General features: G+C 36.7%; 6 protein-coding genes across 9 annotated transcripts in view; 1 reads left to right on the top strand and 5 right to left on the bottom strand.

The window, feature by feature from the left end:
- Positions 1–2,450, bottom strand: part of LOC121327318 (putative serine protease K12H4.7) — a 3,003-nt gene extending 553 nt beyond the window's left edge. The window contains exons 1-2 of one of the 2 annotated variants that reach the window (XR_005951545.1): positions 2,265–2,450; positions 1–177 (exon numbers count right to left, since the gene is read on the bottom strand). The exon at positions 1–177 is cut by the window's left edge and continues 553 nt beyond it. Coding sequence is in view for 1 of the 2 variants with exons in the window: in XM_041271275.1 (XP_041127209.1) it covers positions 143–177; positions 434–644 (246 nt within the window). In the remaining variant the exon portion in view is untranslated. Of the gene's footprint in view, positions 178–433; positions 679–2,264 lie in introns of those variants that run through there. The other variant, XM_041271275.1, reaches the window with a different exon arrangement.
- Positions 2,451–11,854: 9,404 nt separating this feature from the next.
- LOC121326982 (tripartite motif-containing protein 42-like) lies at positions 11,855–17,006 on the bottom strand. Of its 3 annotated transcripts, XM_041270691.1 has the most exons (5): positions 16,626–17,006; positions 14,676–15,385; positions 13,456–14,471; positions 12,420–12,659; positions 11,855–12,148 (listed from the first exon to the last, which is right to left on the bottom strand). In XM_041270691.1, exons 1-5 carry the CDS (start codon positions 16,757–16,759, stop codon positions 12,038–12,040), a joined length of 2,211 nt encoding a protein of 736 aa, XP_041126625.1. In that variant the 5' UTR covers positions 16,760–17,006; the 3' UTR covers positions 11,855–12,037. The 3 variants fall into 3 exon arrangements, 2 of the variants coding, with proteins under 2 accessions (XP_041126625.1, XP_041126624.1); XM_041270690.1 differs by lacking the exon at positions 11,855–12,148 and having other exon boundaries at positions 12,161–12,659; XR_005951521.1 differs by lacking the exon at positions 11,855–12,148 and having other exon boundaries at positions 12,570–12,659; positions 12,946–14,471.
- Positions 17,007–17,658: 652 nt separating this feature from the next.
- LOC121326984 (protein FAM124B) lies at positions 17,659–23,889 on the bottom strand. Its single transcript, XM_041270692.1, has 4 exons — positions 23,527–23,889; positions 21,407–21,438; positions 20,055–20,797; positions 17,659–19,452 (listed from the first exon to the last, which is right to left on the bottom strand). The coding sequence occupies exons 1-4, from the start codon at positions 23,598–23,600 to the stop codon at positions 18,754–18,756; spliced, it is 1,548 nt and encodes a 515-aa protein (XP_041126626.1). The 5' UTR covers positions 23,601–23,889; the 3' UTR covers positions 17,659–18,753.
- A 3,174-nt stretch (positions 23,890–27,063) lies between these two features.
- LOC121326760 (cullin-3) lies at positions 27,064–44,750 on the bottom strand. Its single transcript, XM_041270230.1, has 16 exons — positions 44,485–44,750; positions 34,591–34,788; positions 33,754–33,867; positions 33,236–33,396; positions 32,384–32,498; positions 32,038–32,266; positions 31,496–31,641; positions 31,127–31,303; positions 30,748–30,918; positions 30,358–30,465; positions 29,960–30,084; positions 29,444–29,540; positions 29,100–29,234; positions 28,712–28,898; positions 28,247–28,392; positions 27,064–28,021 (listed from the first exon to the last, which is right to left on the bottom strand). Exons 1-16 carry the CDS (start codon positions 44,545–44,547, stop codon positions 27,890–27,892), a joined length of 2,304 nt encoding a protein of 767 aa, XP_041126164.1. The 5' UTR covers positions 44,548–44,750; the 3' UTR covers positions 27,064–27,889.
- A 3,910-nt stretch (positions 44,751–48,660) lies between these two features.
- Positions 48,661–63,091, top strand: LOC121326609 (guanylate cyclase soluble subunit beta-2-like). Its single transcript, XM_041269938.1, has 16 exons — positions 48,661–48,708; positions 49,851–49,924; positions 50,867–50,961; positions 52,709–52,869; positions 53,238–53,337; positions 53,914–54,085; positions 55,427–55,554; positions 56,142–56,245; positions 56,903–57,119; positions 57,652–57,972; positions 58,857–59,005; positions 59,668–59,814; positions 61,086–61,240; positions 61,851–62,065; positions 62,212–62,334; positions 62,910–63,091. The coding sequence occupies exons 1-16, from the start codon at positions 48,661–48,663 to the stop codon at positions 63,074–63,076; spliced, it is 2,376 nt and encodes a 791-aa protein (XP_041125872.1). The 3' UTR covers positions 63,077–63,091.
- Positions 63,092–66,535, bottom strand: LOC121326608. The gene is made up of 3 exons (XM_041269937.1): positions 66,202–66,535; positions 65,103–65,370; positions 63,092–64,446 (listed from the first exon to the last, which is right to left on the bottom strand). Exons 1-3 carry the CDS (start codon positions 66,533–66,535, stop codon positions 64,314–64,316), a joined length of 735 nt encoding a protein of 244 aa, XP_041125871.1. The 3' UTR covers positions 63,092–64,313.
- Between the last annotated feature and the right edge of the window lie 4,612 nt (positions 66,536–71,147).

Here is a 71,147-nt window from a genome sequence, read left to right as displayed (position 1 = left end):
GTTCATTTGTTGATTGTCTCAAAGGGTATGATAATAAAGGAAGTCTGGTAGTTCAGTTCTTGAAATCCTACAGCAGCAGCCATTTCTGAAGGAGTAGGAAGACGTGGTCTCTTGCATAGGTGAGTTGCGGCAAGTCTTCTGGTCAGGCAGGGTACATGTTAGCACAATGAGCAGTGCCTAACAAGAAGAACAAAACAAAAATAGGTTTTTGTATGCTGCAGGCTTGCTGTTATCAGTGAATTATGCACAGCAAAGAGGTGCTTGGATAGTGATAAGTGATCTGCTAGATAAGATTTAAAAAGTTTGGAGGCAATGTATTACTGCAATAATGTGAGCCAACATCTCCCCATCTTTTCTACTTCTCAGTATCGTTCCTGAATAAATACGTTACCTGCAAGACCCAAAATGAAAACGACCAGCAGCTCTTTCGTACCTTTAACAAAGATGGTTGGGAGGTCATCGTTTATGTCTTTGGTGATTCCAAGCATGTTCCAGGGATCAATGGAACCATTGGGGAACACTATCTGACTGCTTGTGATGTCATAGTCACCATAGTTTTCATTGGTTTGCATAACAGCGTCAGCAACTGAAGGAGCTACCATAGACATCTGAGCACTGCTGCAGATGGCATCTGCAGAGAACATGCAGACAACATTTCCCTTTCACAGTGTCCTTGATATGAAACTGTAAGGACAAAAATTATCACAGGAATCAATAGATTACTCCAGAATTTTGATCCACGGACAAATTCGTTTCTGTGTAGCTATTGTTCAAACAGCAAGTGGGAACTGCCAATTACGTAGATCAGGGTTAAAATAAGTTAACTTTATGGGGAAACAGATACTCCTCTATCAAGTTTTTTTTTTTTTTTTCCAGTAACATTTTTCTAAATCCCATACTAACCCAATGCAGATCTGTAAGTAAGACTGTTTGATGTGCTTGTTTCCAAACCCTGTACACAATGAGGAGATGCATGTAGTGTCATGAAACAGTCTGCTGGTCGTTTGCGGTCAGGTACAAAACCCCCATTTTAAACACTGACAAAAAGAATGAGAACTACAGAAATACCAACACATTGCTGACTTAAGCCTGTAATGTTCCACGTTTTTTTAATTGCTCTATTTTATGTCTGATTAACAGTAATTAGGTTAGTTAAATTGTAATAGCTTCAGTGGCACAGTAAAGCGGAACATGCCACAGAGCTTTTTTGGTACCTTCAGATTTAGAGCTACCCCACTGCCTTTCATTCACATTTCAGTCATGAGTAGTTATAGCTCTCAAATCTTATGGTAAAAAGCTGAAGTCACAAAGTCTAGGCCTTTCCCTGATTATGTTTACTATGAGATTATCATGCCACTCGAAGGGCCATTGTGTACCACTTCCACATCCTGTCTAAAGCACTTGGACAGTTTTCAGGGGGTGGTTTCGTTCTTGTTTTTGTTCTTGTCTGAACTGGCTCAGACACATTAAACACAAGCTGAAATGAAGCAACACAGTATATAAACTGTCTGACATTGAGGGTGTAGCCATGGAAACCGTAGAGCTACCATAGTATGCACTGGTTAATTCCAGGGTTGATGATGTCAACGAACATAAATTACATTACAGAACAATATGTGCTAGAAAAGTACATTTATAAAAAAAAAAAAAAAAAAAAAAAACATAATTTATAATTTAACAAAGGCGAACACAAGCTGCTGGTCGAAGTCAGCATTTTTGTAAAGAAAATATCAAATGTTAAGGCTCATGACATTAGAACACGAAGAGATTGAAATGTCAGATTACTGTCGGACATTTTACCAACTGAAGTGGGACATTTTAAGCTCCAGTTTAAAGATTTGATCTTGATGGCACAAAATGCTTTTTTTGTGATAAGTAACTAGATGGATGTATGATGCCATTGTTCTGTTTCAAAAGATTACGCTCACTGATCTATTCATACCCAGTGCCTTTAGTGAAACTACAAACGTGCAAGCTTTCACAACTAATTGTTATAAATTCAAGTTATTTCAATGAGAAAGTGCATTGTGATACAATGTAAATACTTGAAATGCGTCGAAACAAGTCTTGGAACAGGGCAATAAGGGCAGAAGGTCATTTCATGTGGAAAGGAATTCAATGTTGTGTCTAAAAGGCTACATCCTTGTTAAATCATGTTAAATAAAACAAAACAACAATAATAGAGAAGATTACTTATGACAAAGATACAATACAGGCTAAACAAATAAAACTATGAAAGAAATATTTAACACAGCTGTACTCACTGCTGAGGGAATCCAGTAAATGGCTGATTGGGGGAATCAGTGCTCTGATAGAAATCAAACTCTGCACAGGTCTGTTAGACCCACTGTCTGCCTGTTATAGGAAGCAAAACACTAGGTTTCGCATATCATCTAAAACATAGTGCAAGTTTCAAAACATGCTGCATATTAAATTTAAGTAGGTGGTGTATAATGTGTACCCCAACTGCAAGCAACATTTTTTCAAGCCTGTTGACTGAAATGTTTGATGTAAAAAGCAGAGTTATTATATGTGATGGAAAATGTGCTCTTTAGAGTGGAATGAAATGGGATGTTCTGTTTCCACAAACCAACATGTTTTCCATTACGGTCAGAAAGACACTGGCTCTGACATCTAACTAATTATCTAACTAACTGACGGATGCCACAAGCTTGCCTCCACTGAATCCCAAATCAGAAATAAAGGAGAATTATAACGAGGTAGTGGTTTCTCAGACATTTCTGAGTGAATGTGTTCAGCATTAGATGAACCACAGCAGCATATCTGTTGTATTTTGTCTCGACAGACGTGTCTGACATCAGGCCACAGATACTTTGACAGTGGTGTTCGTTCCTCTTACACCTTGTTTAAAAACAGAAATGAGCAGAACGTGTTTTAGAACCTGCAACAGCAGACACATCCTTTAAGAAAGCTCTAAGGCACTCTAGGTTGGTCTCCATTTTGGAAGTTGCAGACTGATAACACAGCTTCTAAATAGTGTTGTTTGAAAGCACTCATAGGAGGTCATTTAATATCTTTATTCCTATGTTTGCACAAGGCCTGACATCACATTCTCATCAAGGAGAAATTGACGATGTTGATAAAGCAATGAACCGTGACAGAGCACAAGGTTACTCCAAATGATTTTGACTTATTTCAGGTAGGCATTACCAGTAACAGTTCCTTGGAGAATATTGAGAATGATCAACTCTTAATGTGATTAACAGACAGAACATTCCTGGCAGATTTCTGTGCCCCAGGCAAGATGTTCTACTTTTCATAAAACAAACCTTATTTGATTTCATTTTATTACTTTTAAATTCTGCTTGTAATGGGCAATAGCTTTAACTTTTTTTTTTTTTATTGTTGTGTAAAACCCCCTCACTTTTATTCTACTTATTACAAATCATTAAATCTCAATTTGTAGTGATATGCCAAAACAAAGTTCACATTGTGTAATAAAATCCCAAATCGACCGGGAAGATTCGGAAATGAGACACAGAAACAATGAATGATTGCGCTGAAACATTTCACAAAAGCCTGGTTAGGCATATTTCCTAGACTGTAGCCTAAAGCAAAAGAAACACAAAATGTGTGCTTTGAGATGCCTTTGAGATGAAAACTCTAATTGTGAAGTCCAGGGATTAAATTAGACCCACACAAGATGTGACTGAAAGTAAGGTATTAATTTATCTCATTTTGGAATCTCGTGATAATACCAGCCTACTGTCTCTGTGGTTACAGGGGTTGGGTTGAATTATATTGGGCAAATCCCTAGATGATTAGAAGACAATTACTATCAAGGCTACAATAAACAGCTCTCTCCATGCACTCGAAATCAAATGAATACAGGCAGACTGGCCAAAGACTAGAGGTCAAGTTGTGTTCATCAAGACAGCCTCCTGGCTGGTGATGGAAAGGCACTGGTAACACTCTTGAAAGCCAAGAGCATTTCACAAATGATATTGCCCAACTGGAAGTCTGACTCATGTCTGGTTCATGCATGTTTCATTGTAAGTGTGACTATCTCAGTGTTATTGTAACAACAGTTTTTTGCAGAAAGAAAGCCTAATGACACCATACACGATTCACAATCTCCTCTTTCTTTAGGTGAACTGAAAGTGAAGAATCATCATCCATTCAAACATGAATCTACTCAATAATTATTACACAAAACACATATGTCAACACATATATTCAACGAACGTTTATCTGTTGCACAATATGTTGTCCAGGGGCTAAAGAAAAGGGCTTGTAATCAGGGGGTCCCCTGTTCAAATCCTGGCTCACTTGTTGAGCACACACACACACACACACACACACTGATGCACAAAAGAAACGCAACACTCAGGTCTAATGGGTTTAATCAAATATTTTAAACAGAGATATCAAATAAAATCACAGAAAGTGTGAACAAAAATAAAGATCAAAGAATGGTGATATGTTTTCAGTATGAAATGTGACACACTGTCAAATTGAAAACATTACACAGTTGGTATCGGGTATGACCGCCCTGAGCATTAATACAATCTTGGCAGCGTAGACGCAGAGACCTGATCAGCCTCTGGATAGACTGCTGTGGGATGTCTAGCGGTTGTCTCCTGTGGATGGCACTGGCGATTTGGTCCCACAGATGTTTTGTTGGACTCGGGTCATGAGGAAAAGCTTGCCACAGCAAGACTGCTAAATTGTTTTCTTTGAAGTCGTGCAGTTGTAATCCCAGCACTGTGTGGTCCTGCACTGTCCTGCTGGAAAATCTACACTTCTGGATTGGCTTACAGGAATGGAAAAATTGTTGCCTCAGCGACTTCTCCTCCGCTACCTCAGATGTTCTCTGGCGATTTTGTCTCAGCTGTCAACATGTTACCCCTCACAGAGCTGGTTTCCTGGTTTCTCTGGACTAGTCTGCTGATTGTTGATGCAGAACATCTCATTCTGCAGGCAACTTCTCTCACAGACAGGCCGCCTCCAATCATACCGATAGCAGCCAGGCGATCCTCATTACTCAATATTAACTAATATTTATAAAAAATCGTGAGGTACTTAAACGCTTGATTGATTCTGTTGTTTACGCTCACAAGCAAGAACTGGAATTTAGAGGGCACGGGGAAGGCACCAATTCCTCAAATAGAGGTAATTATGTGAAATGACTTCCTCTGACTTCTGTTAAGCAATCGCTTGTCAATTAAGAGCCACAATATTCTCAGGTTCCTCTAATCCAGGGCTTCACAAACTCGATCCTGGAGACCCCCTATGGCTGCTGGTTTTCATTCCAACTAATCTCTCAGTTACTTAAGTAGACCCTTAATTGAACTGATAAGTTGCTTAATTAGACCTTTTTTTTTTTTTTTACTTGTTCTCAGCTCTTAAACAGTTGCAGTTCAAGTTACTTATCAAATGTTACAGATAATTTGAAATATGCAACTGTTTAAGAGCTGAAAACAAGCAAAAAAAGTACAATTAAGCAAATTATCAGTTCAATTAAGTAATACAATTCCCCCAAAGTACCTCATGTGCCTCTTAAATGTTGCTGTGTAAAAAACAACTGATGGGAAAGCAGTGCAGTAACTGCTCCTCAGGGTTTCAGGGCTTGGCTCACTGGATCCATTCCAGTGTTGCAGTGTTGCAGTCCAGGTAAGGTCAGGTTTGCCCCCCCCCACCCCCCTACCCACCCCCCATGGGTGGGTGTTGGAGTGGAGCTTCTCTCTGTTGTCAACATTATACTGGACCATGTCCATGTGAGATTGAATCTGGCGTGTTTCACACAGGCTAATGGGAAACTAACAGAATGCAGCATTCAGAACCTAAGTCAAGAGATATTCTCCACTCTTCTGAGCATCTCCGCCTGGATTTTCCACACTTTCTAATTATCACCAATTATATAATGCCTTTCCCTCTTGAATGTGGCTGTGACTGGCAATCAAAAATGAAGACCTATTCAGTTATTCAGTATGTTGATATTCAAGGTAATTATCTTGAAAATGTTAAGTACGTACAGTAGCCTTTTTGATGTGCAAATTGCCAACGTTTGCCATGCTGTCTCACTTTCCTACCAGGATTTCTGATTTCTGTTTTTGTTTAGATAGTTTAGCATTTCTACAGCAATTTAGACATGTGCACACCACATACAGGCAACAAGAGTTAGGAGGCTTACTAATGGCTGTACCAGGTTTTCGACATCAACCACAGGATGTGACCCTAAAGGTCGACGATAAGTGAACTTCTTCCCCTTCCCCTCCCCTGAAATGCAACAATATTTAAATAAAACCTATAGGCCCTTATCAATGAAAAGCTTTTTTTTTTTTTTTAATACAACTATGATGTGTGGAATATTTCTGATGTTTGTCTGCTACTGCAATTTGTTCCAGCGCTCAGTTAGGAAACAGAGAAGGGAAATGACTACACATGGGTTGTGTTTTCCTGACAACTCATCTTTATGAATGGAGAGCACTTGAGAGTAAAAAGGTAAAGCCTGCAAAAACAGTCTGGGTTAATTCTAATTTTCTATGCAGCATTATTTATATTCCAGTGTCTACCACTAAAAGACTACTACTGAAATAAATATTAATATGTATTCTATTACACAGAGATAGAACAGGAGTCTACTGTAATGTGGTAAAACAGTCACAGAAAAAAGGTTTTATGGAGGATTTTCAAGAACTCTGTAGCTTTTATTTTTACACAATTATGTATGAAATATTCATCGGGAAGGAGGGAAATCTGATTGACTGACAGTAAAATTGGAATTACATGTTAAGAGCTCAGAGTACAGATGCATTGTGGGAATGGAAGCAGGTAGACATGTGTAAACTTACTGGTTCTGGGGCTCAACCCTCCTACTAGGAGAATGGCTTTGAGTTTGCATCAGATCTGCTGCCGTCTGTCCGTTACAACTACAGATGCAATACCTTTGCAGGCAGACTGTGTGTTTCTATCTGATCCATGCAGGCAAATCCAGATTCCGCTTTCACCCTAGGAATTTTCCAAAACATTTCTAGTGATGTCACTCCTGCTGACTCCAATCACAGATCTGTGAGAATTCAAAGTCTTACTGTGCAAGAGAGATGGTCAGATGGCAACAAGGCATTATTGTGTGATGGAAACTGGAAATATGAAATCGCTAAAGAGCACCAAAAAAAATAAAATAAATAAAATCCACATTTCACCTGTGCTCAGAATGCAAACAGGGCACATGCATGGAAATGTCAGACACATGCTGAAATTACCTACTGATCTGTTGTAATCATGCCAAGGGGAGTCGTTGTCTTACTATGGGTTGTCTTTCAGCATCACTGGAATGAAGCAATAAAAACCTTTTTATGATAAATATTACCTTTTTTCCATTAAAAAAAAGAACAGTTGCTATTTGCTGGAAAATTATATATATATATATATATATATATATATATATATATATATATATATATATATATATATATATATATATATTTTGACCAGTAGCCAGGATTTGCTGGCAGCACATGGACATTCATAGCTACATCAATGGTTAATTGCAGCATTTACAGCTGCCAATGGAAATCAATAGTGCCTTAGTAAATAATAACAAAGATGCCCACGGAATCTGACAGCAGATTTTCCTATAAATCATGCAAGACATTAATATAGTAAGCCAAGTCAACAAGGAACAATAAACCCAGTTTATACTCTGTTCATGTATATGCAGCATGCATATTTTCCACTTGAGAAAGGCAGTTGCTAGACCATTTTGAAAGATCAGCATAAAAAGCATTTAACTTCAATCATTTCTATATTGTTAAAGATGGATTTTGGGGTGTCCTCTTTTCTAGTCATACGGTCTGCCACAAGCTTATTTTTGCAGAAAAGCCTTTGCTAGCAGACAAAGTAAACCACATTAAAATGTTTTGTGGTTATTAGTATACTAATTATTTCATATAACAGTTTCCTGCCCACGCTTGAAGTTTAAGAATTGATACAATGTTGGATTCTTGATGGATTTTACAATGCTGCCCTAGAGCAATAGGGAAATGCAGTACATACTGGGAATCTTTACTTATCTTGTCATGTCTACAAGAGTGCTGGATGCATTCTTCACCAGCAGCGGGTGCTCTAGACTGTGGGTTGCAAGAGAACGCTCAGCTATGTCCAGATATTCTGTAGGGGACACAACCAACAACATGTGTGGTGTGCTTAGTATAGTACGCCAGACAGAATACAAAAGAACCCAGTGCCTGTTTATTCAATATTTAAGCCAGGCAATGCGGCCACTTTTGTGCAAAGCAGATGAGCCGTTTCCAGGGATGCCAGCTGTGTGGAGTTCCGGATTGCTGCTGCTGCTCCGGAAACAACAGAGCTTCCTCTCTCCACTGCTTGGGGCCTGACCGTGACCTGCTCTGGGACCCACATGTGGGCTGCAAGCTAAGCGTTGTTTATCTGTCTGCAGATATGCATGTGTGTGTGTGTGTGTGTGTGTGTGTGGAGGGATGTCTTTGAACAGACAGGGTCATTATTCAAGAGACACTGCTCCCATGCAATGTGGGAAAGTGAAGATCCTTGTGGGGAATAGGGACGATATTGGGATCATTGCCTTTTGAAAACAAGCCTCTACTGCCAGTCCTTCTTTCACAAAGCATCTTGGAACAATCTATGAGCTGATGGAACTTCAGTGTTGTCTCTTTCCTTTCTTTTTGTCTTGCTTTCATGGATCTCAATGTCCTTCCAACAGCACAGCGGCCTTTGATTTACAGTACGTGCTGTGGCTTGGAAGCTGAAACTCTCTTCTAGAGGCGCAGTATGACGCATTCACGGAATGTTAATCCTGTGCAATAAACCTTGCCATGTTGAGTTTATTGTATTCAGTGTTTTACAACCAGTGGTAAGAAAACAATTCCGGGAAAACACAAACAGAGAAGTGATTAGAAGCCATTTAGCTCACAAATGATCCCACGTGTCAAATGTGTGGGATTCAGGAGACTAGCCTTGCTTTTTAAAACAGTTTCTTAGCACAAGCAATACTATCACAGGTCTCCCTTTTCTTCTGTACAAGATCTGTTGGTTTTGTGCTTGTATTTTATACTTCAATTTGGAATATGCAGATATTATGAATAGATTAAAAGTTGCTGTGGCTTCCTTGTAGCTTCAACTAGATCATGTTTATTTACAATGATCTGTTTGAAATAGATTTGAAATAAATAGAAATAGATAGATTCAAATATATCATTGCTAATTATCAGTCTACTTTTAAAGTGTTCTTTGGTGTTTTACTTGTCGTAAGAGACTTTTGTGCGATTTAATGATCTGATTAATCACAGATCTGAAAGGATGGACTGCTTAAAATTGGAGGAAGCACAGTATACTCAGCATATTAATGGAGGACTATTGTTGTCAATAATTTTAATAATCTGGACAAATATATTATAAATTAGCATTGCTTTATGGTTCATTTCAAATATGGCTCCAATATGAACTTTCAGTACCAATGCAAACAAAATTTTCACATAAGCTCACAGCTGCTCTTATCCAAACAGATCCGTCTTTTTCCTCAGGAAATTAGTAAAACTGTGTGGGCCAAAGAAAACAATTAATCTGAGAGCCAAAATAAATCTTTCAATCCTAGAAGGCATCTTTCATCAAACCACGACGGGTTACGTAAGCTTTAGTCAGTGAAACCATTCCCACCTCTTTCACATCCCATCAGTGATTAATCAGATCATTTCATCACTCAAAAAGCTCTTACAAAAAGGAACAGAAAAACTAAAACATACTTTAAAAAGAATTAGTAGTGGATGCACAACTGGAATTCAATAACTAATTCGATTAATTATTTTTTTTTATTTTTTTGTATAATACAGTACATAACTGAACAAAAAAGAGAAAATATAACAAAAGTTCACTTTTACCAACTATTTAAAAAAAAAAAAATCGCTGTACTGTATGGGGCAGCTTCTTGGTGTGTGATATGAAAACTTATCTGTGACCTGAACATGTACCGATATATGGAAATGGAACGACCCCTTTTGCATTTCCCTCCGGAACGCTGCACTCGTGGCAAGTTAAGCACGGCGTGAAGGGATGCACTACTGGCTACCGCAGCATGGTAATTCAATCTTAATTACGTGACAAGAGATCCGGGTAGGATCCCCCAAATGCTACCCACTGGCTTTGGGACAAGCCCATCTTCTCAACCAAAATCTGCAGAAGTGGGCGAGATCCGCTAGAGCCTGCATACTGCTGAGGTAAACAAGGTTTGTGGTACTCAAGCCTCTGAAAATCACAGTATGTCACATGGATTACACAAACTGCATGCTGTTTTTATCTTCTACATAATTAGCTGCCTACATTAAAAACAAAGCTCAATGAATTGCATGCAGTAGCGCTGCAAGCAGTGAGCCCTCTAGTGGAATATATGATGTACTGAACACAGCAACAACAGGAAAAATGCCTGAAAGTTTTTTTTTTTTTTTTAGGCTTTCCTTTACTCAAACGATTCTCAGATCACTACTGTAACATATAAGTGCAGTTTGACCTAAGATCTGAGTTGAAATCTTTTTTGTTTTAAGTTAGTTGATCGTTAAATATACTTAAATAGTCTGAGCATTGTTTGATGACCATCTAGTTCTAAAGTAAAGCATTGTCCCTGATTCACTGCCAGAATACATGGCACTGACGGTGCTGCTTGCTCCATCACCAATCATCAAGAAAACCAGCCCTCCAGTTCTATACATTGTATCATTAATAAAGTACCTCTGCAAGAAGAGTGAGGACAGAGAGGAGAAATATCAGGAAGTCCCAATGCGCTCAAGTTATATTTCTCATGTTTCATATGAGATATGTTTTATATGAATTAATTGCACAAAACCACACCAGTAATGCACGGCCATTCACTATCACTATGCAAATATCACTATATATATATATATATATATATATATATATATATATATATATATATATATATATATATATATTCAAGCAAAAATAATTCCATGTATAATATTAGTCTTTTTTTTTTGAAAAATTAATGGTATATACTTATTAAAATATTTAAAATAACTTTCTTTAAATTCATTAAAACCTAATGAATTGGCCAATGCGGCATGCGTTTCAAAGCAAAAAAGTAGTGAGGCACTATTTATTTCAACAGTGTGATTTGCAGGCGACAGGGCGGCTTACAGTGTTTGAATACCAACCACCAAATCTCATTGCCCTTGCAACCTCCCCCCATTCCGTTAAATGGCCTTTTGCATTCTTGCAGTGAGCTCACTCGGTTGCACTAATCTGCAGAGAAAGACCCCAACAACACACTCTGTAAAGATCTCCTTCAGCTTTGTATTTAGCCATTTCACACTGATTCAAGAGGCAGTATGGATGTGGCTTGGCAGGCACAGATTTTTTTTTTTAAACTGCTTTTAAAATAAAGCCTGTTCCTGGTGGTGCTGTCACAAAAGCAGCACTGTACAGTATGTTCATACAGCTGACTGAGTCTGATGAGCGTGAGTGTGGGTATCACATTATCACAAAGGTTATCGTGCAAGCGTTTAATTCTCTGTGTTGGACTGTAACCCCCCCCCCGCACTAAAGGGTGTATTCATAAAGCACTAGCTTACCAATAAATACATAGGACTTGAATGGAAAACTAATGATGTATTAAGTGTTTCTAATTGCTGCGTACATTGCCACATAAATAATAGTTACTTAGTAAATACATGTGTACTTTATTATGCATAGTTACAATGTACTTCATTCAAACTGTATTACTTATATAACACACAGTACACAATGTAAACTGTTACATATATATATATATATATATATATATATATATATATATATATATATATATATATATATATATATATATCTAGAGTACATATTAAGGATTCATTCTCAGTAGATTGAGTGAAACAGGTTTTATTACACATGACAGTTAAAATCTGATTGCTCAAGTTTCTGAAGATTGCACAGATAAGCATTTATTGACCAATCCTTCTTGTATAATACAACATGAGTTTTCATTCGAGTGATGATGTATGATAGACGGTGAAGGAGTGGTCCTGCTTCAGTCTACAATGCCGGGACGCTGCCGCCTTCTAACTGAAAACTTGAACCCTGCGAGCAGCTCTTCGTCCAGCAGTGAAGCTTTCTCCTTCGTCTTGCCCAGTGTAACGAGCTAATGGAAAACAACAACAATCAGCAATGTATTGGTGTAAAAATGCAACAGCTGCCCAATACTTTATTCACTCAATAGTTTTATATAAAACAAACTAACCTAGTTATAAAGTGCCAAACAAGAAAATACATCAGTGATAAAGTTTTGTTTCCCCTAAAAGTGTATTCATTTGTTGAGTGCCTGTGAAGTACATGTATTGGCATGTGACTGTCAGATTGTTGCTAAGAAATAATACATGTAGTATATAACGATAAATGTTTGCACCCATCACCTTATATGGCTCACTCCATTTCCCTGGTCCGAATGCGTTTATTGCTCTGACTCTGAACAGATATTCTGACTTGGGATACAGGCAGGTGACTTTGAAGAAATTCTCTCTGACTCCGGAAAAGACTCCCGCCTGGTCCTGAGGAAACGCCAGGTTGTGACCGGCTGAAACAATCTGCTGAATCTGTACCTCAGAAAAATCAAGCAAGGTTTCCTCTTCACCATTGCGATAGCCCCACCAAATCTACAGAGTCACACAAACAGAGACACTTCTCATAATTAGGGTTATCCCAAAAGGGTTGGGACTATAACATTTACCCAAAGAGTCCATTTGAAATACGGCACCACCGCTGTCCTTATATTCGGTACTTTTTTAAGAAAAGCAATGCTAAAATTAAATAAGTAATACTTGAGTTAGTGTATGGTGCTTTATAATCAGAGTGACAATCTTCATTGCCTGGCCAATTAGCAATAATTATTATTATTATTAATAAGTCATTTAGCAAACACTTTTATCCAAAGCTACTTACAGAGACTAGAGGGTGAACTATGCGTCAGCATCTGCTGCAGGGTCAGTTACTAGGACCTCGGTTTTACGTCTCTTCCGAAGGACGGAGCACAAGGAGGTTCAGTGACTTGCTCAGGGTCCCACACATTTAGTCATTGGCTGAGCATGGATTAAAACCGGGGACCTCCTGGTATCAAGCCTGTTTCTTTAACCACTGGACCACCATACCAAGAGAAAATGCATACAGGGACACAAGAAGTTAAAGAGGAAAACAGGCATAGGTGCAGAAATATGGGCCATGCTCTTTACCTGGCACAGAAAGACGGGCCAATGGAAAAGTATACTATATTGTTGCTCTTTGCTCTGTTGCCCTAAGCCTAACCCTACACCTAAGATTAAGTCTAAGCCTAAACCTAAACCTAAACTTAATTAAGGTTAAGGCTTATTTAAATGTTAAACTCAGTATTCAAATTCTGAAAAGCTTTGCCCATATTTCTGCAACTATGCCAGAAAAGGAACAATTGGTCTGCACCTGTGCAGAGTTGTCATCCACGGCATGTTTGTAAATAAATGGTTTTCCTGGTTCCTCTCTGCCTGAGAAGACAGAGTCGCTGAGGTCTGCAATAGATCCTGAAAGGCAGTTTGAGTCCCACTCCTCACTCGTACTCCTGTGTTTTTTGGAATTGATGCCAAACTCCTTTTTCTTAATGACCGGCATGAATGTCCTGTAATCTGCCGGGATGCTTTTTGGACGATTCTGTATTGGGGCAATCTTCTTCCTGTTTGTGAACTCAAAGCTTTGACTCTTCGGGTAGTTGGCTTTGCTCGTGTTCAAACTCCCCTTGTAATTTGCATCATCGTTACGACCCAGCAATGAATGCCAACTTCCACTTTTGCTAAAAACTGCAGGCTTTACAGGAGAAAGAACAGTCTGCTGTGATCCAGGGCAATAATATGTAGGAGATGGTACAGGTTTAGCATATTTAGTAGAGTTAACAGATGTAACAGATGGTGTGTGTGGAAGTTCTACCTGGATACTGGATGAGCTGTTGCAATCTGGTATCCAATTATCATTAGGAGCAATACTGTCATCCTGTGAAACATTATGGGTATATCCTTGAAGCTTCAGAATCTCCTCCTTAATAGGATTTACATCAATGGAAAAATCGACCAAAGAGCTCTTGTATATTTCCTTTGATGGCCGGTTAACGGTGTCTATAGCCTGTTTGAAATGTTCTCCTATCAGTCGAGATGTTTGCAAAAAGGCCACTGTGTTGGATTCCTTTAAGGCCTCCGAAATATACTCCGCGGTTCCCTCCATCGCAAACATGGCCTTCGATGCCGACTTTAAGAAGCTGTCTATCTCAAGCTGGCCTTTTACTTTTTCATTGTTGACACCGCCTCGTATCTTGTTTTCTTGAATCTGAAGGGCCTCGTGTAAAGAGAGAAACTGGTGGAACACTTTCTGGTTGATTCCAGATTCCATTTTGTCCAAACTGGCTCTGAATCGGCTCAGTGACAAGGTGGCGTTCTCGTATTCTTCTTTGACTGAAAGAATAAATAAACAACATGTATAAATACATATTCAAGCACTCAGACAAAGCCAGACCGAGAACAAAGGCACTAGTTTCCTTTTACTGCACTGCACCTCGTGATTCTCAAAAGCTTGTCAAGTCAACACACCCCATCTCATCTCTGTAAAAAACCCTAGTCTTAATACCGAGTTCCTAGAAAGATGCCTATAGTTCCTACCTTTTTTAAAGCTTGATATGAGTCTCAGCAGTTCTTTGGACTCATCCTGAAATGCAACATCAAGCGTAATGACTGGCTGTCCTTTATGGGTGGTTTTCAGGCACTCCTCACAGATCACTATCTTCAGTTGGGTACAGTAGTGAATCAGATCGAAATGGGGATGAAAAAAACACTTGATCTGCTGCGGGCCAGTGTCCCAGTCCAGGTTTACAATGCTGTGCTGCAGAAACGCTTTGTTGCTGTGTAACTTCTTGAGGCACTTGGCGCAGAAAATAAGCTTGCAGGTGACACACTTTTTCACCTCCCTGCGGGCAGCTTTTTGCTCGCACAGCTGGCAAAACACAGTGTCTTCCACAAGTTCTGTTTTTCTCTTCTTGCTGCTATTGGTAGCCAGTTCGGCTCCCTGCCTGTTTCTCGTCATGATGTTTTTGAGTAAGTGGTTCTCTGGGAAAGGTATTTTTTCATTAGCGGCAGATTCAAACTGTAACTGGCACGCCGGGCACTTTAAGGTGATGCTCGTCTTGTTTTTTGTTTCCACTCTGATCTTCTTCAAACAGGCATCACAGATGCTGTGATTGCAGGGCAGAAGAATAGGGTTTATGTAAAGCCTTGCACATGCAGGACAGGTGAGCTCCTGATACAAAGCCCACTTGGCTCTGTCCTTATGTGAGTTAGCATTCTGCTTGATTGACGCTTCTTCCTTTTGCGTTCTGAGAAAAAAAAAAAAAACACAAAAATGACTTGATTTCTACGGGCTATTCTACAAATTGTTTTGTATTTTGAGTTTATTTTTGAAAAACACATTAGATGAAACCATAAAAAAAGCTTATTTCTCCAGTTAATTTCTATGATAAATGTTTTGACTAGAAGTGTTTTCTAATCAAAATGCTTGTCATTAAACTTTGTTCTTTTAGTATTTCTTAAATCAGCACTATGATGTGTTTAACAGTTATTGATCATTTCTATGACAAACACTAGATATTAAAATCTTTTTAGCAGGTTTGGATGTGAGAATAATTAGAAAACTCAAGTTTTGGTCTTAAATCAAAATTATATTTTGTTATGTTTAATGTAGCAATACATAACAAAGCAGGAAAAATACTCAAGCAAGCACATTAAACATAAAAATCAAATGTTCTGATTTGAAACACACATACTGTATACAAACAAAATGTCTTTTTTTTGTCAATAAAAATTCAATAAAATCCAATGTTTTACTTATTTATTTATTTTATTACAATATATCCCGAAAATTACCAACAACACACGTATGAACTGACAACCGAACATTACACTGTCAACCGGAAGTATGCGATCACTCAACAATGCGTGCAACGCAACTAGAAAGACACTTCTACGAAGGGTGCGCTGGTCATGGAGAAGGCATAATTAATGTACCAGCAAACGTATCCAAAAAAGGTGAGGCAGATTTCAAAGCAAGTTTTACTTTGTCCAGTTTAACACCTGGGCTTCAAGACTGTTTCTTATGTATAGCGCTACCCCTCCTCCTGGTCTGTCCTGCCTGTCTTTCCTATACAGTGTATACCCACAAATATTATATTCGTCACAGTTTTCTGTAACACCTTGTTACCTGTTAGTGCCCCCCCCCCCCCCCCCCCCCCCCCCAGCACAAAGGCTGCACTAATGCATTAAAAAGAAACACTAGTGTAATCCAGTTTCCTGGACGTTTTGAATCTGTGTTTTTGCTATAATTACGATTTCAATGCGAATTTAAATGTTGCCTTTTTTCCATTTATAGTACTGTTGTAAAGACTTTTAGAACCATAACAATGTGAGTACTGTATTATTGTACTGTAAGCCTGCAGTCGCCAGACTGAGAGTGTAGATAGCAGGTGTACAGGTATTAAAACAAACGTGTTTAAGATTTTAAGGTTCTACTGTAACAAATAATGTGCACCAATAATCAATAAGGAATTAAGAGGGTCATACCTCGGATTGTCATGAACTGCAACGCCCTTGTATAGATTTGTCAGATATTTTTTACTTGACTGACGGTTGAGTTGTTCAATAAAACTTCTCTGTTTACCTATCTTCATGGCGGGATCTTTCAGTTTGTGATCCATTATTATTATCGGAGCCCCAAGAAAGGCTTCTGCAAACTATTATTTTCACATTACTGCAAGCGTGTAATTGAACTATGCCAAGTAGCTGGGGATTAGTTTAAGCAGCCAGCCCTGCTCATACCCAGAGCAATATCCGGGGCGCTACCGTCACACCCAAGGAAAAATAATTGTACTCTGACGCACCCTGTGACAAAATAATTTGGCCACGCGTGTTATGGATTGTTATACGTGATGTATAATGTTTTATTAACTGTGTACAGATTTCAATAGTGTCCAAACGGCATGTTGAATGTCTCAGTAGAGTAGTCTAATGTTGTATCAATAGAATACACAAATTACACGATATATAATATAGTAGATAGCTTTATTTTCATTTTGATTTTTCAATGCTCAATATGTAATTATTACAGCAAGACAGTGAAACTGAATTCCGTGGTAAGATTGTATTAGATAGTAAACACTACTGGTAATGTAATAATACCGTATTTACAAAGTAGGTGTTTCCTGCAGTTATGTGCGTTTATTAATTTAAATCAATATGCATATGCATTGTAAAATACATCTTTGGAACATAGGACTAATACTATTATTTAAACAATCCTTAGAATAATCTCCTTTGTTATTACTATGTAATACCTGTAATTAGTTCATATAACACTTGGCTAAATTGTACAATGTGGTTCAGGGAACAATAAGCAGGTCAATCGGATTTGTAGATGAACATAGATCACAGTACTACCAAAGTTTTGGAATCTGCACTGACACTTATATTTTACCAGTACTTCACCTGCTTTTTGAAATATCAGATTCTTTATTCCATCACAAACTGCCAAAGGTGTGTATCAGTTTGAATTATTCAGATAAGGATGTAGCCTAAAGAAATTGCACACATACACAGCTTTGCATTTATATTGTTCCTTTTGTTTACATTATTCAGAAAAAAAATAATTAAAAAACTGTTTACTAGAACTTTGTTTAAAACCCACAATATTTGAGGTGTAACCCTGCTAACACTGTCACATTTAAAAACTAAGAGGCCTAAATAAGTCAAACTTCTAGTCATTGAACAGACACTACTGTATATGCACACGAAACTGTTAAGTAAAGAACATTCTGATGACAGCACACACTAAGGACTAGCATGTTTCTGTGACAGCACACACTAAGGACTAGTATGTTTCAGAGCCAAAAATACAGATTTAAATTTGTTCCTAAAGCCTATCATTTATGTATGCCACATCCTGAATTCCAGCACACTGTACCCCCTAATTATATCTTTCCACAGTAGTCACGCCATGTATTTCTGTGTATTAGAATACATTGTTTACAAAGGTGACATCTAACATAAATCATTTTACTTTAACCCTTTACACTTCCACAACATTTGGAGGCACTTTACTGCAAATACACATCTTTAGATTTGGCTTGTGACCGTATTAGACTCGCTCTATTGGTGGAAAATGCAATACAGGGATCACATTATTTTACTTTCATTTATATTTACAGAAGCACGTTATTCAGTTGGTGTTTCTGAAGACTTCACTGTTGTGTGTGTCTATCCAGTTCAAACTGTTTAGATTAGAATGTGCACTTAAAGTAGTGTGCAAAAAATCCACAGATTTCTATTAGCATCCTTTTTTTCCTTTTTCTGTAGTACTGGTTCTAACTCGTGGCACAAGATATTTTTCATGGTGAAGTTAACAGAAAAAGTTGTGTGTTCCAGGTCTATTTCATATTCATTGCACATTACAAGTTCAATGTCTTACAACAGATAAGAGCAAAACATTAGTTTGGCTAGAACATACAGCATTGAAGAAACACACACACACACACACACACACACACACACACACACACACACACACACACACACACACACACACACTAGTGCATCAAACATTCTCAGAAGTTTACAGAGTATGGATCCTTTAAAATTGGAAGATTTCAGTACTTCACTGCTAAATGCTCATATTTAAAATGAGGCCTGGTGGAGATTAAATAAAGAATTCGTCTTCCAATACATTCAGGTGTTTTGCTTGGATCTGATGAAGTGCTATTTCCTGGTTTGTTCCTATACAAGCAGATGGAGAAGCCTTGTGAGTTCTTGGAGAAACTGCAGAGCTGTTCAAGGATGTACTAGACAGTGATCCGGTGCTGGTTAACACTGTTGTGTTACCTGTGCGTGTCCTCGGATCAGGCAGATTTTTAAACAAGTCCTTCGAAAACCCATTAAGGGGGCATGTACTGTGGCCGGCAATTGTTTCCGGGCTTACCACTGCAAACCCTGTGTCAACATTGGTTTCCGGTTCTTCTGGAGCCTTTAGCTTTGAATCGTGCAGCTTGTACCCGGACAACGGTGTGCTTTTGCGTTCACCGGAGAGCTCACACTGCGATAGCATGGCGGGGCTGCTTCGCTGGGAGGAGTAACAGGAGCTGCTCCTCGGCGTGCTGCAGCAGCTATCGGAACAAAAGCCATCGTTTTTACTGGATGTCCCAGAGCCGCCACCCTTGTGCTTTCCAGGACTCTGGACCTCCCCACTGGCCTCTCGTTCTGTATGGAGTGGGGTCCATTTCTCCTGGTAAGCAGGCGGATTGCAGGGCATTAGGCTTCTTGGCGCATTCATGGAGACAGGCTTGCTGCACACTTGAAAGGCTGAGCTTGTTTTGTGATGAGATTGCGAGTTTCCCTTTACCTGGAAAAACAGAATTATACATCACAAATATTTTATTTACACTACTTGTCTCCAGTGCCCCTTTCAAAACAGAACTACTGTACAGCACCTTCAAGACACTTCAATATTTTATTTATCAGAACCATTTGAATAGAGAACTGCAAATAATAAATGAATGTAAGTTGTCATTCTTCACTAGGTTCATGTTTGGCACATCATTTCAGTATAAAAACCTATATTTTTGGTTATGCCAGTGTGTATTTCATATGGATAATTCTTCAACCTCTAAATGATACATTAATCAAACAGACATTGTGCAAGGGATCTTATTAAAAACTAGTTAATCACTAATATTTAAACAATGCCCTCCCACAAGCATTGGAAGGGTTGCGTTGACATTAATATATATATATATATATATATAATATATATATATCACTAAAAAAAAACTAGTTACTATATAATTCCCTATATTTATATTATATATATATAAATTGAAAAACTTTTTCTAAGTGCCCACAGGAAACCGTTTGTTTAAAGAAAAAGCGTATTGTTAAAAAAAAAAAAAAATGCCAATGTTCTTTTTGTAAATTACATGTATATATATTTTTTAAACTAGGTACCTGAAAAATAATTTTGTTTCCATCGTAATCTTCAGTTTGCCATCTCGTACTACTGATTGGAGCACAGGGGTTTGGTAGAAGAGGTACTAGCTGGCCGATCTCTTGTATCCTAAACTGCAGGACAGCGGACTCCTTCAGATCAACAGAAACCCCAGGTGAGAGCTGTTTCAAGGACAGCTGAATGCTCAATGACTTGTCCGTATACAAAGTGAAATAGCAGAAGCCGCTCTTCTGAGCACTCGCCTCCTTCTGTAGGATTGTCTCATACATTTGCACCGTGTCTTCGTAATTGTCGTAACTGCAGTACAGGGTAACACGGACTATCTCGTTTCCGTAGTGGACCTGGCGTACTGCCCAGACAGGCATGTGGGTATCCAGACTGTAAAAATCCTGACTGGACAGCAGATATGGCAGGATTTTCCCGCTGGCGCTTTCGCTGTGGTGGTACTGCCATGGCGGGCGCTTGAAGTAGTCCTGGAGCTGAAGTATCCGCTCCTCTCCGAAGTCCTCGTGAAGGAAGAGGATGACGGAGAGGGAGGGGTACAGCGAGGTCTTCCTGCGATACTTCTCACTGTGTTTCACTGGTGTCGCACGCTCCGACACGTGGAACAGGTGCAGGTCTGGGCTCACCCACTTCAGCAGACGGTCAAGGCTCTGCTGCAAAAGGAAGGACTCTCCAGGGTTGGCGAGAAGGTGCATTGTCATCAAAAACAGATCCTGGCTCTCCACAACTATGATGTCACCTTTTAAAAGATAGTGTAAAAGACATATAAGGAAGGTTTTAAGAGTGTAAAATAAAAATAAAAACTAAAAGAAACTACAGATTTGTTACTCTGTGATTTTTATATTAAGGTGGCCAACAAAATGTCACCTTACTACCTTGGCCTCTGTACAATAAATAATGTTGTAAAAGGACAATCTTGTGTCCAAGGGTTTCTTATCTACAATAAACACCACTTCTGCTGGATTCTGTATCACAGAACGACTCTGAAATGCATTTAAAGCATGCTGTAAATTAACTCATTTTCAGTTGATAATTAAGCAACAGGTGTTAATTGTTTAATTTTCCACTCATACAGAAAGGGGCTAGTTTTTCATCTTGCCTGCCAGTGGTAAAACAAGCTGTTGTAGATGTTCTTAATTGCTGTTCATCCTTGGTATATAAACAGCCATCATATTTGCGATTTTTCTGCTTGCAATTGCCTTGTTTGTGTCTGTACACTACAGCTATTATTTTTAGTGTAGCTTTTTAATTGTTTTACAATTGTACCAAAATAAAAACGATTGTCATTTTAAGTCAGTTATTTTCAGCAGTGGATAGCAAGACACACACACAAAGAAAAACTACTTACTGCCTGTGGAGGACATTTTACTGCAGTCTGATCTAGGGGGAAAAAAAACAAATATAGAAAGCAGATGTACAATAAAGAATTATGCGCAAGTCTGGAGTACTAAAAATAAAATCATTTTTACTTTAAACTTTTATAAGAAGCAAAACATCTTGCATGCATTGCACACAACAAATAATACACTGAAAGCACATTTCAAAACAGTTTACCTGTTGCTGACCTTTCATCTGATATTCTGATTGGACTGGATGGTCAGTTTATCACCTTTAATTAATTAGTAAATAGTTAATTCCAGGGGCTGGGGGTGTAATACTGGATTCATTAGTTATTATTATTATTATTATTATTATTATTATTATTATTTTATATTATTATTATTGTATTCGTTCCGAAAAATAAATTAATTAAAATTAATTGCAAACATTTATTTTCGCCCAAATTTAATTAATTTTATTTAATTTTATTTAATTAATGCATCATCAGCATTTAAACTTCACTGGTCTTTCTGGGCACAACTGAGCTAAAGCCAACCCCCCCCCCCCCCCCCCCAAACAAAAACAAACGAAAAAGTTATTCTTGAGTTTTGGCCTCTTCTGTACTCTATAATAAATATATGTATGTTTTCCAAGGCATTTTCTACTAAAGTTTAATTGAGTCGTGCATTTCTTGCGACATAGACACTATACTCCATCGAAGACGCAGTGTACCTCTGTTTATTATTAACAATTCGTTGAGTAACGTATTGTGAACATTGCCAGGTTGCTCAGTGTGTCTTAATGTTAAGGCTTAATCTTTTTAGTTTGGTACCGTTTCTGTGATACCCCTTTAGCACTACACCTTATAAACACAAGCCTGCTCGATTTTCCGCTGGAGCCCTGAAACGTGACGTCATTTGCTCAGCTGCACTGTACTCCCGATTTCCGCAGCTGCTGCACTGGCGTGCATACGCGTACTTCCGGCGGACGAGACGGTGACGTCATTTTACACAGGTCCGTCACAGTGGAAGTTAAATTAGGAAGACGAAGAAAGATTTAATGGGATTCACAAATTTTTTTTATATATATATATATATATATATATATATATATATATATATATATATATATATATATATATATATATAAAACAAAAAACAAACAGATTTACAGCGAAGGAGTAATACGTTGTGGCATCAGTCTAGATAAAGACATCATTTTAACAGTGCAAGGCTTGTTCATATACAATTATAGCGCTGAAAAAAATTAATAATAATGCGACATTTTTTTTTTTAAATTAACAACTTAAAAAGCGAAGTCTCGAAGTCTCGCCAAAACGCAATTGGTTTCAGACAAAAACCTTATTCTTTTCAGCATGCCTGCAAAAAGGTGTTGATTTGAATTCGTCTGGTTACCCTGGTAACTCTTGTTTACAAGTTACAATTCAATCGGTTTTATTACCCAAATTAAATCTATCTGTATAGTATTTATTTTTTATTTTTTTTTAAACCTATTCAGTCAAAACAACAGTTTAAAAAAAAAAAAAAAACTGCATCCAGATGCTTGTGCTTTTTAATTTGAAGAAAATCGATTGTTTCGTTTAGTTGAAACTCCCATAGCCTCAAGCATGAGGTTTCTGCCGGGACACCCGATCTGTTAATCCCAATACATTTTAATGCGCACTGGTTGGGGAAATCCGATCACTTTGTTATCTTTACTGAGCCAGCCCGTTCTTTGTATCTGAAACGCATACATATATGTTTACACCTACAACATTCAGCAAGAGCTGTTTTTTTTTTTTTTTTTTTGGTCCTGAAAGACATGGTATGCCTCTCCAGCAAGTAATTCTGCTCATCATGCGGGATTTCAAAACCATTGCAAATAAGTCGTGGAAATAGACAGGAGAAAATATAAACTACTCCATTAACGTGATAACGTTTTGTCTGTTGTTCGCTATATACAAATTCGCTACAATTACATCCAGGGTTTGTGGCGATTTTAAACGCTACAACTTGTTTACTGTTTGAGTCAGGGGTCAGGGGCTTGCGTAGCTTGGCACCGGTAGACCAGCAACAACTAAGAGATCTGCCTAGATACAGACAAACAAACCACACACCCCAAGACATCACACAAACACAATGCACCTACTCTGCAGTCTCCGCTCCAGAATCCACGCAGTCATCTTCTGCTCCGGGTTTCACTCGAATTGCTCTCCGTAACATTTCTAAAACAATAAAAGGCCCCAGTGTGTTTCACCAACAAAACTTGCACGAAGACATTGTTTACAGGGCTCACTCCCAAGCAAACACAAGCCTGCTCGATTTTCCGCTGGAGCCCTGAAACGTGACGTCATTTGCTCAGCTGCACTGTACTCCCGATTTCCGCAGCTGCTGCACTGGCGTGCATACGCGTACTTCCGGCGGACGAGACGGTGACGTCATTTTACACAGGTCCGTCACAGTGGAAGTTAAATTAGGAAGACGAAGAAAGATTTAATGGGATTCACAAATTTTTTTTTTTTTTTTTTTTTTTAAGTAATAGTCCACCATCTATGGCAATATTGTCTGGTTCTAGACAAGCAACCTTTCTGTGTGTAATTTTATATTTATATATAAAGGTATTTTGAGAAGGGCATACTTGCAATGAAGGACAGTGTAGATTATTATTATTATTATTATTATTATTATTATTATTATTATTAAAACAAACAAAAAAAACTAATCAAAATTAATTCGGGGGATTGTTTTTTTTCCTTCAGATTATCACCTATATATAAAACATACTTCCACGTGGACTGAGTTAAGTATGAAAACATCTGCAGACCAAAAACATTTCATATTTACAAATACAGCAGGCACGTAAATCTTATTCTAAACACGTGTTACATACAGATATGACATTCAGCATTTTGAGAGTTAAACAACTCCCCTGAGCTAAAAGAATGGCAAAGTTAACAAGGCACAGACTTGGATCCTTAAAATGGAACAAAGGCAAAGTTTGTGTTCGGTGTGCTGTTTCTCTTCTGTGAAAATGATTTCTTGTTGTCAAACTGTATTAACATCTCATATCTGGCTATGCGTTTTTCTTCATTAAGTCTTAGTAGCTGTAGACCGTGCATTGTCAATACTATTAGTATAAGATAGTATCATAAAGTATGTGTCCAATCAACTGATGTGTATTTCAAACGTGCCTCATCATTTTCATAGACATTGGTCATCCACTTCCCTTCTGGTCCACAGATCTTGGTATCCTTACAATATTTGAGTACTACAAAAAGTATCCCTTTACCTTTCTTTTGAAAGCATTGCTCACGTCCAGAATATCAGGTTTTATCATTTCATTTAATTCCATATAATAACATGATCTATGCCTGTACGATGTAAAATGTTGGGTGACAATACCAACAGTGAATACAAAACAAAGAAAAAGAAAAAGCACACAGACTGTACGAAAATCTATAGATCCAGTCTGCTAGTGTTGAAAATTAAATAAATACATTTAAAAAAACACAAAAAGAACAACTCGGTAATCAACAGAAAGGCATTTACACACCCATTGTTCCAACATTAAAAGAAAAAAACATTTGCCTTCAAGGATATTGGCAGCACCTGTTTCCACTCATTCCGCCGCCCCCCCCTCTCTTTTTGGTATATCTCGTTATAATGTGGTATGATCATGGATCCCATTTGCCCTATAACTCCATCACACAAATTCTGTTACAGATGGCTCCCGTCGTTCGTGTTGTAAAGGGTTAGCACTTTAATAAACAAGAAGAAATATTTCATACTACACTGACACCCCCCCCCCCCCAATCCCAATCCCATAATCTTAATTTGAAAAATAGTTATGGGGAACATGCGACGAGTATACAGTTTAGTATGACTACATTATTTACAAACTTACCTTCCATAGTAGAACATGAATGGTGTGAATTATGGTCAACGGATTTTCATGCTCATCTAAATGGATGTTGTAATCTGTAGTTCCCACAACAGTACACGTGTTACTGAATAACCTGTCAGAAGCAGCACGCAAGGACAAAACATATGAAAGTGATTTTCCATTTGAAGACAGCACTTCCTAAACTGTTTGGATTTTAAGTTATTAATAATATATATATATATATATATATATATATATAATATATATCTATATATATATATATATATATAGATATATAGTAGTTGTAGTCAAAAGTTTACATACAGCAATAGAAGTTTGGAGAAATTTCTAGAAATTATAAAACAAATTATAGGAATTTTTTTGGAGCTAGTTTTGCTTCTGTGGATGAGGAAAACAATTCCTTATTTCTGCAATGTTTTTGTAAAACTCCCAAAATGCTAACTGAAAAGTATTCATACCCTAACGAGGAAAGTGAAATTAATGGCTAGTTGAGACACCTTTAGCAATAATAACCTCTTTTAAACTATTAGGATATTTGTCAATGAGCTTTTGGCATGATTCTTTCGTGATTTGTGGCCATTCAACGCAAAATTGTTCTAGTTCATTCAAATTCTTTGACTAGCCATTCCAGAACCTTGATTTTATTCTTCTTGAACCATTCAGAAGTAGATTTTGATGTGTGCTTTGGATCGGAAAAAAAATAAAATAATAATTGCTGGAATAAATAATTGTAGAACATCTATTTCTTGTAACTTTCTTCCTCATCCACAAAAGCAAAACTTGCTACAAAATTCTTTGAGAAATTTCTAGAAATTATAAATTTCCATTGGGGTATGTATACATTATTTTTCATTCTGTTCGGTTTACCATCAAAAAATGTCTGATACTTGATAGGATGAAGGGTGTAACCACATGTAAAGGGGTTCCCAACAAAGCCAAAATGGACAATATTTCAGCTATTCCTGTGAACATTCTTGTAACACATTAAACTCATTATTTAACCAAGCAAGATTTACATGAGGAAAATATTTTATTTAACTGAAACAAAACTTTTGTTCCTTTTCTAACATTTAAAATGAACCCATTCCATTAAATTGATTTAAAAGGTAATGGTACTCTTTCAGACTATGAAAAACATTCTTGCTTTTAGCATAAATGCCAGATAAAATTTTACCTAACAGTATTTAAAAAACAAAAACAGTAACTTGTCAGAAAACTGAGAGAAAAACATGAACACTATAAAAATTAAATATTCAAATTTTCTATCAAACAGTGAATGGATAAAGCATAGATGTCTCAGTCTAGGTTATCAAAATCCTACAACAACTTAATGTCACGCAAAAATATGAAGTATCCATATTTGTTTCATTAAAAAAAAAAAAAAAAAAAAAATCTTCAGAAGCCAGATGTGTTATTACTTCTCCTGTACCTGCACACATGAAAGTTTATCATTAGAAGAGGTAATATGTGAAATTTGCATTCTAGTACTGAACTGCATGCACAAATGCAGTCCAATGAATACATTCCACATCACTTCAGCCACTTCACCGTTTAATCGCCAAGCACTCTGTTAGTAAAGGTTATAATAAACCCTGCAAAATTAGAAAGCAGAAAACACAAACAAACACACACACACACACACACAAAAACATGATTTGGGGTTGAGTTCTGTGTTCTCTTGTGATAAAAACACTTTCAACTCTCTGCTTGATCACATTAAAATGCTATATTTTTGTTGGTGCTCTTATTAAACAGGGTCAATCATTTACATTGAATCTTATATTTTTTACATTTCCTTTGTCTACATTTAATACGATGGAAACAAGGCTCTGTACAATCCACTTCGGCAGCGAGTACAACAACAGATTTATTTTACAATTTATATACATTAAAACATTGAGTTAATTTGTTTCCTTTATCAATATACCAGAATAACCCAATCCATTATGAACTGCATTTGGAAGAACCTAATATGAAAAGGAACAAATATTGAAATCAGGCTGCTGCTTCATTTTGCGCAGGGCCAACCAAGAATGTAGTTATACACTAGAGTGAGAATAACTCCCATTGGTAAAATATAGCATGCTGCAAAACAATCCCCTTTCTCTCTGCAAATCAGCAACAAAAGTATTCAGCTTAGACTTGCTTCTAATTCAAACCTGTAGTCAGCCAAGTGCTACAACACTAAGAAAACACATTTACATCAGCATTAAAAACTGGGGAGTGAAATTCCAACAATTACTTTATTTGTAATAGTAATCCACGTTTGCTATTTTTTAAAATTTATATTTTACTTTTTTACAGTATTGAAAACAATATGCAGTGCATTCACATTCTTCCCAAGGAATTGTTTAATGGCGATCTCTATAAGGGTAAAATGGTGAAAAGCCTGAAGCTGGATCATTGCATGTTGAAAATTCTCACAGGGAATAAAAGGCCCGATTTAAATAAATCTAGAACACTTACTGCATTTTTTAATTAATTTATTTTTTTTTTTTTAATGGTGGAGAAGAGGTCTTCCCAGTATTTTTATTTACTTAAAAGGAACTTCCCAGTTCATGCGAATAATATAGTCCAAAAATCCTTCCTGTATTTCACCGAATGCATTTTATGCTACATAAGTATATACTTTGCGATCCTCAGGTGTTCGTGCCAAATATTCTCTCTCAATAAGTCCTTCAATTCGTTTTTTAATAACAACTGGACTTGGTAAGAAACGAGCCTTCAGCTGTTGAGTCACCTGTAAAAAGAAAGAAAAAAAAGGAAAATATTACCTTTCAAAGTTAAAAATACATTTCATTCAACACTGCTGGTGTAGAAACTGCCATAAAAATCAATAAAAAAAATGTTGTATATTCAGCCCTGTTTATAACCCAATCATTAATCTACATTTCCTATAGTTCAATTGTTTACGTAACAAAAACACTTCAAGTCTAAAATATCCATTCCATTAAATTAAACTTACCTCTGCTACAAGCACATTATGCTGCATCTTCTTTCTAGATTTCATGACGCGTACAATGGCAGCTTCAATTTCATGTTTCCGGTCGTCATCTACTTTTTGCCGCGTTTCTTTTCTCTCTGGATCCGACTCTCCTTGTTTGGCAGCAACTGTATGAAATTCACATTAACACCATAATGAAAAGACTACCGCATGAACTGACAACAATTAAGACATTAATTAAAACACAGATTAAAACCCTGCACCTAATTTAAAATTAAATGTATTCAAAACCAGTACTGTTCAAATGTGAAGTTAAGAGCTGTATGTAAATACAAATATATATTTTCTTATTCAAATGAAATCTGTAAAAGGTGCAAGAATCTTTGAAAGATAGTAAATGCACTCTGCTTCAAACTTAGACAAAACATGAAAAATATGCATTCAGAAGTTTAAAAGAATTAGGGAACCTAATCTTGTATTACAAACCTGTTTGAATCTTCACTCTGTGCAATTTGGAAGTGAACTGGTCGTTTACTGTAAATACATGCCCATTCTCAATTTCTTTAGATTTTGGTTCTTTAGTAAGAACCCGCTGTGTTGGTTTGCCACATGCCAGCGACTGAAGAGCTCTAACAAGCTCTCGTTCTGGAATATCCGTCTCCTGTTGAATTTCCTAAATAAAAGAAATACATTACAAATTACATGTCAACACTGGCTTTGATGCCAACTCTCAATTTTCTTGAGAGTTTCTTGAGATGCAATGCAGTATCATTCGGCACAAGAAACTTTGTAAAGAATTAAGTCATCAACAAGCAAACTAATAATATTAACTGTGATAACATATACAGCAAAACTCAACTTTGTAAACACTTACCTCAAATGTGTATTTATCTCTATTGTTGAAGAGCATTAATATTGTCATCTGAAACGTTGAAACTTGCAATATGTGCTTTCTGGTATTAGAGCCAGTTACTTGTGCTCCTCCTACTCCAACTTCAGAACCGTCTTCCTGTTTCACAGGAAATAGAAGTATTTTAGATATTTTGGGTAAACACACACACACAAAGTATTTATAGACATTGTCTTAATGTGCACGTGAACTACATGTGTCTGTTTTATTTCTAGTCAATGTTACTTTAGTATGGGTTTTTCAGAAATCAAAATACTCCCATCTAATTACCAACATGTTAACTGTATTATTATCATGCATGTCTTCACCTTTTTAATAGGACCATAAAAAGTGGCGTTTAAATCTGCAGAACCCATATGGTGTTGGAGTGTAAGCTGTCGACCACTGTGTTTGGCCAAGTAAAACCTAAAGGTAGAAAGAAATAAAATGGAAAAAATATGTAACATGTAACTAATAAGAACGGAATATTCAAAAACTTGAAGAAATACTCTACTTTTACACAATATAATATTTATCTTTTTATATATCATATTTTATATCACTCTATTGCTAATTACACTTGCAATCTTTATTTACCAGGCTGACACCGAAAAATGACTACTAGGGATGTGCAACTGTAAATTTAGCCCCTCCTCGTCAAGAGTTAGTAAATCGAAAACCTCTTCACAAAATATGCGTTAGAGGAAAAGTTTAATAATAGTTAGTAACGGTAAATAATAAATAATGATCCTTAGAAAATGTGGATGATCAAGTATTAATTTAACACGCAAGGATAAAGGCGAACAATTACAATCAATTAAATTTAAGGAAATAGGAGTCATTACCTTCTAAATACTTCAAATGCATGTCTGGGAGCCGGAGGGATGTTGCATTTTGGTGTGGCGGACTGTGTGGGCCAGTAACCTGTAGTTAGTACTCTTACTGTTAAATCAACTCCACCTAAAGAAACCTAAACAAAATTAATAAGAGAAACAGTTTAAAGTTTGTTCAGTAAATAGAATAGCAAATACATAAAGTGAAGCTAGTTCCTATGACACTTGGAAAACTGACGCAGTCATGTTGAATGCTTGTAACTATATCATCAAACACATACTGGAATACTTTTAGCTTTTTCTACAGCTTTAAAAATCTATTTGTTAAATATTAAAATACGACAGCATATATTGCACCGAGACATTTGTAAATGACTCAATTCCATTCAATCAGATTTAGCTTCTCTTACCCCTGTGGACTGCAAATGTTGTCTAAACTCATCCATTGTTGTATTTGAGATGCTCATGTCCCTGAACATTCCTTCCAGTTTGGATGTGAACTGACAGCCGCACTCGGTCTAAGGAAAACAAATTATTATTTTTTTGCATACCTATAAACATTAGATTTATGGTGAGAATGCCATTCTTTCTCCATCTCTTGAAAACAAACTTGTTGAATTATTGATGCCCACTGTATAATCTAGCAACTTAACAAACAGAACAGCATGTGACGCGTATTCAACAGTTTTGTAAAGTAAACTATTCATACCACATATCTGGTAATTTAAATCCTGGTTTCATTTTGTGGTAAAATCGCTAGAGAGGTCACAAAAAAACAGAAACCAAAGAAAAATGGTTACCTTCAATTTTGATATCATGTTTTTCTCTGAATCATCAGACACACTTTTGTTGGTGAGAAGTCTTCTGGCTAAGTGCTGTTTATAATACCGTTCAAACACGTCTTTTTCCTGCATGAACCTAAACAAAACCATTGCTTTGTCAAGGATTGTCTCCACCTCCTGTTCTGTCAGCTGTAAAGTAACAAAAATACAGAACACACAAAGTCAACATCTACAGTTTTGCAATTGGTAACCATCATTGCTATCTCGGGGTGGGGGGTGGGGGGGTGACTATCAATGACAATCATTACTTTTATGTGCCTGACACATTTCTTAGCCAGAAGAGTCATAAAAAGCAGATAGAAAAATGTTTTATTTCCATAATAAAATCAACACTTACACCCTTCACACCTTTTTTCAGCTTATCATCAATAAATAATGAGAGATACTCTGGTGACCTGGAGTTGAGATTCAGGAAGTACTCAAAGTCTCCAGCAATGGTCTGTTTGAAGAGCCGATCATTATTGAAGGATTCTTGCAGGAAACGATCAAACCGGCTCTTCAGGTCCAGAAGACCCTAAAATTGCACAAAGATTTGTATTTTTATTTTCACTTTATACACATACCAAACACTGTAGTAATTTATTGAAAATCAGGCACACTAATAAAGCATTGTTTATATAGAAAATGTATAAAATACATTAGATCCCCCTTCTACACAAGGACTATTTGTAACACCACCAAAGCACCTATTACAGTAAATGTTTACCTGAATATAATCCACAGGGTTCTTGCCTTCTCCTTCTTCAGACACCAGTGCTTTCCCCTGCTCCCGCAGGTATGAACTCATGCACTCACACATCGTCTTCAGGCCATTTGGCACTCTGCTAAATAGCTTGTACATACAGGCCAAATCTGGAAAAGTGTGCACAAAGAAATATTTTCAATATTACTGTGCACTAATTTAAACAGAACTCTACTGAAAGCATTTGGTAGTGACCAAGACAGCAGTCTTACAACCCTAACCTCTGGTGGCCTGATAGAAGGATGAGACCAACACTGGAAAATTTACATATTCAGAAATACTCACTGCTAATGTGAGTCTGGCATAACCCTGTCTCCACTAGCAATGCATACAACATTATAATGATATCAAGATGCTACCTTATTAATGACACTAGGAGTAGGGAGGAAAACCCTAACAAAATCAATTTAACATATTTTGAGAAGATTAGCTTTGCAGACAAACAACTGAAGGGAAATATGTATGTAATATTTATTTGTGTACTATTTTAATAAGATTTAAGCTACCTTCTGTCTTTCCGTTTTTCAGCATATGCACAAGACCAGAGTTCTCCATTTCCACAATGGTCTTCATGTGCTTGGAAATGAGTTCCCTCTCAACTACTTTTACAATGGGTTCTTCTGTTGATTTGTCCAAGCAGTGCATCACCCGTTCAATTTCTTCATTGATTCTAGCCTCTACTTTCTTAATGTACACACTTGCACTGTTTTCAGCTAAAAACTTCTGACTTTCCATCTGAAATTAAACAGACAGACATTAACAAAAAAGCCTAGTAAAAAAATTGCTCATGAATCAGGATACAAATTAAGTGCAAGATAAAAATGTTCTGTTTTGTTTTATAGAATACAAAACCTGGAAAAATTCTGCAGACATCTCTAAAAATGGAGCTTCAAAATCTTCTTCATAAACTGATCTCCCTTCAAGGCCTAGAATCATTAACATCTGGCAAGCATTTCGGATTGCTCCCCTGGAAAAAAATACATACATGTGTTGGACAAAATAAACAGTACACTTGAGATACATACTGGATCCATTTAAATGATTAAAACAATGGCAGAATTGCTCCCTTATTAACATCACCAATTACAAATAAGTAAATACAATAAGGATCCACCACTGGCATGTAAATAAGCCAAACAAGTATGTGCAGCAATTCTTCTGCAATATAATGTATTTATTTATTTTTACACCTGTGAGTAGTAAGTAGCACCATTGAATCAATGAAAATTAAAAGCAGAATGAGTGAAAATAGGAAAAACAAAACAAAAAAAATACCTCAATACTCTAGAGACACATGAAGAAAAATCAGGCTTAAAATAAAAATCCAAAAACAAAAAGTGGTAGTGAAACCAAAGCTGCTGAATAATGCTGGAGCCCAATTCAAACATCTCTTGCATTTTAGAGGCTGGGAAACAAATGTTATATATATATATTATATATATATATATATATATATAGATATATATATATAATATATATATATATATAATATAAAATAATTCCGTTCTTAGAGAGCTATGTAACCATTAACTTTACAACAGATCTCCACTTATGTTTTTAACATGATAAAAGGGGGGACCCTTCCACAAACCAGTTATAAAAAAGTTAAAAGAAGCCAACTGCTCCACCTTTCATTTGATGTTCAGAAGCGCTTCATCTTTTGCACTGGTAAATGGGAGACAACAGCTATAAAACCTGCCATACCTGTCTACAACCTCGCCTTTCCTCTCTCGTGCAATCATGTCCAAAAGCGTCTGTCTGAGGTGATCTCTGATGCACCCATAACGTACAACCTGGTCTCTGAAAATGATTAACCCAAGATTGTAGACGTTTTCTACATTATTCTGTTGTACATATACACGGTCCTATTGTAGAAAAAAAAAAAAGAATAGCATTTAAGCATTTACATTAAGGGAAACAATCATATTTAAATCCATACAACTTAAAAGGTTATTTCCTTTACATACAGCCAATCAAAGTGAATTACGTGCTATTTGAACCCCTGTAGAAAAATCCTTTGGTGAAATGGAATAAAGTTTGCCTTTACTCTGATTGGTCATTATCAGGTCCCTAACAGCTAGAAAGGAGTTTGTCATTGGAAACAATAACACTGCTTAATTTATGTTCCAAATAAAACCAAACTACAATTTACTTTATTGTGGGACGCTGAATTATGATGATTAATACAGTTTAATACAACTGAAATGTTTACAATTACCTACCATGTACATCAGGATGTCTCTGATCATCACCATAGCTGTCTGATGGTCATTCCAAGCTTGGTTTAATGTTTGCAAAAAATTATTATTTAACGAGTTTAATACATCCTCTCGTACCTAAATTTATATATATATAAAAAAACAATTATCAGTAAAGATTTAAAAAAAAATACAATAAAAGTAAAGGCTCATATCGCAATTAATGGATAAGATGTTTGTAAAATCTGTAGGAAACATGCAAGACATGCAAATGTCAGTAATTTTACATACATTTTTGATTTACAGACAAAACAATATTTTCCTACAGTTAGGTTTTGGAAGAAGTGACATTCGTTAGGGTCAGAAAGACCATTGTTTAAACCAAAACAACAATAATTTATTTCACAAAGTAACAAAGTGTCATTCTGAACTATTAAGTATCACACGTCTTTTCTGGACCCTTGAAAGAACAGACAGTCCTAATTATTTTATTTTCTTAGATACGCGGTGTCAATGTGACCTAGTGCAAGTGAGCATAATCAACCTCCAGAAGTTCAAAGGAATCGTAAGCTTTGCAGTTGTTTGAAATGATTTTTCATTTTATAAAAGATTTTTAGAATTCAATTCTAATTGAGGAAACCATATGGATTAATGAATTATGACAGCTAAGAATATTCAGTATGCATTTTCTTTCCAGTTTGTTCCTGCACAAATAAGTGTTAGGATGTATTTGCACATCGTCCTTGATAACTGTGACCAGTGAAAAGGTCAACAATGTAGCTTGTTCTTTTTTAATTCCTTTTTCTTTTTTTAGCTGTAGTGCAGCATTATACCATCATGCATTAAAAGACGATCTCCTACTTTGTTGATTAGATGTTCTGTGACGACTTCTCTGAGTCCTGTGTAGAGTTTCTCTCCATGTTTGTGTAACACCATGGTGTATGCATTCCTGTAAAGTTCTTCAAAGCTGAGCCCACTATTATTCTTCCGCTGGATCTCCTGGATGGCATTTTTCAGAAGGTCCCAGATGCTGTTCACATACTTCTCGTCCATCGTCATCTGCAATTTAAAACAAGAGAGACAATCACTTCAAAATACCACAGTCGAGTTTTAATCATACAAATCATGCAGTATTGTGTTTTTGACAGCAGTTGCATGGTAAAAAAACAACAATACCTGTTCATGACGTACCATATTTGCTTGAGTAAAAGTGGACCCCCGCCCCACCCCCCACTGTGAAGACGAGATTTGGGTATAATTTTTTTCCCCTAAATATATGTATTGGATATCCTGATGACGTCCGAGCGGCAGCTTTGCAAAAATAACAATTTTACAAGCACTTCTACCTACAGCCATGTACAGATGTGTCACTTTGACGCGTATTACAATACAGTACATTTTTTTTTTTTTTGTATAGCCTACAATAGTATTATTTTAGTATACAAGTCCCACCCCCACTTCCTTCCTAGCCCACACGGAAGTATGTATTTCAATGGAATGTGGGAGGTGGTGTGGTCTTGCATTCAATGCAACTGTGTCTGTGTTTTACGTGACAGCTCCTGGATGTAAACAAACCTATATACACAATGTCACAGAATCGTTTACCAAATCTTGAGATGTTTGCGTTTTGATTTCAGAGAAATTAGAAGTATTTGCTCTGGGGATGCTGCTGTCACTATGTTGCAGGGTCACACAATAGAAAAGGTAACGTTATAATATTATTAATATTATTATTATTATTATGCTCCTCCATAGCGTTCACGCTGCCGCCAGTCATCGCAATCAGTAAATAGAGGCTTTTACTATAAATTATAGATCGGTTCATGTTTGCTCGTGTATTAACCCCCACTACCCAACTTCAGGATTGTGTTTTGGGTTTAAATTTCTCTACTTATAGAGCAAATACAGTAATCAAGGGTTTGTTATTCATTGCACTATTCATTTGCTCCAAGACAGGTATTATCTTGCATTCCATCATTATCTGAGGTTATCACTTTTAAAATACCCTACGATGAAAAGTGATGCTACTTTGATGCTACATAATTCTAAAATGGTTAAAGACATGTTTATTGAAAAACAAAATACTAGCTATGGTTCCTTGTCTGGAGTTTGCCTGAGATATTCATTAGATCACAATAACTGCCATTTAAAGCATGAAAACAATTCATACCATTCCACAACATTGATATGCAAACAGAATAGCAACTGGATTGCACATAGATTATTGCTTACTCTACCTTAAAACTACAGTACATTCTCAGAAGTCATAGATCTATCTGCCATGATAAAAAAAAAAAAAATACTACAAAAACCCAATGTTACAAATAACTAACCGAAAACCACACATTTCAAATGGAAGACTAACTGAACTTGCCATTTGAGGCACATTTTTCTAGAAGTTGTGTATTAATTTTACATTACCATGTCTGTACTGAATCATCACAACAATCCTATTATGACTTCATAAGTGCAAAGGTTATAGTAAGAATCTGAAACTGAAATTAAGAGGTAAAGCTCTAGGTCTTTGTAAAACGTTAACTAAACACGTTTTAAAAATCACACAGTTTCTGAATGTTTATTTTTTCTTAGTTGGTTCCCAGATTGTATGTCTATGTTAATTTTGCACACATAATAAACATCTACGTTTAATTTACTGCATTTAGTTATTAGTTGGACAGTCATAGCAAATTTGTTGAGAAATGCCGGTCTTGTTTCAATGTCATCATAAGCACCAATGACTAAGCTCCAAGCAATCAAACAAAAGAACAGAAGATGTCTATGCTATTTTCAGGAGCAAGAACTATCAAGTTTTAAAATACAGACACAGCTTTCTCAACCCTGTGTTGGAATGAATTACGGTGCTTTGTGATGCAGTTACGTAAACACGACATTACTGACACCCTAAAGCAACTTAAACATTACATCACTGCACACAATCACAAAGACAATACTTTCAAAGTGAAAAAGATTTATTTTAATTCAAATATGATTAACTGTCTTTCAACAAAACATTATTTCTTATTTTGGATGCACCTTTTTACAGTAAAAATGTAGTCTAAATCTAGACAAATCCAACTAGTCTCATATTGTTACTCTTTGGAACAACTGTGCTCAGATGAAAGGCATAGTTGCAGGGCAATACAAAACATAAGCTACATAAACACTTCTTCTAAAGTGTTTGTTTAATGATAGGTACAAAGCTGTCACTGATGTAGTGATGTACAGCAGACCTGTTAACTCTCCCCTATTTTGGACCCTTCTCCCGAGACAGATTTTCTCCCGTATTTTGCTCAAAACTCTATTGTTAAACCTCCTTATGTAAACAAACCTTTAATGTCTGCAAAAGTAATGCCCGGTTTGTGGTTACTGCAATCTCCGTCTGTACCTAGCAGGGTTTAGGACCCAGGGGTGCCCTGTAGCAGGCATGCATTCAGTGCCCCAGGCAAGTTCACATACTCCTCCCCCAACCCTGCACGATACTGGGGAAACAGTAATAAAGGTATCACGTATTGCACCCCCCCCACACTCCACTCCACTCCCGATTTTGTACTTTTAAAAGTTGACTGATATGGTACAGCATGTACCAATGTTTAGCGATAGCACTCTTTTTCTCTCTCAGCTTAACAACTCAGCCTCATTGAGCCGTGACCTCTGGATGCCGAGGACATAATATTGTTGCGTCACTGTCAGAGTGGGTGATTTTTTTTTTGATTAAAAATAAATAAAACAATCTGATTTTTTTTTTTTTTTTTTTTTTTAAATGATGGAATTTCTGTAGTACTGTAGTTTAGCTCTACAGTATCTCCAAAGTGTAAATTTAAGGATATTGGAAATGGTGGTTTGTGAATAGTTACTTAACAATCTAAATTACTCAATCTTAAATGAATACATAAATAAAGTAATTTATTTATCACTGTGGCATCCTCTAAGTGTGAACTACAAGAAAAACAACCCTCACCCATCCCAGTCATTCTTTTACTTTTCTTTCTTTGATTTCCTCTTTCTGCGTCAGTCCAAACACACGCAGTTGTTATACTTAGGACTGCTTTGCTTTTATAATGTGTTCAGTTGTTAAAGTTCCTGACTGCACCACTAAATAAACCTAGTTTCAGCGGATCTTAACACAGTGCTCAATTGCCTATTTGGGACCCCACTGCAGTGTCATCAGAATCGCGTCAGCAAATGTATTAATGATGTGGCAGGCACTCCATTTACCCGTCACAGAATCGGGGACAAGTGCTGTTCACACTTACACTCGCATTTGCACTGTGAGCAGAATACAGCCCTAAGAGTTTTATTTGATAGACAGTAACAGTTTAAGATGTTTGTGTTAATAAAAGGTTTTTGAAAACATATTTTCATGTATTTTTCTTGAGAAACTATATTCTAAAACTCAAGTGATTTAAAATTGACTTAATTTAAAAATCAGCAAACCCTGGACTCACTGTAATTTTGGATTTCCTTGTATAGCTAGTTGAAGTTTCAAGGTTTAAATAAAATATTTCCAGGATCTGATGGGTTGGCACCCTACAAACCCCGCCCCCCCCCCCCCCCCCCCCCCCCCTTAACCCCTCATTCATTGTAACAATATTATATATATGTGACCGTATTTGTATTTACCAAAAAAAAGACTAATGAATTTTTCTGATTACTTAATTGTGAGACGTACTGCATGGTTTAAAAATGCCAAACCCCTTCCTTTTTATAAGATCCACCCTTACTGTGGCACTAGAGCAGTCTGATACGCAACAGACTACTGATGATAAATTACTAAAATGAATGCATAAAAAAAAAAGTGCATTTGATGACATTTGTCACGTGATCAGTCATACGCCTATCATATTATTAATCCTTTAACCACTTCTTCAAAGTTTATACGTTCAAATGTTTACAATTCCCATCCCTAGTAATTTGGTTTCGATACACTTTATATTTACATAGCTCGCCTACCACCAGTCTGATAATTTCACAGTGCCTTTCCACTAAAATTTAAATGTTAAACAAATACCAGTACGCTTCTTTTTCTGTTTGCTCCACAGCTCACAAAGTCCTCGTTGTAGCACACTTATCTTTAATCATTACCACTGCTGTGCTTGGTTTGCTGTAGGATTATTATAAAAAAAAAATAATGTATAAAGAACTTAGCTACTGGCTCAAAGCAAAATGTTTCCAAGAAGCGCTGTGGCGTTTCATGATGCACATTCCTCGCATACGCAGATTGAATGTCTTGGCATTGTGTTTACTTATATTTTTGCGGCCCCGTTTTCTTAAAATTCCTAGCTACGTGTCCAAGTAGTGTGCCTAGGAAACTAAAGGTTTTGATCTTGTTTTATTAAAAAGCTGCCCTGTGGAAAGATTGATGTGTTCTGAAATGGGTGACGTGCAGGCATTTAAACGTATAAAGAATACATCACTTACTTTGTTCACTTGCACACAATATTACTACAGTCAGCACTCAATAATCCGACCCTATAAAATGTTGACTTCAGTGACGGTTAAAAGAGTATGACACATATCTGATTATTTCATTGTGGCCTGCTCTAACCCTTGTACATTTTTCAGGAAACACAAAAAAGATGCAATGTCAAAGATACATAGCTGAAAGGACTGTTTCAAAATACACAGGCTTCCATTTAGATGCGCTGTGGTTGGTTACAGTACCATATTTTCAACAGAAGTATTTTAATTCAGAACGATATGATTCTGAAAATATCACTTGCCAAAAGATGACTGTAGACATGTAAACTGTACAGTACATCCTTTCTAATCTGGTATGTATTAATTTGTAACAAAACTAAATTGCGTAAAACGTAAAAGGCAATGCAGCTGACAAAAAGATTCACAAAAAACACATTATCCAGAATTGAACTTGTAAATTTAAATGCACAAAAGCAAGATCACGTATTAAAAAAAAGAAAAAAAAAGTTTAATAATTAACTGTTTCAAATTACCATAACTGGAATCGCTCTTCTCGTTTGTTTGTTCATTGTTGCATTTTCATCAGGTAAAACTTGCTGAAGCTCTGTATAACAAATGCAGTGGATTCCTGACCCTGTCCTTGATGCCAGTGGTGATCACTACCTCCACCTTTCAGAAGCGACTGGTACAGCGAGAACTGACACAGGCCGCCCATCAATGAGGCAAACACTTAAATACGACATCAGTGAAACCAAGCACATCAGTGGACTTCTACCTTGCTGAAGAAAAGGTGTATGCAATTTGCGCTCCTTTCAATATCTGAATATACTGTCTTTTGTGAAAAAGTAGTCTGTCAGACACCAGTTTTGTAAACATTAATTGTCTTTAAACTTATTTTGTTTGTTTTTCATGCAGGAAGAACGCATCCCTCTTCACTGCCCAAAATGCCAGCAAGACCATTTCATGTGAAGAATGTTGCAAACCCAGAGTAATATACACTAAGCATTGTCTCACAGGACACCGAGAGACAGCAGCACGTGTCCTTTCTGAGGCAGAGTACACCTGTGGAGCTCCTTTTGTACCTCCTAGTCACATTCTTTATGGGAAGTGGAAACACGTCTGTCTCGCAACTGTGGAGACTGCTTACTACTCAAAGTTGGGCAGGCCAGCCATATGCTCCTACTGCGCAAGACATGGAACGACAAAGGCCCAACAGCTCATGCAGAGCTTTAAAACTGTTTTGCCCATTTGTGCAGAATGCACTAGAAAAGGACTTAAGCCAATTTGTCAAAGGCCATATGGCAAGGGGAAGTAAATGTATTTCCCCTTATTTTCTTTCTTTTAAAAAAAAATATTTATGTAATTATCTTCTTAGAAACTGTACTTTATACCTTGCATACATTCTGCTGTTTAAAATGGCTTTGACTATTAGCAAGAGTGCACGTTTTTCAGTTAAATTATTATTGTTTTTTTTTTTTTTTTTTTTTTTTTTTTTTTTTACCATCTGAAAAGAAAATTGACAGAAATATAGAACTAGCAATAGAATGTCCTTCAAGTTAAGAATAAGCACTTAAACACATAGGGCAGTCACAATTTGACAAGCAGCTCTTTAGATACATGTAAAAACGTAAGCATGAAATACATAGGCAGTTAGCCTTCATATAACCCCGAGATTACGAGACATACACTCCACAATTTATGCTAAAAAATGTCCTATGTGCATGTTTAATTACAATACAATAATTACAATAAGCAGCTCTCTAGGTATGTAAAATGTTAAGTGTGATATAGACAGACAGCCAGCCTTCACATACCCCCAGATTAGCAAGTTTATCACAATTAGAGAAACAATTATCGTGAGGCATGGATAATAGAGATTAAGTATAAAGAGTTGGCATGTTCTTCATTTTGAGCATATGCAAGCGAGAGTTACATTCAGTGAAGGTTAATATGGGCAGAAAACAAAAAATCCTGTGAAACCAACAAAGGTCAAGCACAATGGAACTCTACCTTGTGTTTCATACAACACAAAAAAATCCCTCAGAAGAAAAACAACCTCATAGGGTTATATCATTATATAATGGCTTGGCCTGGATCCTAGTATTTCAGGGCTCTAACCAGTTCTAGCATGCAGAATCTATTACACATTGAGATGAAAAAAAGACTCTCATTGCAGAGCAGACCGTGCCATCTTAATTAAACAAACTACAGAGAGGAAAAGCGTGTTTCTGTCTAAAGTAAAACTGCAAAAAAACAAGACTTCAACGTTTTTGTAATTCAAATATATATATATATATATATATATATATATATATATATATATATATATATATATATATATATATATATACACATATATATATATATATATATGAGCAAGAAATTCTGGCACCGTGGTTGTATGACATACGATGTAACATAATAAATGGGTGTATTGTGTTGGGTTTTCAATAGTGTCAAAAAATGATGCACCGATGGAACAAATAACTTTCCAATGGTATGTAAAATGAAATATACTGTCGAGCTTCAACAATACAATATCAGGTTTGGTCCTCTTTAAGCTTCAAGGAAGCAGGGGTTTTGTTTCTAAGAGACTGGGATACCCAACTGCCTAATTTATCATCAATTAATCTCAGGCAAGTAAAAACACACCACCATACATGAATCAAGTTAGTCAAAGTAAGCTTATTCTGACAGGGGTGCAACAATGTTTTTCTACAACAGGTAATAATTATTCTATATGCGCACATATGACGGCTACAAGAACTGTATATGTGAAAACTGAAGAGAATTTCTCTTTCTTTGTAGTGCGTGGCAAAAGTATACTGTAGATAAAAAGTAACTAATAATTTAAAACCACTTAGGTGTCCACAGATTGCTAACTTGATTCTCCTTTATGCTTCCTCAAAAATGTTAGAGATTTTCTTTAAGTTATTAATGCAAGATAACTACTAGACCTCTTGGAAGCTTTAATAACAGTTCTAAATACTACTAGCATAAAAAAGGCTATGCAAAGTAAATTCTACAATTCTCAGGCCTGTGTGAGGTGAAGCTGATTAACCATAGATTCCCCCCCCCCCCCCCCCAAAATGAAACTGTGGACCTTTTTTTATCATTTAGTTTAGGTGGCCATCGTGCAATACAGGATATGGTTACACTGCAAATGTTTGAACTAAATAAAAATCATAAACTACAGACTTAAAGCCATTGCGCACTGTATCCGACCATACATCCGATTTTAACATGCGTCTAAGAAAAAAACAATCATGTGTATTCCCTACTGCATCTTGAACACCGAGTCTGTAATTGTCGATGTGACAAAGTTTGGAAAGTTTGATTTGACGTCAGTTGAAAATGACATTGACCAATGAAAAACGACTAGGAATTCACATGGATTCTTGCATTTCCTATTTTTGTGTTCAACATGGCTCTAGAGAAGGTTATTCTCTGCATAGCTAACCAAGAAGAACTGTATATTATAACTGATTACTATTAGCAGCTCCTCAAACTGAACTACAGACACTCTGAAATAAACTGAGAACTGTTCGCATTTATCATCCCGCGATACTCCCCCAGCTCTTTACGCTTCTTTAATATTGGGTGCATGGAGCTGAAGCAGCTATCTGCTTTGTTTATGTCCGTGTTATCTCTGTAGTGCATGGGGCTATGAGATACACCCATTTTTTTGGCTTCATTCAGCTCCTATCGGTCTCACTCAGCCACTGAAAGGTTTTCTCTGCTTTTTTTCTGGAGAAAAAATGACTAGAGACCTATGCTTTACGTCTTTCTGATGATGTTGGACAGGGTCCGACACTGGACTGGAAAGGGAAAATTGTAATGTCGGACCTAGTCCGACACAGGACCGCGAAGGGTTAATAATATAATGTTTAACCTTGTGCATAGACAGTAGTAGGCAGATTTACAAAGCTATTTTACCAACTTTTCTTTCAGTAACTTCACAACTATAATATGAGCCACATTGAGTCCTGCTACAGTGCACTTTTACGTCTATAATTAACAGAACGGTCATTCTCTGTTCTCGAGAGGTATGTAATCATTTAGATTTTGTCTTAAACTGCTTGTTGTTTAGTGCATGCACAAATGATGACCACCCACTGCATCAAAATTAGGCCTAAATATTGCTCTCACTCCTAGTAGTCTGTACAGCTTTTAGGCCTTCTGACTTACCCTTTGACAAATCATAATAAAACAGGATGAATAAGTCTGTTTGTAGACATACATAACCAGTGTACATAGTAGTGCACTTATTTAAAAATAAATCTTTGGGATACTAAAAATGTTAAATGCAAAATCATAAGTTTGAGTGGAGATACATCCCCAAACATGACCATCTCCCCCTTTGAACTTTGGTTAAGAAGTGGCACTAAAGCAGAAGTCTGTATACAAATTATTTTTCAATGGAATTCGTAGTCTCTCTATAGCAAATTTAACAATTATAAAAATGAAAACTGTAAGTTGAGTCATGTTAGACATAATATGAACTTGACATGACAGACTAAACATTTTATTACTGTATTGTTTCCGACTTATAAAACATTTTATGATCTCATCTCAATGAACTGTCACTTTTTGGCAAAATACTGCGCGTCTTTTGGACAGGTAAATTAGCAAGACATGTTGTCTACTGGCGGTAAATATTTACATACATTTACATTGCCTCGCATGGTAGTTTTGTTGTTTGCGATTCCATACTTGAGGCCACACGATCATATTAAATCAGTTCGAATGTATATTTAATTAAAGGCAATTGTTCAAATGAACCCCGTTTTTCCACATTTAACATAATTTTTAACACTTCTCCCGGTATGTCCTGAATGTTAAATACACCTTAAAATAATCGTTTCAATATTTAACAGCATTCAACTTGACAAGTTCGGAATATGAAAGAAAACGACCGTTTTTGCCCCGATGTGATGCCTAATACTTTAATTAGGTTATAACCAGAACGATCAGGACAATATTCATGTATTAAATAAACATACAAGAGATACGTTTGTCTAGTAAATTATTTACAAATCAATTTGAGACTTTCGGTGTACTGTGTTGTGTTAAAACAAGTGTCACGAAGGCCATATAAACAACAAAGATGTGACGCTGGTTCTCAAATTCACTCGCAAAACTCTGACTTAACATTTTTTTTTTTTTTAAATCCATGGTTTATTTAAACTCACACAGTGGCTCTTTCCTTAACAACTGCATCAAGAACACTTTGTTTACAATTAAAGAGGCCTTGCCTTCCCCTACTCTCACTGAAGCCCTGAACATCGCGTATGTCTGCATGCCCAGCTCAGCTTCCCGTCTCCGGCTACTACTTACAGGAAAGGCTCGTATCCTCATCTTGGTGTCCTTCTTGGTGCCGCCTTTGCTGAGGTTCGACATATTTAATCTGTCTGTGTTTCTTTATTTACATGAAAGACTATTTGGGACGTTAAGGTCAAATGTGTTGGTGACTGTGCTATTAAGTCCCCTCGACCTATCCTGCGGGTCTGTGTCCCTCTCTCTGGGATGTTACCGTCACTCCTCCGCCGCCTCTCCAATCTCTGAATCTCTCAGTACAGTGATGGCGGACAAAACAGCTCTCACTGCGCAGGGCACCGGACCTCAATTCACGCGAGATGACATAAAATGCTCAAAGAGGAAGACACCGATAAAAAAGTTTTGCAGGTTGGTACGGGTATACCTGCTCCAGACAAAGCACTGTTTCATACCAGTTTTGGGGTTAACGTGGGTAACAGTTATTGCTGAATTTCTTATTCGCGGAAAATAACCGTGACAGGTACTCTTGTCTATTCACATGTAATATGAACCACTGTATGTTCTATAGAGTATGTATCCCATTGCCCACATTTCACTAACGATTTCCTCATGTGCAATTTGCAGTCATTTTGTAACGACAGTAAAATGCAAATAAAACTGAGAAAGAACTGCGAACTTAAGGGTTTGTTTTCTTCTGACATTGCTGGAGTTTTCACAAACAAGAACATGTTTTGAAATTGAATGGCATACTTAAGTAAAAACATGATTGAGGTAATTCACGTATCCGAGGCAAAATGAGGTGTATTTAAACAGGAAATCTTACACACATTCTCGTAATTCCTGTATTTAATAAACCTTTTTTTTGAGGCAATGTAATCAATTGCAAGACACGATGGTATAATGACACAATGCCACTGCAAGCAAACATGGTACTGAACATTTAGTAAGATTTTTATTTATTTTTTTATAAACACAATATACTGCGCCTCTGAAAAGTTTATTTTGCCAAAGGAAAGGGAAATAAATCTCAGTCTGGATTCCATCTATAGTTAAATGTCATAGTGTGTGCTGAATTATTTATTTATTTATAGTAAATACTGTGCAAAAATCTTCCATGTTTACAATACAGCAATATAGAGATATGGCTTTTTTTCGGCAACTTATTACGTTTACCTATGAATTAATCAAAATATTCTCTAATGTATCCCTTTTAGGAGATAATTACAAACACACAACATCACATTTAATTTCAACCGTGAAAATACAATAAGATTCGCCTTTGAAAAGTTTTTTTTTTTTTTTAAATAAACTTTTATAAGGATAAAGCATGGATGAGCCACTTCTTGCAAAATGTTGAGTGAAATTCACCCTGCCAACTAGTGGTCCAAGTGTAAAAGTACAAGGTCATAGTCAGTGGTACTGGACAAGATACATAAACGATGTAAAAGACCAGTCAAAGAGAACGTTTTTGTAGCCGTATCCAACAAATGTATGTATTATTATTATTATTATTATTATTATTATTATTATTATTATTATTATATATAATATAATAATAATAATAATAATAATAATAATAATAATAATAATAATAATAATAATAATAATAATTTACTCAATCCTGTTCTATAGTTCACTGATGAAAAGGTAGTTTGGTGTATTTTGACAGGCTCATCATTTAAAAAGCCCTGTAAACAGGCAAAATGCAAGGGAAGGGCAACATTAATCTCAATCTAGACTGTGACAGCTGGTGACAAAGAAGCACCTAGCCAAGCATGTGGTCGTGCCAAGGTCCCCTCTAGTCTTCAGTGTTTTATAGGATCGTTAAAGTCTATAGAGTGTATTGTGCACTTTCTGCTTGTGTTGTACTGTGGGCACAGTCCTCAACAAAAAGGAGCACTGCCTCAAATCTTTAGCTTGTCCATCTGGTCACTTTATGTGATGAAAAGACCCTCCATTACATTCCAGTAACCAAATAACACACAGTAGTACCTCCATGGGGATTGAATGTACCGTGGCCTGCACTGTCTAAGAGGGGAGAAATCAAATCTCATACTGTTGCTCTCTAGAAACGTAGACTGTGCTAGAAAAGGGAGCTTGTTTGTACAAGTGAGAGTCAAACATATATGTCTCAGCTTCTTTACTTACTTGTTGTTCATATTAATACAACACATGATTGGTTAATGAATACTAACCATATGCACACGTGACAGTCTTATACCATTATAACATTAGTTTCTCTCAAAATAAATGCCTTTCTACTTGCTTTATTCTGCCCTATTTGTGTTCAGGTCAAAACAAGAACAACACATTAGTTAAATTGAACACATACTATGCATATTCATTATTATTGCTATGATTGTGTCACAAATACAAGAGACAAATTATAATGATTCCTGGATTCCCAAAGCCTGCTCACAGCAGGCAGAGGTGCTTACTGTAGAGTAGAGTGAAAACTTTGAACCGCTCATATGCTTTTCAACCTTTATATTTATCTTGGTATTGACAGTACCTAACTAGAATACTTCTTCTTAACCGTGATTAAGTGCCTGCCCTATCGAGTTTTCAATTTGCAAGCGCATGTGGTTGTATAGCAGTGTGCACCGCTGTCTTCTACGATTAGCCTCACAGCAAATAGACTTGTAGCCTCGTTCCATTTGAGTGCATCATGCATCATGTTAAATTGGTTCTCATTTCCCCTGCTATGGCTTTGCATTTAGAACCCAGGACTAAAAGTGCATCTTCATTTAAAAAGTCTAGGTCCTTCAAGATCACAAGGCAGCAGTAAGGTATTTTGCAGATTTATGCTGATCTGTTATGAGTGTTTATTTTTCTCAGGAAGCCTGTTTCTAAGGTTAATTAATATTACAGTGTACAGTGGGCTTAAATGCATCCTATTTTTATACATATGCTGTACCTGCTTATCTGCATGACCACCAGTCACTCTGTCCATTAGGACAAACAGACGCTTCCCTTTTACAGCGCTGTCTTTCGTTTGAAGGCTTCGTAAATAAATACTTCTGCACAGCAAAGCCTGGTACATGAAAGAACAGACAGTCCAATATTTCAGGCAGCTTTTTCAACAGATTATTTCAGATACATTTCCAGCCCTATAAGCACTGCTTCATATTGCTTTTCAAGTTTTGATGCATCTATGAAACTGGCCGTGACCATGCAATCTGTTCTTTGGTTTAGTTTTGGCCTGTGTTTTATCTCTTGAGGATGAGGTGAGATGTTTATATCGTTGTCAATTTCTATAGGCTTTTATTTTACATTGTGATCTCATTTACACACCCTCTTTCAATTGCTCAGCTGCTCAATAATGCTTTTCTTCAGTGTCCATTTAGTTTATATAATATTTATTTGTACATGTAAAATCTTTCTATTAACATCACCGAAGGGACTGGAGAAACCATGATATATAATAGGTATGCGAGGCCAGTGGCTTTATTAATTTACAATCCCAGAGCAGGCTATGCGGTAGCTCCATTTAATGACGCCAGAGGGAGACATTTACTGGACAATACTGTGTGAAAAACACATGCACTTTTCACTACTATGAGAGAGTGGGTGAACAGATTATTGCATTATTTATTAGTTATGGTATGGTCATGTTATGGAATTAGTTTTCTTTCTGAAATCGAGGACCGAGAAGTTATATTTAATGAAAACATGAAATATACACATCTCTGTTAATTCAGTTACATTCTAAAGCTGTCGATATTTAGTCAGGCGTTAGAATTCGATTTTTGAGAAGCCCACAGAGAGCAGCTGTGCTTTAGACCAGCCAATAGCGGTGTGAATAACAAGGATTGAAAAGCAGACAACGCACCTTAGAAGCATGTCTCAGACAGCGTGGTTAAGGGGACAACAACCACATTTGAAGGGGAGATGTGGAACAGACCTTTGCATGTTAATTGGGTTCGTTCTGGGGATCTAAATTGGACATTTAACAACATAAAAGTACAATACAGTTGTATGACTAGTGATTGGCTCATGTGATTTTTTTTTTAATCATTGCATATACATATTCACTTAATATGGTGAACTCCGGAGTATTCTATTATCAATTCGGTAACAAGGAACTGTTACAGCAGAATAGTTTTAAATATAACAAGATGATGTATGGTATTGCAGACAGATGAACTATTCCGAAACAACGAGAGAATAAGGGGTATGTTTTGTTACAACTATATATCAAGCCTTGCGATTTAGCGCGCTTCACTATATTTGCCTATGGGTCAAGCATCCTATTCATTTCAGCACCCCAGGTCAATGGACAGCGTAAAGCGATAAGCGACATTCATCATGCAGTGAGTTGCTCCGTGTTGCGAAGCAAGGATAAAAACAAAGATTATGGAAATTATTTTAAACCTGCTGTCGTAGCTGCAAAGGACGCACAAAGATTTTTGGCGGGTTGTCGAAGTGGGATCCTAAACCATTTCTCCGGGCATAAGAATCTGAGAACAATTCACTCTCTTAATCGTGCGGTAAAATGCGGTGAATATTCCCGTCTATTGGAACTGCTATTCTCTAGGCCAGGTTATGTATGGTGTGCTCTGGTGGATTGCTGATTGATTTTACAGATGGACTTCTACTCTCGTGAACACAATGCAGTCAGCAGCCTACTCCAGTCTTTCTGTTTAGTGAGCTCGATGGACCGAAATCTCAATCACTTCAGTGGAGATGGTAAGTACCTTTCAATATTCAAAGTCCTAAATAGCATAGTTTAGTAAAATAACACATAATGCATTCTGTGAAACCAAAGAGTCAGAAAACATGCATATTCTTCTGCAGAGCGTTTTAAAAACGTTTCCTTTTTTATTTTCTTTTTTAAGTTTAATGTTTCTAAAGTTACTAGACACACACACACACACACACACACACACACACACACACACACACACACACACACACACACACACACACACATAAATCAAAGCGTTGCCAAAATAAATCAAAATGTCATGCTTTCTCCTCGTTTGACATTTAATTTATTTTATGTTGATGCGATTGCTTAAAATCCTACACTAATTTAAAATGATTCTTTCCCAACCAATTTACATTAAGCAATAGTTTACTTTACTTGGTACAGCGCACTATATCTATCTATCTATCTATCTATCTATCTATCTATCTATCTATCTATCTATCTATCTATCTATCTATCTATATATCTATATATCTATCTATCTATATATCTATATCTATATATCTATATATCTATATATCTATATTTATATATATCTATATATCTATATACCTACATAATCAAAGACAATACATTACAATTACACATTTCCATACATGGTTCCGTGTTATTTGGTACAACACAGATCTATTTTCTTGTAATTTACTGAACTCTAAAGTAGAAAAAAAAACAGAAATCTTCAGTGTCTGATTTATTTGTCTTTCTCCCTTTTTAGTATGGGTTTATTAACACGTGCTTAAAGTCCTTGATAATTGACAAGTTTGGAGAAGAAACATGGGAGAAGCTAAGGTAATATTCATATTTGTCTTGTAGATTATGCCTTTTCATATTCACAGATTGTATTACTCCAATGCAAGTGGTACTCATTTGTTAGTTGTTAGATGTAGCTTATTTAATATCCAGAAGGTGGCGTAAACGACCTTAGTGAATAAACATTACTAGGTTGCAACCAGGTTAAGGCAATATATAATAAGCACTGTTTAATATGCAACCTTAAAGAACTCGGCTTGTTATTAATTAAAATGCCTTTTGTTTTTCCCGTGATCCATGGACACCGTAAAGAAGATGGTGTTAGTGTGTGATTTTTTTATATTAAAATTATATTTAAATGAAAACACACAATAATTGCTTGATAAGCAAATACATATATCTCTCTCTAACCAATCAGTATAACATATCTTTTTCCTGGCACAAACGTGGTATTTTGTAAACGAGATGACCCTTGCATCTTCACAATGGTGTAAATAAAACTATTTCCAAATGTTGTACTAAATCATCACTAAAAGGGTTATGATTTTGGAGACACAATCCTTACAAACACACAATATATGCACCAGTCTGTAACTTGTTAAATGATTTTTGATTACTCTACAAATACTGTGCTTTAATCTATTTACTAACATTTAAGTGTAGTTATAACAATTGCCCTCGGGTCCCTAGCATTGCCTTTAAATGATAAGTCGGAGCAGCCAAACTAATTCAATCCCAGTACAGTTATTCTGTACCAATATAACACCAGCATAGTTATACTGTACCAATATAACACCAGACATCCTGATAAATGGATAGGAATGTACAATATGCCCTGCTTGGTGTTTCTCTCTTCCCTTCTGGGATTGCTGCCACTGTTCTCTTGGCTTGCAAATCGATTTGAACACATTACTTTCTGATGCAGTGGTTGAACTACAAAATGCTATTCAACCCAGACTGAGCCTTTTTTCCCTTCTGTAGAAATCAGGCTGGAGTTCGAGATACTTTCATGACATTTGAAGTGTATAAAGATGACATCACAATGCGATTAGTGGAAGAAGCATGCAAAATTCTGGGTATGTTGAATGACAGTGCATCACTTCAATTATATATACTGTGTGTGTGTGTGTGTGTGTGTGTGTGTGTGTGTGTGTGTGTGTGTGTGTGTGTGTGTGTGTGTGTGTGTGTGTGTGTGTGTGTGTGTGTATATATATATAACTGAGTTACAGTTCATATAAGGAAATCAGTCAATTGAAATAGATTCATTAGGCCCTAATCTATGGATTTCACATGACTGGGAATACAGATATGCATCTGTTGGTCACAGTTACCTCAAAAAAAGGTAGGGGTATGGATCAGAAAACCAGTCAGTATCTGGTGTGACCACCATTTGCCTCATGCTGCGTGACACAACTCCTTTGCATAGAGTTGATCAGACTGTTGATTGTGTCCTGTGGAATTTTGTCCCACTCCTCCTCAATGGCTGTGCGAAGTTGCTGGATATTGGCGGGAACTGGAACACGCTGTCATACACGTTGATTCAGAGCATCCCAAACATGCTCAATGGAGTATGCAGACCAAGGAAGGACTGGGACATTTTCAGCTTCCAGGAATTGTGTAAAGATCCTTGCGACATGGGGCAGTGCGTTATCATGCTGAAACATAAGGTGATGATGGCGGATGAATGGCATGACAATGGGCTTCAGGATCTCGTCACAGTATCAGTGTGCATTCAAATTGCCATCAATAAAATACAATTGTGTTTATTGGCCGTAGCTTATGCCTGCCCATACCATAACCCCACCGCCACCATAGGGCACTCTGTTCACAACGTTGACATCAGCAAACCACTCGCCCACACGACACCATACACGCTGTCTGCCCTCTGCTCGGTACAGTTGAAATCGGGAATCATCCGTGAAGAGCACACTTCTCCAGCGTGCCAGTGGCCATCGAAGGTGAGCATTTGCCCACTGGAGTCAGTTACGACGCCAAACTGCAGTCAGGTCAAGACCCTGGTGAGGATGACGAGCACGCAGATGAGCTTCCCTGAGATGATTTCTGACAGTTTGTGCAGAAATTCTTCGGTTGTGTAAACCCACAGTTTCATCAGCTGTCCGAGTGGCTGGTCTCAGACGATCCCACAGGTGAAGAAACCGGATGTCTAGGTACTGGGCTGGCATGATTACACGTGGTCTGAGGTTGTGAGGCTGGTTGGACGTACTGCCAAATTCTCTAAAATTATGTTGGAGGCGGCTTATGGTAGAGAAATGAACATTCAATTCTCTGGCAACAGCTCTGGTGGACATTCTTGCAGTCAGCATGCCAATTGCACGCTCCCTCAAAACTTGAAACATCTGTGGCATTGTGTTGTGTGACAAAACTGCACAATTTAGAGTGGCCTTTTATTGTCCTTAGCACAAGGTGCACCTGTGTAACGATCATGCTGTTTAATCAGCTTCTTTATATGCCACAACTGTCAGGTGGATGGATTATCTTGGCAAAGGAGAAATGCTCGCTAACAGGGCTGTAAACAAATTCATGCACAAAATTTGAGAGAAATAAGCTTTTTGTGCATATGGAAAATTTCTGGGATCTTTTATTTCAGCTCATGAAACATGGGACCAACACTTTACATGTTGTGTTTATTTTTTTGTTCAGTGTATATATTGTGAGGCTGTAGTATATTGCTGTGTTTTAATTTGAACGTTTTTTGCATGTGCATTAAAGTAAGTTTATTAATGATGTAACAATGCTATAATCCTTAAATAGAATGCAGCTATTTTAATAAATGTTAGATAATCATTTCATTTTTTTTCCCAGAGCTATCACCAGACGTGGTTTTGAAACAGTTTGGGGAGTATTTCTTTGAGTTTTGTAAACGGTCCGGCTATGACCACATGCTCAGAACTCTTGGTGGAAGCCTTTTTGAGTTCATTGAGAACCTGGATGCATTGCACAGCTACTTGTCACTCTCCTACCAGGCAAGCACAGTAAATCCATTCAAGGTCTACAGATTTATACAGATCACTTTAGCAGCACATTCTCAAAGTAACCTAAATGACAAATATGCACAGCTATTCTCTATTCTTGATTTTCTAATGGGAGTCATAGGCTTTTGAAGTTGAGAATATCATAATGTTTTATTCACTTGTATAGCTAATTTGCTTTAATAGAATGTAACAACTCAAGATGCTCTTTGATGAGTTTTCAAGTTACTGTCGCATTCATTCAAAAACTAATTAACATCAGTTAAAGACAGCAGTGGGCAATTGGTCTGATACAAATACCAGTCATGTGTTTGCTTCATTGAATTGTGTTAGTAGAGTGTAATGAATGTTTTCCATTGCAGGAGATGAACGCCCCTTCATTCAGGGTAGAGAAGAATGATGACGGCACCATGCATTTACACTACTATTCTGATCGAAGGGGGCTGTGTCATATTGTTCCAGGTAATACATGGTGGTTTCTATTAAAAAAAAAAAAATCTACAAATTAAAGAGTCACTGTATATTTAGTCAGTAGCAGATCCCTTAAAGACTGAAATAAATAATGAAAGTTTTAGTTTTGCCCAGTGTCCTACAATACCATATTTGATTCAAGTAAAAAACACAGCATTTATGTTACCTTCCATGACATTCAAGCTAATTTATTGGATTTCAAATACCATGAAGAACAATACAACAATAAATGAACTAACACCTGAGTTTTAAATAGCATTCATATTGAAGTAAGCAACAATTCATGACACAACCAACACTTATTCAGATAATAAAATCACTCCTGTACCTGTCCACAATACAGCTGTCCCTGTTGATTATGAATTCATGTTAGGTTTGGGATTTAATATAACTAAGTATGGCATCCATCAGGTTTACTTCATTTGAGCTGAGTTGCAATTTTCACTATGGAATTAAATTAATGGACAGTAACACCAAGCCTTATCATGGTTTTGTAAAATAAGACTGCATTGCTTATAAATGTGTACACTTCAAATTCTATATTGTATATTTGTATTTTTCCAAAAGGCATTATCGGAGCAGTAGCCAAAGACTTTTTCAACAGCGAAATCTCGATGGAAATTGTTAACCAAATGGAGGAAGAAGAGAGGACAGGGAAAAAGGAGCATGTTGTTTTTCTCGTCACTCAAAAGTCTGCCTTTTCACACAAGCGACGAAGCAAATTATCTGCAACTCCTGAGTATCTGGCAAACGCATGCAGGCAAAGTGAAAAACAACTAAACAAAGAGGTAATTACTGACTGTCAAAATCTTCATTTTAAGAATCACAAACTGGCAATGTGGGCTGTATATGACAACGAGAAATGTCTCAACGCTTTACTGACTTATATGCACCGAAGACAGCTTTAAAAACAGTCCCTAATGGCATATATTACTAAATGTGCTGTTTTAACTGGGCTTTTTCAGCAAGCTGTATGGGTTTTTCACTATTTTTCATGAAGCGTATTGGGTTTTATGCACTCGTGGTGATATCTCACATTGTTAAAGTGCAGATAGCTATCCAGATATATTTCTTATGAAGTAAGAAATATATAAAACAACTTGAGCAAACAGCATGAGGAGCAACTGCTGGTATGTGTGCACCAGCAAATGGATTTTTAGTATGTAACGTGACATGTTAAATATAGAACCGATGAAGGATGCTTGAAAAGCTTCAGATACAATTATGTAAGTTCAGTATGAAGCATTTTTAAATTATCTATATAGTCCTTATTTAACCCCATTTAGAGCTTCTCAGCGACAAGACTAGACAAAGTCATGTTGTTGTTCTGCTGTAAAATGAAAGCTCTTTATATGGAATTCATGTATGTGTCTTATTCAATTGGAAAATGGTTCATTCGTTTAATAATCATTTTAGGGTGTGTCCACTGAATATTGTGTGTCCAGTATTCACAAATGAGGATTTTTTTTTATTTTATTTATATTTGCTGTTTTGAATTTGCAAATAATGCCCAACTCAATGCTGCCAACAGAACTGAGAAGTGAGTGAGAAGCACAGAGTCCGTTTCTCTAATGTGGTCTAGAAAACAATCAAACTGATGCCCCATTCTGTTCTTTTTTTCTTTTGCCTGTCTGTAAGACACAAAGATCCTATTGATCTGTTTTCCTCTCTAAATACTCCAGAGAAGCAGGACTAACCTTTAGCAGGAGCTTCACCCATGCTAACAAAGTGTTTAACCTCAGCGTGAACTGGGTGAGCAAAAGGGCATCCTGAAACTGCATGAGAGAGCTAAAGGATCGGCATTTTATTCAGACAATGCCTCTTCGGAACCAGGCAATTGAGTATTCTAATGATTCAAGAAACTTATAACAAGCTTTAACATGGCTTATTATGACTGGGGAGGTTTATTCAGCTATTTATAGGAACTTGTTACTAGACAGTTATTAGCAGTATTTTATTAATAATAATAATAATAATAATAATAATAATAATCTTCTAATCTTGGATATTTAGATCACCCTGGTTAACATTAATTAGGAAGCAATTAAACTTCCTTAAAAATTAAAAGTGTTGACTGCAGCACCTTGTCTTTGCAGGATATGGAAAAGGCTATGAACAAGACCAGAAACAAAAACTACCACATGTCTGTCTGTCCAGTGAAAAAAAAACACTGGGATACCGTTCGGGGAATTGTGAAGCTTGGCAAAGGTGAGCTATTGCCTCCGGACATATACAGGCGCTGAATTGGAAATACACATAGCTTTGGTAAAAAAAAAAATTAAAAAAATTAAAATTTAAAATATAATTATCATACCTGATGATTGAGGTCAAATTTGCAAGGATTAATAGATTTAAAATACACCTGCATTATTGCATTATTCTGGTGACATTCTATTCATTTTTGTTCTGATTTGTGGAATCACTGTGGCACATTTGGGGAATGACCTCATGTATCTGAAAGGTATTATTTGATTGGCTCAACCTCTTTGTTGTGGAACCTCATTGATAGCGAGGTAAGTAAATCATCATCTGTGAATACTAACAGTTAAACAAAAAATGCTAGTGCACGTGATATTTCAAATGTATTATTAATACATATTATTTTCACTGCTGTCAACAACAAACTATGTCAGTGTGAATGCAAAACAGACCATGAGTGTGCAGCACTGATTACAAGTACTGTTTATACAAAGGAATCAAAGGGAAATATAATGAAGTCTGCAAAATGCTTGGTCATAATAACACTTGTGCAGCATTCCTGAGGTAAAATGAGCATTTGCACCTCTTATTTGTAGGCAAACTGTTGAGAGGATTTGAACCAGTTTACCCCAAGACGCTGTGCATAGATTTAATGACCTTTTGCAATGCTTTCCCTTTTCACATTGTATTCGATGAAGAGGTAAGATCATTTTCATAGTATTAATATTCAATTTTATTAATTCCAAAATGATCTTGTTGTGCAATTATTAGTTCAGCCAGCCTCTTGTCTATCTTTCTTTTTTGTTCCTTGTTTTAATTTCACATTCTTCGCATTGCTTCTTCTGCTATTCGCGGGACTGCAAGGCTGCAGACAGGTCAGTCCACCCTGTGCAGTTCAGTAATCACACCCCTGGGCACTGTGCTATTGCAGGGGTACCTCTGTACTGGAGGTGGGCGTGGATGTTAGGATTGCTGGCATCTCTAAGAATAGGCAACGGATTAATGTTTATTTTATGCAAGAAAAAAAATAGCAAAAAAAAAAAAAAAAAAAAAAAAGACAAAATGTGTAAAACACACATCATGCCCTTTGCAAAAGTACCACCATTAACTTTATGACTGTCCTAAAAATAAACTATAAGGAACAGAGCAGAGCTGTGCATATGGGACAGTTATAGTATAATGCATAGTTGTATGTCTGTCATCACAACAGCTAGTGCAGTGTGTCAAGGACTGTTAAAGCAATATATTATGAATGGAAGGTGGAATTTGTTTGGCTTCTGGGCCTTTGTCAGATTTCTCCTAGGAAATTGATCAAATATAAATGGTAATACTAAATGTCATGTGTGTTGGTTTTAAGCTCAGGGTGAAGCAAGCCGGAGTGAACATCCAAAAGATTGTCCCGGGACTGCAGACTGTGAGCATTCACCTTGACCAGTATTTCACTATTATTCACCCGGAAGTGACCTTCACAATACCTAGCGTGAGGAAATTTATCAACAGCCAATTTGTCTTGAGAACGAAAAGAAATATGATGCCGGAATCATGGAAGAGTCGCCCAATGTTGGAATTAAGAGGTGAAATATATTGTATAATATAATATAATATAATATAGATCACTGTGTAGCACAGAGCTCAATTTAAATTTTAATTTGGGATTCTTTTACAGTCTTCTTCTGTGAAAGTAAGTGAAGACCTGAAGCTTATATTAAGATCTGCTACTGTTATTAATTTATTTTATAGACAAAAATAATAAAAAAAATATTCATTTCTAATTCTACAAATTAAAGCATTGACACTAATTCTTGTATACAAAATAATTTAGTAGCATTTTAGATTACTGGGCATATATACCCATGTAATAAAATGGTAAGAACTGGGTAACTATCAACATTTCCTGCTCTTCCATAATAAATAATGGTTAAATAAGTGTGTAATTCAATGTAAAATGGTCTGTGCCATGGTGTAATTGCACAGTAATGTAAGAGCAAGAACAATGAGTAATTACACTGTTATTACCATATTATTACATGCTTATTCATGCCCTGTAAGCTAACATGCTACAGACACACCCTTGTGCTGATTGTCCTGTTGCACTGGCTGGCGCAGGTCAGATGGTGTGGATGGACTCTTTGCAGTACATGTTATACCTGGCCTCTCCTCTCCTGCGGAGTCTGCATGAGCTGGAGGAAAGACAGATGCACATCTCGGACATTGCCCGTCATGACGTCACGCGAGACCTCATACTGCTCAACCAGCAGAGACTGGCGGAGATGGAGCTGTCCAACCAGCTCGAGAGGAAGAAGGAGGAGCTGAGGATCCTGTCAAAGCACCTCGAGGAGGAGAAGAAGAAGACCGAAGCTCTGCTCTGCGCTATGCTCCCCAAGCACGTCGCCAACCAGCTCAAGGAAGGAAAGAGAGTTGAGGCAGGTGAATGAGATTCGAGAACTTATCTAAAAACCATGTGAGAAAATGTGATACTTTAATAGTTCAGACAGTGTTTATTTTAATTATTTAATACAGAGACTGCTGATGGAACAGGTGTCAGCCCTAATTTAATACTGAAATGAGATTAGACACTTACACCTAAAGGGAAATTAGTAAGATTTGGGCAATAACAGAAACTTTAAAAGTGCACAGCATCTGAGCAACCTTCATATTTAATGAGATCCATGAAAGACAAGCTCTCCAGCAAAAGTGCTTGATGTGAAGTCCCAGTGCGATACCACAGCTGTGATATCATGGCACCTTTTTGATAAATGGAAAGGAAACTTGGTGGTTGGACCCTCTAGGGAGAGACATGGTCTTCTCCCCTTGTTTGCCTCTATAGGGAGCTCACGTACCACAAACCCTAACTCACATCAGACAGTTGTCTATATATTGGGCAGGAGGGAAGGACCGCTCCTTTACTATTTATGTGGACTGCCTGTCTGCTTTAATCAAGTGTACAGTAGCTCTTTGACCTTCCGATGACCTCCCGATGGGCAGTGGAGACACTACAAATCTGCTTTAATAATACTATCTTTGATGGGAATGTCTTTCTTCAAGAACAGATAGTGCATGTACCCTTGGCATATATAGAACCCATCTGTGGATCCTTAAATTAATATAAGGAGCTAGCACAGTTTCTCTTGTGTAAACCATATTTTCTTCAATACTGCAACGGTTCTTTGACGATTTTGAAAAACTTGAGTTCCCAGAGGATGCTTGTTAATTAAACAGCGGGTCCACATTAAGATTGTCTAAGACTTTGTGAAATTCAATTCACTAGTTCAGGGTGGATTTGAACATGGCTTGCTCTTGCTGTTCTGCAGGTGAGTTTAAAGCGTGCACAGTTCTGTTCAGTGACGTTGTGACGTTTACCGACATCTGCTCCGTGTGTGAACCTATCCAGATTGTGTTCATGCTCAATTCCATGTACCTCAAGTTCGACCGGCTCACCACTGTTCATGATGTCTACAAGGTAATCCTTTAATGTTAGCTGTATTGTTTGCATTCCAATGGGATATTTTGTATACATTTTATACACATTAGAATTAGCAGTTGGTGTTAACTGTTATTCCTTTCTTGAACTGCACAAGACCATCTTCTTTTAGGGTAAAACTATGCAGACCCCCAGCTTTGAAGAAAAGCCAGAGATTTAGAGGACATATCTCAAATCCCAGTGCACTAGAGCAGATATTTTGAAAAGAGCTTTAAAACAGACTTTAAAGTTATAAGTGTAATAAGTTGCTAGGATGTTGGCGGTGAAAATAATAATGACAGGTACGTTATTTAAACAGTTGTAGCAACACGTGAGGATGTATAAGCCTATAGCTTTCAGAACCCTGCAACTTACTTTTTAATATATATTTTAATATGCATTTCCTTTCATCAAGATCCTCATCACAATTCTGAGGCTATAGCTAACTAAAAAAAAACATACATATAATCATGCTAGCAAAGAATAAAAATAATAAAAAAAACATTTGAATCAAGAATAATGCTGCTCTTCAGATTTTACGCTAGACAATAATTATGGTTTTACTGTATCATTTGTATTAAAATGCCTAACACCTTACCTGTTTGCATTGCATTTCCAAGTAATAAAACACATGACAGTAACATATATGGGTTATTTTTAAGGTGGAAACCATTGGCGATGCTTACATGGTAGTTGGAGGAGTCCCTGTACCTGTATCAAGCCATGCAGAACGTGTTGCTAATTTTGCCTTGGGAATGATCATAGCAGCCAGAGAAGTAACAAACCCAGTCACAGGGAACCCCATACAGGTAAGGGATGGTATCTGGTAATGTTACATGTCTCTAACAAAAGTGTAATAACATGTGTCATTATATAGTAATTACATTGTAATTGCACAACCACATGTAACCTTATGTGCAATTAGTGTATTATTAGAGTGTAATTGGAGCCCAGCTTGAGACAGTCAGTGGAAAGTGTTATCTGATATAGAGTCTCACTCTTAAGGATTATGTGGCAGCATTAATTGATCTGAAATTCTACTGTGTAAAACTAAATGAGAAAAGGCCAAGCATAAACTACAAAAGTACCTATCCAAGTCATTGAGAATGCTTTTATTTACTGCATAAATGGTTTTGTTTTTTAAATTACTTGCATTTTTTTTAATTTACTATAAATATTGTAAGCACTGCTTAGTTACAGTTGTAGTGCAAAAAACCTCCCAAGTTGTTATATAAGCACACAAAGATATTTTATTGACATCGTATATGTATTTGAATAGTGTTTGGTTATTTAATGCTATGTATACTTTGACTCACTGTTGCTGTAGCTTTCTTCTGTGTCCCCTAGGAAACCTTTGTAAATAAGATGGGTTCTTTATATAATTAAAGATTTGTGTTGGGTTACCAAGGGAATGCGTTCATGTAGCCAGCATAGTCGCTACATAGCTGCAGACCACGCTTTGTACAGTTTTGTCCAATTGTAAATTCAACAGCACTCCTCAATAATACTATGCACATTGCACTTCAAACCAATATTATTCCAAGCAAGAAATACAGCATTGCACATTTCACTTTCTAAATGGCAGAGGTGTCCTTGCACCTCACACACCCCCTCTATACAGACACAGGAAAACATTTCTAAATGTGACTGCTTTTAGTAATAATATTATATTTAAAACAAGATGTAATCTTTGTTTGAAATGTAGCTTGAATGTAAATTGCAGTATAAGAAGAGCACTGTAAGTATCGTATATAACTAGTACACTATTTTAATCGTACAACATCATGTAATCAAAGTCTATTGGAAACCATAATAGTATTAGAGTATTTCATGTTAGATTTCAAAACGTCTTTTTTTTTTTTTTTACATTGTTGTCAGTTTTCTGTTAGGTATATGGAAAAAACTAAAAAGTGGTATGTAATTCAATATGTTAAAATAACATTATTTAGCAGGTTGAAATCGATTTTATGAAGCAAAATTTGTTAATTCTATAGACTGATGCAAAACGTTTGGCCAGTGCTCTAGTACAGTATGTTCTATAACTCGTTGGTTAGCAGGATTACATCTTTGTTTTGTACAGATCAGGGTGGGGCTGCACACTGGTCCAGTCCTGGCGGGAGTTGTGGGTGAGAAGATGCCTCGTTATTGCCTGTTTGGAGACACTGTGAACACGGCCTCGCGAATGGAAAGCCACGGTCTTCCAGACAAAATCCATCTCAGTCCAAGTGCCTATGGGTAAGAAGTTACCGTTTCATTAAAACACCTTTCTACAGAGCACTGTTAGGAACAAAAGAGCGTAGGTGTGCACACAGATCTAACCATAAAGAGAGAAGATGTATATGGTAAAATATCTGTTTATCATATTACAATATAATTGATATAGTTTAACTGTATGTATCACATTGTACTATACCATGCTATATACACTTTCCTCTCACAAGTATGACTAAAACACAGTGCCACATTTTTAATTAGGTCACAAATAAAGAATGAGACTGACTCCTAATAAAGATATGTCATTGTCTAGATCAACAACCAATTAAGTTTAGTAAACAGAAAAAAAACAAGTAACCATAAATAAATGCTGTTCAATATAAAGGTAATAAAAGCTAATACAAAAAATTGATAAAATCAGGACAGACATTTTACCAAAAAGAAACAGCAAATGAATTTAGAGTACTTGCTTTATCAGGGTTTATGTTAGCATAACTATTGGAATTGTTTAGTGTACATTTTGGTACATGCAAGATCCAATTTCAGTGTTCTAAACAATGAGATCTGCCACCATTTAGGTCAATTGAACCTTGGTGTGTATTTCAATGTGATTTTCCATTTATTTTCTCAGGGCTCTTAAAGACAAAGGCTTTGAATGCATTGACCGTGGTGAAATTGAAGTGAAAGGCAAAGGGAAAATGCACACTTACTTTCTGGCTGGGAATCTAACCGCCACGGACGACGAGATCATGGGGTATCCAGTGAGGGAATCTGACTCAGGGCGTGAGTCAGCCCAGTCTCTTCATGATTCCAGGATGGACACGCTACAGAGACAGGGCCCTCGAGGTTAGGCTTTGTGTGCAGTAAAGTCCACTTCATACTGTCATCTAATGCACAAACAGCATTCACTATGGCTACATAAATCTAAATGGTGTTTTTAATTGTTGTTCTTTTCAGAATGGACTTAATGCCTATTCTTCTTTTGCATATAGGTGTGCAAAGTCTCCAGTCCCGAGATCGCCGCCCTACAGTTGCCATGAAGTATTCCGACAGCCCGACACAACCCCATGCCAAGGCTCCCAGTAAAAGCCACCCAAGTATTAAGGATTTGACAGGTACTTCTCACTTTTTTCTAAAGGTTGTTCTGTTAAAGGAATTGCAATTGCTGTAAATGTAATCTTTCACCTCTATCTAAATGTATCAAGAGATTAAACCAAAATGGCAAGACCGTTTTACACTGCTATTCTCATTAGAGACAAAAATGAGAGAAAAGAAAAAAGTTTTTTTTTTTTTTTTTTTTAGAAGGACAAGTACATGATTGTATGATTGCATGATTACATGACCTGGAAAAAGTCAATATTAATTTAGAAAACTGTTTACCAACATTTGTATCCCAGATCCAATAATACAAAACAATACAATAAAAATGTATAAACACAAACAAAAGTATAATAGCTGCATTTTTACAGTGAATGGAGAATTCGCTATAGATATTTGTGGTTTGTTTGGTTAATTACTTTGCAGTATGATAATGAGACCAGAATACAAGAGGCAATTGCAGGGCTTTCTAGATACATTTGTAGAGAACGACGAAAGGGGTGTTTCAGTTATAATCACTATATCAGTACCATATACCAGTGCACCCAGATCTGATCCTAGTAACTCACTCAAGAGATATGTTTGATTACAGGCAAAACACGAGATTCACAAAGCTACGGAAGCCTCCACAGTGACCAGCAGTCAGGAGACAACCCCTATCGGCTTACGCAGGCGACAGTGGAACCAGCTGCCAGTGAGCCATCCAGCAGAGAAACAAGAAAAAGGCACACCAAATCTAATTTTTGTGTGTTACTGTAGCATGTGTAAGCAGAGCGAGTCCGAAGAAGGGCGTAGTTACTATAATCTGTTTTTCAAATTCAAAGAAATTGCAATAGCTATTTCCAACATTTGCAGAGATTATGATTATGTAGCATTAAATTTGTAACTAACTGTGAACCAGTTTGTCAGTGAGATTTAACTGCAAGCTGGGGATGGGGGGGGGGATTAGTAGGATATGTATGCTGATTATGTCTGTAGTGTACTGAGAGTAGATAAGACAACATTGTTAGCATTTCTGAATTATTTATGAAACATGGCACCATGGGTTGCCAGTGGTTTCAAATGTGTTCTGAACACCATGTATATGAAACATGGACCTAGAAGCTAAAATGTAATGTTATTTTTTTATTCCCAGTGTTAGCATATGTACATTATTATACATCATAAAAACATATCTTACTTGACAAATACACACTCATATGTAGTGCCAAATTGCTTTCTTAAAGTTACAGTGTGTATATAAAATTGTATAAAGATTACTACATTTAACAGTAGCTCAGCAACAGAGTGTCGTGATTGTATAATTATTATGTATTATAATCATTCTGTACTACAGTTGCACATAATATGTGGCATGTACATTATAACAAAATAATTCAAATTATTTAAAGTTTATAGAATAAAACCATTCCTATTCAGTGCTGTATATTGTTATCGGTTACACAAAACAATCTGTTTTACTATGTTTTACTCTTCGGCTATCAAAGTGCGTCTCATATTTATGGAAGAGAGAAATTATATATTTGTCTGTCTGTCTATCTATCTGTCTACCTACCTGTCTATCTATCACTGCTGTATCTATACATATTCTAAATAAATAGCAGAATAAAGTGAGATAATCATTTCTAGCAAAAATCAATATTTACCAGTTTCAGCCACCCCTTTGTTGCATGACACTGAGTAAATTATATCAGGTATGTGCTAAGTTAAGAGTCTTGAGCTAACCATCCTATACGCTGGAAGCCCCAGCAATCAGTGGAGGTAGGTTCAAAGTGCTGATAAAGTCCAGCGCTCTCCAGACACCCCTGTGTCTCCAGGCTATCTTGGGTGAAGGTTTTTTGAGAAACAAGCTTCAAGACTAATCACAAGGGGCTCCAACCTGAAGATAGATCTTGATGAAGGTACTGGTGCTATGAGGAAAAGGGGCCACAGCATTATAATACAACAGCTCCCATGGTTATATGCCCCCAGCATTATAATACAAAGGATCCCACAGCTACATGTCCTCTTCCATGCTGCCTCTTAAATCGTTTGAATTCTGATCCTGCAGGTAATTCTGTGAGGCTTGATGCTCGGAATATGATGAGTCATCCACCGGTAGGAGGAAAGAGACAGATTTTACTTTGGCCCTGGCAAAGGACAAAGAACGCAAATCAAACCATTTACTGATTTCACAAAAACCAACATGTCAATTTTCCCATTAAGCTTGTGACCATTTTGGTCATAGATCCAAAGCATTAGTTGAGTTTTTTGGAATTCTTGCATTTTTTAAAACATATTAATATATTGATTTCAGCTGTGAGCATAGGTCTAGCGCCATTGTCCATTTGACCACCATAAAATCTTTTTAATCAAAGACACCTGATGTGCTGTGATGTGAACCCCTAATGCTACTGTCTAAAGAACAGTATCACATTTTACAATAACTAAAAATAAAACTAGTTTGCTTTTATAAAACCTCACATCATAGTTACATAAAATATTATAACTATACTTTCCCACCCAGCTTTCACAATAATATAATAACCTACTAGATATAATACAATACATAATATATGAGATCTATTTTTATAAGTGTTAACTAGCATTATACTATAGAGTTACCATATCAGTGGTGGTCTAACCACAAATGAAACCCTATAATAAGGATTTATTGTATTTATGAAAATGTATCCTTTAATGTCAGTCAGCTACCTGGAACACAATGACATCCCTGTTGTTGCATTTTTTTTTTATCCTGGCAGCACATACAACTTAACCCTTATATATGACTAGCTTCTCTTACTTGCATTTATGAACATATTGTTTTAATAATCTTCTGTTCTTGAATGTGTCCTTTGAGAAGGTATTTGGTGGTCTTGTGCTATCCTGACCCTGAATCCCATTCTCGGCTATAGACGAGGCTTCCTCTGCGCTTTCCTCCAGAGCGTTGTTTTTCTCTCCCAGGTCTCTCTTATCCAGGGCATTGCCCACAGAGAGCTTCTTCTTCGGGACTGGACGGGTTGATGAATTTGATGAAATGGAATATCTTCTTACAGTCATCATTATGTTTTCTGTTTGAAAAAGAAGAAAGGCAATGAACGAACTAAATAAGTTTATTTATTTATTTTTTACAGATTAATATATTCCATTCAGTCACTGCATGTATAATTATACCGTGTTAAGTTTTCTATCTATGTATCTATTTTATAATGCGTAATGTTTTCTTTTTTCCCCCCTTTAAGTGTTCTGGGCAACTTCTCAATAGACGGTTTTAAAATGTCTAAAACTTAAAATAAAAATAAATCGCGACCAAAGAGTGCATTTATCCAGACTTACCAAATAATTTGTATTATATCTATTTTGGGCAAAACAATAATTTAATGTATTGGAAAAAAATTAAAAAATAAAAATTGAATATATATATATATATATAGACACACACACACACACACGCACACACACACACACACACACACACACACACACACACACACACACACACACACACACAGAACTCATAAAAGAAATGACATTGCTGGGCACGGTGCAATATATACAGATGTGTCCAAACGTTTTCTATCAGCCCATAGAATTAACTTGTTTTGCTTCATAAAGTCGAATGCGACCTGATGAATAATGCTACGCTAACATATTAAATTACATACCGCTTTGCAGTTTTCCACATACTTACATAAACATTTTAAAAATGTGATATTTCAAAATGTACTGCTATTATGACTTCCCAGGCTTTTGAAATATCATTTATAGTTTATTTGATTACATGATGTTAAATACGACATTTAAATTACGCTTATATCATATTTATTTATTTATTTATTTATTATGTCTTCATCCTAAAATTCTAGGTGATGCAAAACGTTTAGCCATATCTAGAGGCCTACCTTTTTTACATTGCCCTTCCAGCAGCGGGACGGAAATATTTCTTCTTAGGCTCGCCAGGGACGCAGTCTCCTCGGAATTAACATGATGATGAAAGGCAGTCGACACAGCTGTATCTTCCACAATTTCTGAGCTTGTTCTCGACTGACACCGCTGTCCGCGAAGCTCGCTGTTTTCACACTCGAGCTTCTTCATTTCACTTCGCATTTCCCGTATCACCTGCAGGAGACGCCTGTTGCTGTCCATGGTGCCGGAGTTGCAGTCTGGTAGGTGGTAGAGACGCTTGTTCGCAACCTGTTGCTGAAAACATAAATCGAGGTTATTTGGTTTTAACATGGCGCGCTCTCAATCACAGTCACTGTCTTGTCAGGGATGTTGTATGGGCCTTTTCAACACTTACACAGCAATAGGTTCAGGTGACCGGACATGATTTATTCATTCAGCCGGGTTTCATGTTTCAGGAAAACCATTGTTTCATTCAACCTCAGATAGATTCAGATAACTAGTGGCATTCATTCCAGAATTGATTAGCCTAAGGCCCGGTATTTACAGAGTAGTTTGTGTTGCTTTTGGAGTACCCGTAACGTGGAAACACATTCAAACTTTCCATAAATTAATAAATAAATCAATAAATACATTAATTAATAAACAGGGCTAGGCGTCATATTTACTATCGCGACAATGTAAGTGCTTTATTTCCACCCACACCTTTTGAACTTCGTCGGCTCACAACTCAAGAAATTGCTTGTCCCCTGTCCCTCAAGCGAAGTAAAAGCCTCGTTGGTGTAGTATTCCAAATCTGAAGGGTATCTACACTACCTCAGGCAGCATGTCTGTTTTATATGAGTGCTTGTTTGTATCCGTAGAAACGAAGTCGTATAAAGCGCAAATACAATGGTAGTAATCATTGAGGATTCGTCTTACATGAGACCCGAGCTGCAGAGATGAAGGAAATACAACACCCATCTCCTGGCTTGAGTTTAATCCCCAAACCTCTTATACAGGCATGCACAGTCGAGATTTTAATTCCCCCTGGCTACACTTTGACTATTTACAGTAATACAGGGTGCTCTGTAAAATCTTTTTTTTTTAATTGTTTAAATTATTGGTGAAACAGATTACAAACACATTTTATTGTGCATTTACATATTTTTGACAATATACTTTAGACAAACAACAACATACCAAAGTAAATGTTACAAGGAATAATGCAATATGTCCTTAAAATAAGATGCATATAATTTATGTTTAATTCTTCAATATTTGATTTTCACTGTCTAGATACACATTATGCAACCATACCCACAGGTCAGGTTTCTAGTCGCTACAGCTTAGAGACACTGAATGTTACTGGCAAATCTACAAAATCCTAATTTTAAATCCAAATTGGAAAAAATAAACCCGCAAAGAACAAAAAGATCTGTAACACAGCTGTAAAGGACCAGTAAGGATGATGCTAATGCCAACAAGAGGATATGCTAATCATTTAGCTTTTGTCTTGGTTTATATGCAGAAGGTTTTGTCCAGACATTTGTGCCTAGCATTCTTTCTAAGGGAAATTAATACCAGCCTTTAGCGTATGATTATCACATTCTTGGAGATGAATGTGGCTTCATTTCTAATTTGTTCTTTTGCAGCTGACCCAGCCAGCAGACAGCAAGAGGAGAAATGTTGCTAGTTATCATTATCAAGATAGTTAGATTGAGAAACAGGTAGAGGGAGGGTGGAAGGTACATAGTTTGCAGTGTGACATCTCAGGGCTGCTGGCGTTTATTAGTTTTGCACATCTTGTCATTTATATCTTATATATAACTGATTGTCCATAGTGTTTATTCTGATCTCCCTCTTTGAAGTGACTTGAGCACATTTAAAATATATATATTTTAAACAGTAATGGGCAAATAAGCACTCCTTGAAATGTGCTTTAGCTCAATAGGGGACAATGTCACACTTTTTAAAACCAAGGTTTTATATTCTAGTGTCCTTCCCACTGCTCCCCTTCCCTTGTGTTTGTAATGCAGACATGTCGAGTTGCTTTTGCCTAATTCCCCACTGTTGGGAAGTTGGGAATTTGTTTTTTCTCTTACAGCACTGTTTCACTGCTTACTGAAAAGGTGGAGTGTGTATTCATGTTGCAGGAAATGCTGTCAGATATTCAATTACAGTAGTGCACAGTCAATTACATGGTGTTAACCACAGCTGTTAATACTAGGTCAGACAATATTAGTTATGGTTGTAAAAGTCAATTAAAACAACTGTGTGACAATCAAAATAGCTGTCAATCGTAACACTGTGTTCTTCCTGCCTTACTTATAATATTTATTATAATAGTTAGTATGAAGTTTGTCCTTGCCCCTCACTCACAAACTGGGTGATATCACATCCACAGCCTACTGATATAAATGCTGGAACGTTTGTTTAAACTGCCTTTGAAAATTCACTGTTGCCAAAAGAATATGAAATATGAATTATTCCAGCTGGACGCAACTGTCAAACGTTATTATCCATTGCATTGAACAGTTAAAACGATAAGGTTATAACTTCCATTATGTTGGGATGTTCTATTGGACAGCTCTGAAGGGTGCAGTCCTTGTTCTATGAAGTAATTTATATCACTCTGAGTGTCTGTTCAGTCATTTTCATTCTGCAGAGAACTGTCATACTATATTATCCTTCTCGCGGCAGACACACAGCAAATACTGATACACTGACCAAGATTCATATGCTGGACTTCACTCTTTCTGTGCAAGGTTTGCATCATCTGGCATCAATTAACATTGTTATTTGCAGCAGCATTACAAGGACTAGTAACTAATTACTTGTATGGGCAATTATGTCACAATAAACACTCAATATACTTTTATTACCAAGCTGTTGTGAAAAGAGTCATGCATGAAGCTGATAGTCATTAAAGCAGAGTGTTTATTCACTGGGATCATTCACTGTGAAGATATTCATATGCCATCATTAACATTGTACCTTTGCTCTTGAAAAAAAGCTAGTGATCAGTTATTCATTCTTGACATTCACCAGGATAAGCCACCTTTATCCCATTTGCTATGGTAAAAACCTTATATATTAAAACTAATTTTATTCTGTGACAGTGCAGCACTGGTATTGAATTCATGATCTGTTATCCCTTTTTAAATCAAAGTGGTCTTATATTGTTGTTTTAGTATGATTTTCTTTTGCATGCCTGTTCTGTAATATAAATTGACAATTAGAATCCACTGATAAATCCCATATAAATCTCAGACTCGCTGAGTACACAATAATTATAGGGAAGGATTGGGTGACTTTTGAGAGAAATTATGCTATAAATCAAAGAGCAGTTACAGCACTTAGATGAGCTGCTGATCCATGAGAATTCATTTTCCAGAGGATCAGTTTACAAAACGTATTATACATTTAAAAAAAAAAGACTTCTACCTGTAATCTACATGTCTTCCGCATAATTAGCATTAAGACAATGCAGGACTGGATCTTGCAACAGCAACACTTACTATTAGCAAATAACTTTAGCTTATAAAAAAATCAAAGTTAATTTATTAATAAAAAGCACATGTGCTACGACCAATGTTAAATACCACATAGAAGGTGGTATTCCTATGGGCAAATACCAAATAAAGGGTCATTAAGACTATTGATTCAAGTGTGGGAGACAAACTTGGTAAATGCATTACACAACAACTAAAGGGAGACACTATCAGGCAAGATGAATCACAACACAATATCACAGCCTCTCCGGGATATGGAGCAATGAAGGGAACGTTCTCCTTGGACATCATCTGTTGTATCTAGACATCATAGACAACATGCCTTTGGTTTCTATTTCTAATAACCCAACAACACGGGCAGTTCGATGGATAAAGTCTCCATACATAAAAACTTCATAAAAACCTAATTACAGTGAATTAAACTACCATAGACAACCCACCATAATGTGCTAGATATCTTTCTGTGGTGGTGGCAACACAACAGGTATTAATATTTTATTACAGTTTCTAGATGTGGCAGAGCAAAGCTCTGCCCTTTAAATTGGCAGGGATGGGGTTAACTTCCCCTTCCTGCCTGGGTTTATTATGTTCAGGTGGCTGGGGTTGATTAGTTGATTAACGATCAATCAGCGCCCAGCCACCTGATATAAAAGGAGGCCTCTGCTTCTCATTTGGAAAGAGGGAGCTGAGGAAGCAGGTTGGTTTTTTTTTTGGTTGTTTGGAAAGTTTGAATCCAGTGAAGGCATTGCCCAGCCTGGAAATTGTTATTTTTGTAAGTTTTGCTTTTTGTCTTTCTTTGTGTTTAAATTGCTTTGTTTTGGCCCTTGTGCCCTTTCATTTTTGTGTTTATTTATAATAAGTTATTTTTTTGAACTGCAGTCTGTCTCTGGGCCTCTTTTCACTCGCCAGCCTGCCACATTTGGTGTCAAAGTGGGATAGCGCCACCTAGAGGCCCAGAGACAGACTGCAGTTCAAAAAAATAACTTATTATAAATAAACACAAAAATGAAAGGGCACAAGGGCCAAAACAAAGCAATTTAAACACAAAGAAAGACAAAAAGCAAAACTTACAAAAATAACAATTTCCAGGCTGGGCAATGCCTTCACTGGATTCAAACTTTCCAAACAACCAAAAAAAAAACCAACCTGCTTCCTCAGCTCCCTCTTTCCAAATGAGAAGCAGAGGCCTCCTTTTATATCAGGTGGCTGGGCGCTGATTGATCGTTAATCAACTAATCAACCCCAGCCACCTGAACATAATAAACCCAGGCAGGTAGGGGAAGTTAACCCCATCCCTGCCAATTTAAAGGGCAGAGCTTTGCTCTGCCACACTAGAGGAATATTATTTTAAACATAATGAAACAGCCGGTATAGATCTGACTGAAATCAGTCTGTGATTTTCTGCAAATAATAGTGCTATTTACTTTTTATATTATGCAAACAAGCAGTAC

The sequence above is a fragment of the Polyodon spathula genome, chromosome 14 (genome assembly GCF_017654505.1).
Source record: "Polyodon spathula isolate WHYD16114869_AA chromosome 14, ASM1765450v1, whole genome shotgun sequence".
In the NCBI taxonomy this organism is placed as follows: Eukaryota; Metazoa; Chordata; class Actinopteri; order Acipenseriformes; family Polyodontidae; genus Polyodon; species Polyodon spathula.
Note: the sequence above shows the minus strand (reverse complement) of the source record. Positions and strands in the feature narration are given on the sequence as shown.

What these genes read in the sequence shown, in the direction of transcription:
- LOC121326609 (XM_041269938.1), top strand. Translation starts at nt 48,661, where the DNA reads ATGGGTCAAGCATCCTATTCATTTCAGCACCCCAGGTCAATGGACAGC. An exon ending in AGAAGCATGCAAAATTCTGG is followed by an intron (nt 50,962 to 52,708) that starts GTATGTTGAATG and finishes TTTTTTTCCCAG; the next exon opens with AGCTATCACCAGACGTGGTT. An exon ending in TCACAGGGAACCCCATACAG is followed by an intron (nt 59,815 to 61,085) that starts GTAAGGGATGGT and finishes TGTTTTGTACAG; the next exon opens with ATCAGGGTGGGGCTGCACAC.
- LOC121326760 (XM_041270230.1), bottom strand. Translation starts at nt 44,547, where the DNA reads ATGTCGAACCTCAGCAAAGGCGGCACCAAGAAGGACACCAAGATGAGG. An exon ending in GAAAAACGGAAAGACAGAAG is followed by an intron (nt 31,642 to 32,037) that starts GTAGCTTAAATC and finishes ACACTTTTCCAG; the next exon opens with ATTTGGCCTGTATGTACAAG. An exon ending in TTTATGGTCCTATTAAAAAG is followed by an intron (nt 29,235 to 29,443) that starts GTGAAGACATGC and finishes CCTGTGAAACAG; the next exon opens with GAAGACGGTTCTGAAGTTGG.
- LOC121326984 (XM_041270692.1), bottom strand. Translation starts at nt 23,600, where the DNA reads ATGTTACGGAGAGCAATTCGAGTGAAACCCGGAGCAGAAGATGACTGC. An exon ending in TCTGGAGCGGAGACTGCAGA is followed by an intron (nt 21,439 to 23,526) that starts GTAGGTGCATTG and finishes TTTTCCCCCTAG; the next exon opens with ATCAGACTGCAGTAAAATGT. An exon ending in TAAAATGTCCTCCACAGGCA is followed by an intron (nt 20,798 to 21,406) that starts GTAAGTAGTTTT and finishes ATCTTTTAAAAG; the next exon opens with GTGACATCATAGTTGTGGAG.
- LOC121326982 (XM_041270690.1), bottom strand. Translation starts at nt 16,759, where the DNA reads ATGGATCACAAACTGAAAGATCCCGCCATGAAGATAGGTAAACAGAGA. An exon ending in GCAGTTCATGACAATCCGAG is followed by an intron (nt 15,386 to 16,625) that starts GTATGACCCTCT and finishes TTTTTTTCTCAG; the next exon opens with AACGCAAAAGGAAGAAGCGT. An exon ending in TGGATGACAACTCTGCACAG is followed by an intron (nt 12,660 to 13,455) that starts GTGCAGACCAAT and finishes GTGACTCTGTAG; the next exon opens with ATTTGGTGGGGCTATCGCAA.
- LOC121326608 (XM_041269937.1), bottom strand. Translation starts at nt 66,535, where the DNA reads ATGTTAAAACCAAATAACCTCGATTTATGTTTTCAGCAACAGGTTGCG. An exon ending in GGAAGGGCAATGTAAAAAAG is followed by an intron (nt 65,371 to 66,201) that starts GTAGGCCTCTAG and finishes TTTTTCAAACAG; the next exon opens with AAAACATAATGATGACTGTA. An exon ending in CAATATGTTCATAAATGCAA is followed by an intron (nt 64,447 to 65,102) that starts GTAAGAGAAGCT and finishes GTCCTTTGCCAG; the next exon opens with GGCCAAAGTAAAATCTGTCT.